At 31.6% G+C, this 60948-nt stretch overlaps 4 protein-coding genes and 1 long non-coding RNA gene across 6 annotated transcripts; 1 reads left to right on the top strand and 4 right to left on the bottom strand.

The window, feature by feature from the left end:
* Positions 1-1171: 1171 nt before the first annotated feature.
* LOC133681421 (uncharacterized) lies at positions 1172-1687 on the top strand. Its single transcript, XM_062104466.1, has one exon. The coding sequence runs from the start codon at positions 1172-1174 to the stop codon at positions 1685-1687; it is 516 nt and encodes a 171-aa protein (XP_061960450.1).
* A 1587-nt stretch (positions 1688-3274) lies between these two features.
* On the bottom strand, positions 3275-6837 carry LOC133703535 (uncharacterized). Its single transcript, XR_009843904.1, has 3 exons — positions 6434-6837; positions 5081-5141; positions 3275-3395 (listed from the first exon to the last, which is right to left on the bottom strand). It is a non-coding gene; the product is annotated as an uncharacterized LOC133703535 (long non-coding RNA).
* A 7132-nt stretch (positions 6838-13969) lies between these two features.
* Positions 13970-19582, bottom strand: LOC133681001 (uncharacterized). 2 transcript variants are annotated; one of them, XM_062104081.1, is made up of 14 exons: positions 19235-19582; positions 17920-18331; positions 17562-17650; positions 17083-17241; positions 16667-16994; positions 16213-16331; positions 16069-16141; positions 15772-15995; positions 15612-15668; positions 15340-15508; positions 14790-14918; positions 14524-14694; positions 14342-14401; positions 13970-14267 (listed from the first exon to the last, which is right to left on the bottom strand). In XM_062104081.1, the coding sequence occupies exons 1-14, from the start codon at positions 19279-19281 to the stop codon at positions 14151-14153; spliced, it is 2154 nt and encodes a 717-aa protein (XP_061960065.1). In that variant the 5' UTR covers positions 19282-19582; the 3' UTR covers positions 13970-14150. The 2 variants fall into 2 exon arrangements, with proteins under 2 accessions (XP_061960065.1, XP_061960066.1); XM_062104082.1 differs by lacking the exons at positions 17562-17650; positions 19235-19582 and having other exon boundaries at positions 17920-18191.
* A 429-nt stretch (positions 19583-20011) lies between these two features.
* LOC133681002 (uncharacterized) lies at positions 20012-22729 on the bottom strand. The gene is made up of 4 exons (XM_062104083.1): positions 22449-22729; positions 21602-21690; positions 21372-21469; positions 20012-20427 (listed from the first exon to the last, which is right to left on the bottom strand). The coding sequence occupies exons 1-4, from the start codon at positions 22456-22458 to the stop codon at positions 20328-20330; spliced, it is 297 nt and encodes a 98-aa protein (XP_061960067.1). The 5' UTR covers positions 22459-22729; the 3' UTR covers positions 20012-20327.
* A 5437-nt stretch (positions 22730-28166) lies between these two features.
* On the bottom strand, positions 28167-32490 carry LOC133700900 (uncharacterized). The gene is made up of 9 exons (XM_062124634.1): positions 32213-32490; positions 31371-31447; positions 30428-30656; positions 30134-30288; positions 29966-30011; positions 29779-29870; positions 29534-29624; positions 29047-29103; positions 28167-28777 (listed from the first exon to the last, which is right to left on the bottom strand). The coding sequence occupies exons 1-9, from the start codon at positions 32351-32353 to the stop codon at positions 28673-28675; spliced, it is 993 nt and encodes a 330-aa protein (XP_061980618.1). The 5' UTR covers positions 32354-32490; the 3' UTR covers positions 28167-28672.
* Between the last annotated feature and the right edge of the window lie 28458 nt (positions 32491-60948).

Raw genomic sequence — 60948 nt, 5'->3', positions numbered from 1 at the left:
TTTAAATCTGGTTTTGTTTTTTATGTCTACTACCAGCTGATAGTGCTGCTGCTGGATTATTTGCTTACTGGAAACAATGTGATGCTTTGAAATTTTATTTATATGTTGTTCTTCATGGTCTGATATGTTTACTATGCACATTGATGTTGTTTCTTTTTGAGCAACTGTAGATTTCTTTACTGTACGTGTGTTTATTGTAATCGTAATGAGTGCCCTGTTAGCATGTTGTGTAGGATTACTTTTATTTCTACTTGTGCAGTCAAAATCAGAATTTTTAGTTTCCTTTTGTGTGTTTGCATGCTGCGAAAGAAAGCTGGGTTACTTTGAATGTAGAAATAGATTCTGTTCTGTTTGTTTTTTTCCCTATGTTCTTAACTTCCAAACAACATGATGACAATGAAGTGTTGCTTGATAATTCAAATATTATATCATGGCTGAAACTGAGTTTTATGAACAGTTGAAAATTAATGGGTTTAAATTAGTTTTCATTACAAATTAACGGGAACATTCTCATTCAAATACATACATGGTTAATGTTTGTTGCTAACCACACAACTTTTATAAATGCTGAACATTGAGTGTTTTATTATTGTTTTAGTCCACGGTTTATGTATGTGCCACAAGTAATTAATATCATTGATTGATTTCAAACTTTTGTTAAATGTTTTAAAAGATATCATGGAAGTCTTAAATCTTTTGATAAGGCTGCTTGGACAAAGGAAATGTTGCATATATTTTGTGATATATGCATTAAGGCAATTGATATGGGAATGAGACCTAATACTCATTTCGATAAAACAGGGTGAAAATTTCTTATAACATCATTCAAAGAACAAACTGGCCATGCATTCACTAAAACACAATTGAAAAACAAATGGGATGGATGCAAAAAGGATTGGAGGATATGGAATAAGCTGGTTTCTGAAACTGGTATTGGTTAGAATAATGAATTAGGCACAATTTCAACTAGCGATGAGTGGTGTAAACAAAAAATTCATATACATTCCTTGTCATCCTAACAATTTCTTTTATTATTGTCAAATTCCAACACCAAAATTTTACTAGTCTTGATCCTTCATTACTTGATTTAATTTATATGCAGGAAATTAGAGGAGCCAAAAAATTCAGACATGTCGGTATTAAGCCGTCTTTGAAGAATAAATTTGACCGAATGTATTCCAACATTGTCACAACTGGAGCGTTTGCATGGGCTCCTTCATCGGGTGTACCTGCTAACAGTGATGTTGATCCTGGTACAAGCAATGCCAACATTGCTCATGATGGTTTGGAAGAGGGTAGCGGTGATTTAGAGGAAGATGTGATTCCAGATTTCCAGACTGACATGGCTCGAATGGTTGGAGGGATAAATATGTCTAGCAACAGCAACACAAAAAGCGGTGGCAAAAGAAAAGAACATGATCATTATAATGTGCGAGGTAGAAAGAAGAAAACATCTGGAATTCAGTTGCTGTCAAGGTGCAATCAACTACTTGAGAGTATATTGACTAAGAGTGATTCCACGTCTGTTAATTTGGATCGCAAAGGCTGTAGTATTCGCGAGGTGATGGTTGAGCTACACTCAATTCCTGGAGTTTCAATTGAAGATGAGTTCCACGACTTTGCGACAGAGTACTTGAGTTTAAGAAGGAAAAGAGAAATGTGGGCTAGTATAGGTGATAAGGAGTAGAAGTTGAGATGGATGCAATGAATGTATGCACGCACTAAACGTGCTTAGCTAACATGGTATTATTATATTTTCATAACCGTTAATCAATTAACTATTCACTTGCTTAATGTATTTATACAAATTTATTTTATTGTTGCAGAATAATGGGATACCGGTTATAAAAAAGAGTTTTTTCCAATTGTCGAAGTTTATCCGAGTCATTGTATTTTTCCACATTTATTCGTGTTGAGACATATGGGCATTTCCATTTGCGGTAGTTTGTTTACTGTTGTATTTATATTAAACTGCTTTTCGGGAGCTAATATACTTGTATGAGGATATTGTTGGTTTTTAATGTTGTATTTTATCAATGAATTAAAACTGTCACTTCTGTTGTTATTAATGTTAAATGGTTGACCATTGGATTGAGTGTTTTTGGTAATTTTCCTTCATTGTGTTGTTCCCTGAAGGTCTTGAATATTGAGTGTTGCTGTTAAAATGTATGTTCTATTATAATATACCATGTGCAGCCTTATTTGTTTTCTTTTATGTTATGAGTTGATGGGGAGCTGTTGCCTTGTGTGTCTAGCTGTAATTGTAATAAACCATGTGCAACTACTGTGTGAAATATTGGTGTGTTTTCTTTTCTGCTGTAAGGGGATGGGAGCTGCAGCCTTGTGTGTGAAGCTATATTCATTGATATACCATGTGCAGCTACTGTGTGAACATTTGTTTGTTTTCCTTTTCTGTTGTGAGTTGATGGGTGTGCATGGTGATAAGAAAGCTGCAAGTAATTGAGATACCATGTGTAGCTACCGTGTGCTTGTGCAGTGTGATAAGGAGCATTTGTTTTTTTTTCTACGTGAGAATTGATGGAAGCTGATGCCTTGTTTGTTAATGCTATTCATTGCTGTTAACATGATTGTTTCAGCTATTGTGTGCAAGTAAATTTTGAATATTGTCTCAGCTACTATGTGCATGGGAGCCAGTGCATGAAATATATGTGTATGTGCTACTGTAAATGCTGTTTGAGCTGCTGGATTTGTCACCGATTATTGGAATACATGCTGCTCTCTTTGGTGCATTGCTGTTGGAGTTCATATATATAAATTATATTTATTTTGTGAGGTGTCAATTGAATCTCCAATTACAGTTCTTGGAATACAATATTTATTGCTTTTTAGATGATTTCTGTACATGTTGGTGTGCGCTGTCATGGTGATAAGAAAAGAAAAAAAAGTGAGCCAAGGAATCTTGAATAATAGTGTAACAACCCCGATTTTTCTACATTCTTTTTCGCGATATATTGGAAATTTTCAAGTAATTTTTTTTTTGATACACAAGTTCCACCAAAATTTCTATCAAAATTTCGGCAGAGTCTCCCCTATACTGGTAGGTCCCAAGTTATCGACATATACCCTGTTTACACTTCTAATATCTCACATCTCATAACTCAAAATCCAACCCAATCATCCTGGGTCTCAACCCAACTCATTATCATCAACACAACACATCTTATTCAATAACATCATATAATATAGTTCAAATGAAAGATTCAATTTCAACTATAAATATGCATGGTCAAATAGGTACTAAGAGTTTAAACCATTAGAGTAAAGACATACATTCAAATTTACGGATTAATAGTACATCTCAAGTTTTATAATTTACATAGTCAAAAGCAAAAGATATCTAAACTAGCATTACCCTTGATGCGACCCTGATGGACCTGAAAATAGAAATTAACATGTACACATAAATATAAAAGATAGTAACAAGCAATAACAATGGCAGACAATAATCTCTATGAAATTTCTTTTGATATATAAAATTAGACATAAACCTCTTTTACAACATATATTTTTCATCTATTACCAATATCCATCTAATATCCTATGTCATTTGCCAAGAATAATTCCATCTTGGAAATTTCAACACAACTCAACGGTTTGCGAACACCATCTCTTTATAAATCAATTCTCACTTGATACCAAGATATTCCTCTCTTGGTATTATTAGCTTATCTCATTCTTTTGGAATAACTAATCAATATTTTCCCTTTTCTGAATCTATTGCTAGAAGGTAATCGCTGAAACTAATAAATCTCATTAGTATTATTAGTCTTCTAAAATTGGGCTAGACTAATCAATTTAAGAAATACCGGCACCGATGAAACTTCATCGATACCATTAGCAATCCAAACCTGGATGGCTAATCAATGCCATTTGATTCTTCCATTCGTACCGAACCCCTTTTTATTTTTTTTATTAACATCATATGCATTGTAACCATGGTTACCAAGTATCATTTGCACACAATCTTAGTTATCGACACTACGGTCACTAAGCATTCTTCACATAACCTTGGTCACCCTCATCACAATGCCAAGTATCAATTTATGCCCTTAGCCACCACCATTATGGTGTTAAATATCATTGTAATGTATCCTTAGCCACCAACACTATGGTAACCAATTATCTATCAATTCCCCTCCAATCTCCAAGTCATTGTGTTTACCCAATAACCACATTAATTAATTTACTCAATATGTTAGTCATATATTAATTATTTTACTCATGACATTTAGAATTTACTATTCCTAACTTCAATCAATTAATTCACATAATCTTTTCAAAACTTAACTATCCGGCTAACTCATCTCGATTGCCAGTAATTCTGGTAATTTCATATAATTACCCACACTTTTGGTTAACCTTCCTTGGTTACCAATACATCTAGTAATTCCATACGAATTACTCAGCTCTCAGCTAACTTCTTTTGTTAGTCAATCAATCCTGTAATTCCATACGAATTACCCCATATCCAGTTAACTTTCTTGTTAACCAATAAACCTGGTAATTCTCTGAATTGTCCAAGAAATCTGGCTAACCCATCTTGGTTGCCAAAGTTAATCCGGAATTCCATACGTATTACCTAGCATTCGGCTAACCTCTTTTGTTAGCCAATCAATCCGGTAATTTCATACGAATTACCCATCATCCAACTAACCTCTTTTGTTAGCCAATCAATCCGGTAATTCCATATGAATTACCCAACATCCAGCTAACCTCTTTTGTTAGCCAATCAATCCGGTAATTCCATACGAATTACCCCATATCCAGTTAACTTCCTTGTTAACTAATAAACCCGGTAATTCTATTAATTACCCAAGAAATCTAGCTAACACATCTTGGTTGCCACAATCAATCCGGTAATTCCATACGAATTACCCAGCACCCGGCTAACCTCTTTTGTTAGCCAAATAATTTCAGTAATTTCTCTTAAATTACTAATAATTCTCATTTGTAATAATCACTCAACTTATTCATTTGTTTCATTCTTTTAACATCAATTAAACACACAACACAAATATTTAAGAAAAATTAATAATTACAAAATAAGGTGATGAATCACCTATCTAGAATAGGTGCACGTGTTGCCACTCCATGCAATTATCCAGTCCCCACAGCTTTCCCTGTACCACCAGGAATTCAATTTTTATCAACAATACAACCAACATCACATCTTCATTTAATTGTCATTCAACTAGTATTCTCAAACTAATCACAAGGAATTTTCTTTAAGATCTCAAACTCTTACTCATTTTAATGTTTATATTCATTCTTATAATTTTGTTATTAAAACCATCACTCAACAGCAATTCCAAGCAACGATTAAAAATTGTCTAATTCCGATCAATTAAGCTTAACTAACACAGAACACTATCTAGTGTCTTAATCATAACTAAAGTTGTAAAACTCAGTTTTGGGCGTGATTTATCTCTATGAAAGGCTAAACATAGAGATACAAGTTTTATGAAGAAACCAACTCCAAATTATTTTGTTTTAAGGCTCAAAATCAACAATCACAATAGCCCCTTCTTTATAGCTAAAATTTTGGACAAAAAGGATTTTCATTCCTTGGAAATCCTTTTCAACTTCCAACTTATTTTCATGCAAAAGCAACATCATCCAAGGTCATTTGGCATCATTAACTCACAAATTCAAACCAATTCTAAAGCAAAACATTCAAACAATTTCCCTACCTTTACAATATAGCAAGATTAGACCAAAATAAGGAAACTCATTCCTTTTGAGATTTCTCCTATTATTATTATTATTATTAATACAACAAAATGATGAACTATTCATTTTCTTTCGCTTTCTCCTCGTGCGATTAAACATATGCGGCAAACCTTAACAATTAATATTCTCAGATCATTATCACAACAATAATTTCACCCTACTAATTGGGATCCATGACAACCTTCATTAACTAACCATTTGCTAAAAAACACTCATGACTTGCTTTAAATATGTTTTATTTTCCAAATTTCTTTCATTTTAATTTCTTCATGGTTCCACCCCATTTATATCCACACAACCAACAAGTTAGCTTTCTATTCAATCAACATGTTCATATAGCAATGTTCCTTACTATTCTTACACAATAATCATTCTTCCCTTCATATAAAGAATACACAATTAATCTACAATAATACTAATAACAAGAACATAGTTTACCATTACATCTTCCATAAAACCTACACCCACACAATTCTAATTTCATCAAAACATGTATTTAATCAAGCTTACTACATTTTGCCAAAACTAGCAATAGATTCAAAAGAAAATAAGTCATCAACCTCTGATTATTGTTTCAAACCCAACCGTCAGACTACATATCATAGAGTTGTGCATAATATATCTCAAATTCATAATGATCCAACGGTTAAATCTCTCTAGATCTGAAGAAAACCGAGCTTACCTGAAAATGGACGAGCTACTGTTCAACATGCACGAAAACTTACCGGAGAAATATTTTCCGATCTTCACCGTCCAGAATGAAGGTCACATCGAGGTTCACCACATATCCAAAACTGAGCATGATCCAACGGTGTAAGAGAGATAAATTGGCCGGCGACCAAACTGCCCTGCAGGTGCATTTCCTTTTTGTTTTCCAGGAAATTCCAGATGATGATTTCTGTCAAGCGGATTGTGTTCCTTCCAATCGCTCCTGTCAGTTAGTAGAGGAGTGTAATGAGAACAACATATCCAAAACTCAGCATGATCCAATGGTGGATTCCAGAGATATGGCCACCGGAGCATTATTGGTTTTCTCCAAAATCTGCAGCTCTCTCCCCTTATCCGCTTTTCTCTATTTTTTTTCTTTTCTTTTCTTTTTTCTTTTTAAACTGGTGGCCTCTTTGCAGTTTTATAGGCACCTTTTTTTCATAATTACAATTTTGTCCCTCTTTCATGCTTTTATGTATTTCATTTTATTTTTCATGTAAACTATCTGGTTTATTTCTGTTTAAATCGCTAGTCTTTACCAAAATTCGATTGGGATGAGATATTTAACCAAGGTAGAAAAACATATTAATAGACTTCATACAAAATTTTATCCCGATCCGACGATTTGATTGAGAGCTCTGTTTCCTAATGTAAAATTGGTCAGTTCATAACTTTTCATAAACAATCTAGATTTTTCTTGTTCAATCTTCACCAAAAAAATCATATCAATTATCATTCTAAACCTTTAAGGTCGTTTAATTATTTTGGAATGTATTCATTTTAGGATTTCCACATTTATTTATTTATCGGGCTTATTATCGTTTCAAAATAACATCATTGATTTTTAAGCGGTGCTTGCACCTTCAGTCCTACCCTTTTCATTGTACTATCCTTTATTATAATGTATTCTTTATTACCTCACTTATTTTCTAAAAATATTTTGTCATTTTTCTCATTATTTCATCCATCAAAACACGTTATCAGTTTCTCTGTCCTTATGAATTCTAAACTAAAATTCATTTTATGAAGGTCATCTCTTCCATTATATATCATTATTTATCTATTATTTTTAATCTTGGTTTCCATCACTCATTGAAATATTACCACTTTCAGTCTTACATTTATATGAGGGTTTACATATTTACATATTTAAATTATAAATTTTTAGGGGTTTCACAAATAAAATAAGAACAAAAGGTGAAAAAATACATGTCAGAATATATTAGCTGTAAAATTAACATTATATGTTACTTTTACAGTCTATACATGTGATAATGTACTTCTATTGAAAGCTGAATAAAATTACTTGTAAAAAAGACGTAAAAAGCAGTGAGTTTTTTTTTCTATATAAAGAGGATTGTTTGTAAGCCAACTTTCAAAGAACTTTTTTGCTTCATAACAAACATCTTAAACCTCAACTGCATTTCATACAAGCAAGTGGAACACTGTTTTTGTTGGCTTTACAGGTATGAAAAAACTTATGTTGCACCAACTATTTGATAATTCTTTTTTATTGAATGATATTTAATTATTTAAATATTTTTATTAACAACATAATTTTTGTTTTGTTTTCATGTAATTGAAGTTATGGATGATTCATGGTTTAATGACATATTTAATGGGGATTTTGATGGCAATTATGATAATGTAATGAACCGCATTGTAGACCACATTAATTATCCTAGTTGTGAAGGTAGTGGTGCCTCATTTTGTGGTGCTGGAGATGACAGTGATGGAAACGACGCCAATGATAATAACGATGACAGTGATGATGACGATAAATTTATTTTAATGAGGCATTTTGATATGAAAAAATTAATTATATGCATAGCTGGAGCTATAAACATGTGTTATATTAATTATATGTATAAAGAACCATGTATGGTTTCGTATAATACAGGGATACATTGGTTGGCAGAGGTTTTAAAAGATCATTGGAAACGAAGTGTTAACATGTTTAGGATGGACGCAACCACTTTGTTGAGTCTGTGCACTAAATTAAAAACGCACCATGGCTTAAAACAGTCAAGAAGAATTAGCGTTATTGAAAAGGTGGCAATGTTTCTATTTACAATAGCAGTTGGGGCGTCAAATAGACAAGTGCAGGAACGCTTTCAGCATTCAGGTGAAATTATTAATAGATGTTTTAAAGAAGTGCTTAAATCATTACGTTTGTTTGTTGTGGAAGTCATAAAACCAGTAGATCCACAATTTACGAGCACATCAAGAGAAATTGCTATGAATCCAAGATTTATGCCACATTTCAAGGTAATATGAATTTTTGTTTAATTAAGTAGTTTAATTAAGTTGTTCAAATGAGTATTAAATATGTTATAAATTTTTATGAGTACTTAATGTTTTTTTGGCATGTAGAATTGTGTCGGTGCAATTGATGGAACACATGTTCGTGCCTGCATACCATCTGAAAATCAAATTCCATTTATTGAAAGAAAGGTGTACCAACACAAAAATGTCATGGCCACTTGTAGTTTCAACATGCAATTCATGTTCGTGTGGGCAGGATGGGAAGACAACGCACACGATATGCGTATTTTTCTTGAGGCTATTGACAATAGCAATATCAAATTTTCAAAACCTCCAGAAGGTTGTGATTTTGACTAAATTGAAGATTTGGTAATTGAAGGAATATAATTTTTTTTTCTTAAGTTCTGTTATTAATTACCATGTTGTTATTATTTGCAGGAAAATACAATTTGGTTGATGATGGATATCCAAACGAGTTTGGGTATTTAGGTCCCTACAAAGGCAAGAGATATCACTTCCAAGAATTTAGGCGGCGTGGACAACCAAGTGGTCGGAAAAAAGTGGTTAATCATGCACACTCATCACTACGTAACGTGATCGAATGTTCTTTTGGGGTGTGGAAACAGAGGTGGAAAATTTTGCAAAACATGCCTGCTTATCCATACAAAACACAAGTTGAGATTGTAGTTGCATCAATGGCACTACATAACTATATCAGAAGAAGATCACAAGATGATGCAGTTTTTTCTGAGTATGATCGCAACCCCAATTTAATTCCAGATGACTTTTTACCTGATATTGTTCAGGTTACGACCGTTCAAGGCTCACAAAGGCCTTCACGTATGGATTTTGAACACGATGGAATTGCAAATAGTTTGATGGAACAATAAAGGAGTACATTAATGTATAAAGATATTTCATTTTGTTATGTAATCATAATTACAAAACACCTATGTTTTGGAATTATATATATGTGTCTATATATGTCCTTTTAATTAATTCAAATCAAATATAAAACACAAACCATATTAACCAAACAAAAGAAACTATTTTTTTAATCACAATTTAAACCACAATTTTACCAAACACAAAACTACTTTTTTTCTACCACAGTTTTTTAACCAAACACAAGAAACTGCTTTTTTAAAATCACAACTTCAACCACAATTTTAACCAAACACCAATTTTTTTTGAAATCAACCTCACAAAAAGTACTTTTTATTAAACTGTTTTTTTTCAAACCACAACAACAAAAGCTACCACAATACCAAACACGCTCTAAGTATATATCCAAATTTGCACAAGATATTGAAGCACAATCCTAACACACGTTTACTAAACATAATAGAATTTATGCATCAACAAAACTACAATAGAATAATTACTTGTTGAAGAATTTATCATGTTGAGAAATTGTTGTTGTCAAGAATCTCACTTGGTACAAATAAGATGATTGCAATAAGCCTTTCAATACTCCAACATCACCTTATTTAGATACACTTCTAAATAAGATCCACGAAACTAAGAAAATTTACTCAATTACCTCTCTATACAGATTAAACCTAAGCAAAGCCTAAAATAGAGCCAAAACCACTAAAACCTAAGATGAGAAAGAGTTGTAAAATCTATGAAAACTTATGCCAAAACATTATTCCTCCAGTAACTCTTTTAAAGTGTGTTTTGAAATTAAAACTGATATGGAATTAATTATGATAATTACAAGAATAAATTTTCTCCACTATCATCTTTGATTAACTGTCATAAAACTAGAATTAAACCTGACAGTTTTGGCTTTAAATCTGATGTTTTTGAGCTAAAAACCTATCTAGGTTTGAAGAAAGTATTTTGAAATAAATTTATCATACCTTTTATTCATAAGATGGATAAAACAATAGACTGAAAAAAATAATTCTTTATGGACAAAACGTTATAAATACAAACCCAAGATCAGAATAGATTAGAAAAATATAATATTTTATAGCCTAAAAAAATGTTTTATAGTAAATCTAAACCCAAGCTTGGCCTCAAGCTCGAGACCTAACAAAAGTCCAAGCTAAGTTACATGCGTGTGTGTGGCTTAAGTCTAAAACCTATTTTACTTAGGTTCTTTCCTTTCTAGATACTTGAGGTGTCTTTTGGAATAAATTTGAACTTCTCACATTTCCACTTTATAAACAACCAGAAAAGCTTGTTTTGTTTTGTTTTTTTTTTTTTTTGAGGTGCCTATTTACCATGGTTTTAATCAAATTTTTAATTCTCCCCTACATGAATAGAAATTGTTTAACCAATATAAAAGACTCAAAGATCCATACAGATATATTGATTTGGTGGATCACATATCAGGACAAGTAGCTTTTATCTTTGAATATTTTTAGTAAAATACTATTGGATTTATTTGGCTAAATAGAAAACATGATCTCTTGAACTATTTTAGCCTTTTGTATAAACTAAGACAATAATATTCATATAATTATCTACTTAGAGATTTTTTTTTGTTCTTACTTTTGTATTCATTTTGACCATAAACAATTCTTGAATTCATTAGTGCTTCAAAGAATTCAGCCTTTTTTAAAACAAAAATAAAATAAAAATTTGACCACATTTCTCACTCATATAGGTAATTTTTCATTAAGAATATTTTTCTATAATTCACTTGGAATACTAAGATATGAAAATTATTAAGCACAATTCACCATTTATCATGCTACATCTAACACCTTTTTTTCATCATAAAAATAAGTAGGAAATATTAATTTAATTTTCTAGTGCTATTAAGAATGTTATACGAGTTAATTTTCTTTTTGAAGCTAGATCTTAGGATTTCTAGTCAACAAGGTATGATTACCATCATTACACTATTTAATCTTTAAAGGCTTTAATCCTATTATTTTCGATGAATCATACACGAGCTCTTTCATATGTAGATTAAAGCTTTTGAATATAATGGGATTAAAGCTTTTGATTAGTAGATTTGCAATATTTTTCTTTGACTTTATATGGTTAATGGAAATAATACTATTTAAAAGCAAATATTTAATGATATTATATTTATGATGTATATGTCTATAATCACCATTATACATACTACTTTGTGCCATTTCAATTATAGATTGGTTATCGTGATGAACATAAATTGTTGGCATTGGTTTTGACCAACATAGAATATTCTTTAAGAAACTCTAAAGTCACCCAGCTTCCTTTCCAGCTTTATCAAAACCAATAAATTATTATTTCATTGTGGATCTTGTGATATATGTTTCATTAGAGGATTTTCATTAGAGGATTTTCATGACATTGCTACTCCACCAAATATGAAACATATTCACTAGTGGATTTTGAATGCTTAATGTCAGATATCCAATTAGCATCACTATACCTCTCTCGTACCAGTGGGTAACTAGTATAATGTAACCTATAATCCAAAGGTTTATGTTAAAATTTGAATACTCTATTTATTGCTTTTCAATGATCCATACTTGAATTAACAATAAATCTACTAAGTTTGTTAACTAAGTATGCAATATTTGGTCTCATGCAGTTCATGATGTACATCAAACTCCTAATTATTCAAGAATATCTCAATTGATATTACCTTTATTTTTGAACATATGAACACTTATGTCTATTGGTTTTTTACTATGTTATTGTCACCTTTGGAAGATTAATCAAAAGTTTTTTTAACATAATAAGATTAGGACAATACCAATTCATAAGATGCCTTAGATTTTTTATACTTAATATAAAAATTGCAACACCTAAGTCTTTCTTATCAAACTTATTAGTTAATATTTTCTTTGAATATTTGATCATGTAATCATTGTTGTCTAAAACAAGCATATTGTTTACATAGAGATATACAATGACATAATTTTTATTTGTGTTTTTTCACATGAACATATTTATCATTGATTTTGAACTCATTTGAGATTATAATATTGCCAAATTTTTTATATCATTGTTTAGGTGTTTGTTTCAAACCATATAATGGTTTAAAAAGCTTACAAACTTTCTTTCTCTAGTCCATTAACAACAAACCCCTCAAGTTGTTTCATGTAAAGCTCTTCATCAAGGTTACCATTTAAGAAAGATGTACATACATCCATTTAATGTATTTTAAGCTTGTTAATAACTGTGATATCTATTAACATTCGCATGGAAGTTATTCTTGATACAAATGAATATGTGTCAAAATAGTCCAGATCTTTTTGTTGTTTGAATCCTTTAATGACAAGTCTTATTTTGTATTTATCAATAGTTCCATCAGCTTTTATCTTCATTTTGAAGATCTATTTATGTTCTAATAATTTACTTATGTATGGAAGATTAACTAGATCTCATATATAATTATTCAAAATAAATTCTATTTTATTATTGATTACCTTCTCCTAATAGAAAGTTTTGGGACAAGATATTGTTCTAGAATAGATTAGAGATTCATTTTCTAACAAAAAAAATATAAGAGGACCAAACATATTGGTTGTTTTGCCCTGCCTATGTTGGCATGTTGATGGGTTATGCAAAGTAGATTAGGTGATGCCCGGTATGTTCAAATAAACGACAGCTTCAATGATTTTATTTATTTTTACTTGCTAGTTCGTGCGCACCAATATCTCCTTACATATGCAGTCTCTATTTGCTTTATCAGAGTTATCGGTGTTTGTTAATGATATCGTGTCTTCTGTGTGATTTTTCAAGGAAATGACATCCTGTTTACTGTTAAAGCGTGGTAGACATTAATAAACATCTTCTTAACTCTTGCATCATTATAATATCTGTTAACAGATGATGTGAGTATCACGAAGATCCTCTACACAGCCTAGGTGATCGATTTCATACCTGACAAGGCATCTGACAAGGCATATAACAGCATTACTTTTTATATATCAGTAATTAGTAGCAGGAGGACCTCTTCTAGAGCACCAAAAAAGAAATCTCACTTTTAACCCTGGCCGATCCAGATGGTCCTCTTCGTTCTGCATTTCTCACAAAAGATATTGGAAAGATGATTCTAATAATATCATGTGTTGTTTTTGTGTTTTCAGCAGTAGCAGTACCCTATTGTGTGTATTTGGTATGCTTACAACTTTTTTTCGCAAAGAGAGCCTAGTGATGCAATTGCTATAGAACATTGTTGGTTTGAGCAGGATGAAATCCAGGGGAAAAAAGTCCATTACCGCAGCAAGCCTGTATATTATCAATTTTTACAACTAGTTCTCATTTACTTAACAAACAGGTAAGCAATATCTAACCAAAAAGAAACGGATTGAATCTATACAGTGTATCATTAGCAAGTTACATTATGCTCTCAACATATATATGCAATCATGTATTTACAAACTCAGAGCATACAATTAGGTATGTAGCAGTTACACATGAAACTAATTTATTACTTCAGATGACAGCACTAGCGTGGAAAGAGTGCTTATTCATGGTATTCTAGAGGATGGATCTTCAAGGTTGATCCATGACTGAACTTCCATCTTCTTGGTTCTATCTAGTTGTTTCACAACCTCAAGTCGCTCAGCGGAGTATGGAGAAGGGATCTAATTACACAGTAAAGGAAAACAAGATCAGCGGAAATAGTAAAAGGAATAGGAAGATCTGCAGAAAGACATACCAAGAACGGCATATATTTCTTGATGGCTGCTAGAATAGCTGCATGACCTACAGCAGACACCTGGATATATAGGAAAAGAAGATTCAATCGATTCTTTCAACAATTATTAGATTTCTGCTTGTACAAACTGCACTTCTAACCTAAATAACAGAGTATCTTCATTAGGGTACATGGGTGCTTACAGGAAGTAGCATTAGTATTGTAACTGGGATTAGTGTTATAATGTCATTTAGCGTTCTCTTTAACTTCTTTCTTTCTCTTATTGTAACTTCGTGGCCATGGAATTGCTTTAAGAGTAGCTTCAGAGCACAACTGATGTCTACAACAAGCAATTGGGTTCCCATCCACAAATCCTTCAAAACAATTTGCTTTTCTATGTTAGCAATCCAGCATCCAAAAATGAAACCATGCTGTTCATTGAAAAGAGGTGCAGGACAATTCAGCTTACCGAGCTTGTAGATACCAATTTGACACTGTATTTTCTGAGTAAGCTCTCATGTGGAAGATTTGGTCTGGTGGCGGTGGTGCTGGAGGCTTCCACATGAGTTATTGCTTCTCTCTGGGCAGAGCAACTAGCCTGCTCTTAAAAGGCAAATGAATACCAAAGAAATCAGATACGAGGAACGTGGCCATCTTGCAACTGTCTAAGAATAAATTGGTGAAAGATGTCGAGTGCTAAATTTTGGATATCTCTTGATGTTTAAGAATCTTTAGCATTTAGTTCCGTATTGTACGTAAGTACATATGCATGCATGCATAAACAGAAAAGTTGGTCTTTGTAGTAGCTATCAAATCTTCAGTACTTCTGTCATTTCTTTCCATTGTTCCAGACTAAAAATAATCAATACCTAGTTTGCTTTCCTTGAAACTCTAGGTATTTTCAACTCAAAGTTCTACTTTGTAATTACTCAACACTCTAGTTTCATTGCAGAATCTATGTAGTTGGCAAACAATACCACCTGTTTCTTCAACTGGTCAAGGATCGCAGTTAGCCATACCTTTCTCAGGTTAATGCTTTGAAGAGATTTTGTTGTCAGGCATCCCTTTAGTATTAACTCAGCTGGTCTCTGTTGCGCTTCTAATGTCACATATAAATTCTCATTTCCCTTTGTTCCTACAGGTAGCATGTGGTCAGAGGCACCTGCTTCTACAATCTTTAGTGGTTCACTGCAGAGAAAAACAGCATGTGCACAGTTATATTGAATTCCCATAAGTTGGTTCATGTCCAATTGCAATTAAGAAAGAGTTGAAAGTAAAACAAACAGCATACCAAGATCTATCATAAACTGCCCAGTAGTCTTCCAGACAGATAGTTAACAGACTTTGACTGAAAAATTGAGAGAACAGGTCAACAATCAATTGGTCAATGAAGCAGATCAAGTATTTTAATAGAATAACTTAATAGTGGAAGTTGAAATATTGTTTACAACCTTCGGAGCAAGAAAGCTAGCAATTCTGCATCTAAGGGCTGTTGAGCCGAACGGCTGAAGTGAGCAAAACCAGAGAAAACATCATAACAAACAGTAAATACAGTAGATAGAATTATCTCTTTCTCTGCTTGAATTGTGTGCTGTTTGGACCTTTCCCTTTCTTGATTGCTTAAAAAAGAGCATGCAGCATAAAAATCAAGCCATCCTATTTCATCACTTACGACCTAGAAGGATGTTTTACATATATTAGAGAGCTTCTCATTTCTTTGTTTCCAATAAAACTACAATTAAAATTACCTCCATGAAACATTGATATGTTGACACAGAAGCAAGTTCAGGGTAAACAAAAAGGCAGCCACACTCCAAATAACTGCAGGTAAAGAATGTGACCTCTTACTCAGTTTGTATACGCAAATTGAACATTCAGTTTTCAGAAGTTACCTGAGGAAGTCCAGAACAAGCTCATCAAGGTCCCTAATGCCCATTCTTGACAAGAATAATCTAGTCTTTCTTCCCAGATATGCAAAAAGCCCCAGAGTGGCCAAACTATCTGCACGAGCCTGTTATAATATTATAATTAAGAGCCATTATTCAAATTCCAGAGAAATGCAACTTTACTTGACAATCTCACCACCGGTACCCAAGTTTACTTAAACAGTTAGAAATTCTAAGTTTATATAAAAGTTACCTAATAACAGGACAACAGTATTTTGTTACACCAGATGTGTAATTATAAAAGTCAGGATTTGAGTGAGAACAGCATATTGATGTGTCTAAAATCCATCTATTGACGATGACTTAACTTTCTGTCAGGGAAAAACTCCTGCTAAATATGTGCTAATACTATGACTGTTTTTTAAAAACTTCAAAGATATTTGGCCATGCAGGAACTGACCCTCTTTCCTGTGCCTCTTATATCAATTTCTTTGCTGAGTGCCAATGAAAGTTTTTGCTGCGCCAACCCAATCCAGAGCTCTAGTTCTTCAGTTTTATTGCACGGGAAAACCTTTGCACCAAAATGGGACAAGAAATCAAGTTCGAATCCTGCCTCGGTTGCTAGTTTGTGTAATTTGTCCACTTCAACAATACTATGTGAAAGATCCATGAGCTCTATTAATACATCCTCTAGTGACAAAGTGAATAATGGACAGCAAATTCTTTCATTGCCCAATTTTCCAACAGCCGCACAGCAGCTTATTGCTACAATAATCCCTGCAACACCACTGAATATATATGTCTATAGGCTAAATCATAATTCAAGAACTAGAGGTAAATTGCAATGACATGAAACAGCGGATTAAACGAACAAACCTTCCAGCATATTCTACAGACCACTGTTTCAGCGAAGGAGCAAAAAATCCTGCTATATGAGGCAATTCCACCACTTTAAACCACTGTACTAATTCTGGGTGCTTCATGTTCAATTGGTTTTCTATGTACTCGCCTAGCAAGTTTATCTTCGGGGTAAAGCTGGACCAAATGAAAAGTAAAAGCATCAAACTAGATGATATATGGACCACGAATATTTGAACCACGGAAGAAATAGAAAGAGTATAATCAGCAGACACAGAATGCATCTCGGATGAGGTTTAAACTACCAGTTTGGCTTAATGCCAAACATCCAAGAAATGGAATCAAATCTCTTATAGAGTTATACCAAGCTAAAACATCATGTACAAGCATTACTTTGGGTTTAAATAAACCCCCCTCTACATCCGTTGCTGTAAGTTCTTTGGTTAAGGAAATGTAACTACCATGAACATATGTACTTGCACATAAGAATTACTTACATTTCTTTAACTGGAGATGGGTTGTGACGATCATGAGAAAGCAAAATCTCTACTTCAATTGCTGTTTTCAGCAAAGCATAAACAGCTACCTGACAGCCATATTAGTCAACGATTCTTGTTTGAAATTTTATGTTTTCTACATTCATAAAGAGGGTTCCACCGCTAAACAATTAAATTATCTCTGAGTGTTCAAGTGCAGAACAACATATGAGCACAAATATGTGAATTAAATGACCAATTATGATTATAGAAACAATGATCTTAATCACAAGCAACAATGAATTAATCAAACTTTTTTAGGTTATATAACAAAAAAAAAAAAGCATATTGCTAATGCATTAGTTTTGTTTGTCTATACCTGATATGCCAAACGTTTATGCCATATATGGACATCCTTCCCATTCCATGCCATTGCAAGTTCTGGACCACTTCCTGCCAGTTCAAGGGACTCAACTGCTTGGGAAAAGCTTGCTGCAGACTCATGCAGTACCCACACAAGACAATTTATTCGAGTTAACTCCATGTTTTTATCATCAGGTCTACTCACAGCAGCCTCATTCACGTCATTAATTTCTCCAGTAGAAGCAGAAGAAGACATGGAAGATAACACCTTCAAAGAAATGTACCGGGAAGTATAACGTGCAAACACAAATCCAAGTGAAATGCTATTCTTCGAAAAGAAAGAAACTCCATGTTCCATCCCATTCAATTTTGAAAAGTTTGGAGCATCAGCCTTGATCCTTCTTTTGCATTTTGATCCAGAAGACTTCCTTTGACCTCAAAAGGACAGCCAATCAATAATGAAATATTCTTCCCTCCAGTTCAGACAAGCATTCAAATGGCAAATTTAACATGGACATATAATCCTCATTATTGAACAGATTGTTACATAAGTTCATAAAATTGTTGGATACCAATAATGAAACCCAACAAAACAAGTGTCTAGAAATCCTCAAGCTGGAGGAATTAAATTGAATAGAATCTTTACTCTCTTCTATGTAACTTCAATACAATTTGCTAATTTTGATAAATAATTTTATATAGCCCGGGTGTTTTCACTAGCCCCATCAACTGAACAGAGTCTGCAATCTATATTATTCCTCCATTCTTATTTTCAACAATCCAGACCCCATCTTGCAGAAGTCAATAAATATTGTTGGTGGAAAGTAAGTTGTTATCCACTCAGAGCCTTGCTAGGGGTCCATACTACATTTATACTAAGCAGAAATGTCCCAGAAGGTAAGTTCAAACGTCAGGCTTGGTCATGAATGATTAAAAACTACACCTAATTTCTGCTCTCTTAGTTGTTTCCAGTTTAGTCCAAGCATAAACAGTGTATTCTTGGGCAATCAAGAATTAATCTTTATGAGGCAGAAGAATATAATAAGAGCAAACGAAGTTTAGATCTGTAGTTTACATAAACACGATTCAATCCAGTTCCAAGACTATATATAGTAATGCAGCACAGACATACTCAAAAATGGAAAATGCACAAGAATCACTTCATAGATGCCTGCCATAACTACATCTTTAACTTCACCGCTATCCCCTTTACTCCATGTATAATCATATCACTTGTAGGCAAGTCACAAGCGGGTAACAAAGACACATTTAGAAATGCGTGGATACGCCTATGTATAGGTGCATGTAAGCATTAGATAGGAGGAACTTACGAGAAGTAGAATGAGTTGTTAAGTTGCAGAGACCAATGGCAAGCCATGGAAGAAGGAGGAGAGAGAGAGAGAGAGAGAGAGAGAGTAGAAAACGTGGAGCATCGAGTTTTTATACAAGGGGAGTGCCCTTAGCGATGCCTTCGAGAGAGAGAGAGAGAGAGAGAGTGAGAGTTTTTTTTTTTTTTTTTGTACTTACAAGGTAGTAGGAGGATGTAGCTTAGGGTTTACCTCCCGCCAGCAGCTACACCTTTCAAGTTTTTTTGGACTGTTAGGAAATGCTGGATTCATTTGACGAGCATCTTCGGTGTAACCATCCAGACCAAGTTTTTTTTTTTTTTTTGGCTGCACTGGCATTTTATATTTCTATCATCTGCACGGAAAATGGATAGCATCATCTTTGAACCAAGACAAGTAAGGAATAGGTGGCTTCACCGTATTCCTTTTTCGATCGAATGTCGATAAATGACGATCACATTGAGTCACAATTGACCGAATGTCGGACAATGTCTGGTGAGTGCAATTGAATGTAGTCATCGGCAACTAACATATTGTCAAATGTAAATAGCATTCAGTTGGCACTTGGCGGGCAATTCTTTAAGATCATCATAGCATTTGACTGAATGTGAATCTATAATTGCAAACAGCACTGAAGAATAAACATGGGGTTTTAGGGGAAAGAAGAAAAGAGCTCTTAAGAACTTGACCCTAATAAATCCCAAAGATTTTGGATTAAGTGAATGTATCTGATAGAACCAACCGAAACAATGCAAAACAAAATAATTCCAATGTCCTGTTTAGATAACGCAGGATCAGCAAAAGCTGTTAGCAAACTGTTAATGATCAACACAGCAGTTGGTTACAAAAATTTATGCATCCCTGTCTAGGTCCTTAAAAGTGTTTGAATCAAACCCTGTAACGGTTTGATATCTTCGCTTCATTCGCTGTCTTTGATCATAATGAAACGTACATCAGTCAAATGAAAAAGAAAATGAAAATGCCCATTGACTCAGTTTGAACCGCAAAAGCTTTTCCAACTTTGTGATACCCTCTTCTTCATCCTTTAGTTCCAGATCGTATAGCCACTAGTTCCAGATCAGTTATTAATTCTCTCATTGGGTTTTTCACCAGGAGCATCTATCTCAGAAACCTTTCCAAACCCAAGTTCTGACATGTCTTGCTTAGCCATCAAGTTTCTGCAGGATAACAATGAAATGTTCTAGGTTATGTGAGACCTCTCCACGTAAAAACAAACTTGAAAACAAATGTTGAATGGCTATGACTTGAATATGATAGATCAGCCAACATTAATCCAGGACGGTCACAGTGTTCGTTTACACAGTTTCTTCATCTGCCTCTGAAAACATAGCTGTCTGAGCAGTAATTGCTCGACTTTCTAGGATTTGATTATGATATCAAACAACAACGATTTTTGTTTCACTACTCTTATCATGCAGAATGCACACAACATTCTAGCACAGAAATTTGCTCACAACAAAAATCATTGTAAATGCCAAATTTTAATAGGGAAGATCATGCCAAATGCACACAAAAAAAAGGTTGTAATTTAATTCAACCAAGGCATAAATGTATTCAGGGTTTAATAAAGTGGCACCTTTTCCTTATAGAAATTAAATGAATCCTTTGCCATTATCTTTTCCAGAAGAGTTTGAACAAACTACTTTTCCAGAAGAATTTGAAAAACTACTACCAGTTATCTTTGTTTAATTTTACATTTTAACACAGCAAATAGTTTTCCTTTTTAATTATATAGGCTTTCAGTATTCGCTGATTTTAGCTTTCTGCTTCCTGGATTTAGGATGTAGCAGTTGTTATGTGCTTTTCTTTTACAAGTCAAGACAGATTGCATCACAACCAGGATTTCCTATAACCACAACACTACCTACCACATGGAGTTTATGCAATTTCCATTGCTAAAGAATATGAACATTTATCGTAACAGTCATTCACTTAAACAAAACACTACATAATTCAGGACAGGTATCCGCATGGACAACCCCCCCCCCCCCCCCCAGATATGCTTCTTTTGGGTTTTCAGAAATTAACCACAATCAGAAAGAAACTAGATGCAAAAGAACAAATCACAGCAAAGAATAGTAGAGAAATCCAGCAGACTTACTTTTCCATACGACATTCCAGGTACTTTTTGGAGAAAAGTCTACATTTTTCAGATTGGTGACCAGAAGATTTGAGACAATTGAGGTAATCTTTCTTCTCCTGAAACAAACCCATTATAAAAGCTAAGGAACCAACAAGAAATTAAAAAGATTACATAAATATTTCATTGTAAATTCACAAAACTAGCAAAAACTAAAATTTTAGAAGTAGGAGACTCAAAAGAAACAGCACCATGTCACATTCATGCATGTGGTCCAAGGGGAAGATGCCCTTTTCTGGTGGTACTGGTCTCAATCCTCTATTTCCACCAAATGCACCACCTGCGGATATGTTTTGAAAACATAAAGGACTCATGAAATATGCACATGAAAAATGTTCAATTTTTTTCTCTCACAGGTAATCAAAATTAGAGGATTATGCAATGTCAATTCGTTTAAAAATGGATTGGTCCCCAGAAGAGAACAGTGCATGACACTAAGATAACACAAGGAGACTATTTATATTCTAAGATCAACAAATTGATACTTCAGTGAAAGAAGTAAACAACCGCAGCTTTCCTTCCACTTGAAAAGCTGCAACCCCTCTTCGTGCATTTTTACATGATTTTCCATACAAATTGCACCGAGATGTAAAGTCCCATGGTGTAGTTATGCACTTGCACAACCAATCATAGAACTATGCCACAATGGTTTATCTCTAGAAATTTGAAATCTTAACCTATAAAAATACAACTTGAAAAATGTCTTGTTAAGAGACATTTTCAAAATCTGATTGTTATTTCAACAAAAGAGCCAGCAATAACATCGTCAAACATATGCAGTGACTGGTGACTAGTAGTATCCCAGAATATCAAAGATAGCCGGCAAGTATCGCCCTATCATTCCCCTTCAGCGATTCTGCAAAATTTTCTTCTTCTTCTTTTCCAGTTTCAGTCTTTATAGGGTAAAACCCACAAAGAGTAAAAGGAACATAAAAGTAATTACTTGAATGTTTCAGTACAAAGTTGGAGATCAAGAGAAAAACCACCCCCATCATCTTCAATTCATTATATTAGAGACAAAAGAAAGAGAGATTGTACCTGCACTCATTTCAAGTGTCTTTGATTCTTGAGCTGCTGTCCTTCTCTATTTTAGCTTACCTTCGCTATCATTGAGTTATTTACTTAACCCTAATGGAAAGAAAAACTCAAAAATTGAATCGGGTTATTGGTATGTGTGTGCGAAGGCGACTGCTGCTATCGGCTATCCGCGCAGCCTCTTTGGTTGTTGTCCACACTGGTAGTTGGTTGGGTTGCTGTATGCGTGCGCGAAGGCGACCGCTGCTATCGGCTTGTTTTTTTTTTTTTTTTTTGTTACTTCACTTAATTATCTCTAACTTTTATTAAAACTCATTACTTGATATTTAAGAAGATTTTAGTATGAATATCCATAGAGTAATGTAGCAGCATTAACTGTAACTAATTCTTTTTTTTTTTAATTTACGTGAGGTGTCCGGGCCAGCTTGCGCGCACCACGACTATTCCCCATGGCCCACTAGATATCCTGCAAGCTCAGGGGCAGGTTAGGCACAGCGAGAGTAACAGGCGTGCACATAGAGGGTCGAACCCGGGACAGGAGCGGAACAAGTCACACGATGGACCACAACAGCTAGGCCCTCAAGTGCACTGTGATGAGCCTTTTAGTTGAGTGCGCTATACAATTCATTCTAAAAGGCTGATGATTTTTAATTAATGGTTTTTTTAATTAATTATTTTTTTGTTTAATTTAATTTGTTAATATTAAAATAAAATTTCTATTTAGTTATTACACTTTTAAGAAATAAATTTTAGGTTTCATAGGTTAACCTAATTTGACGGATTAACCTAATTAATTTAGAATTTTTTTTTATTATTTTTTTCTTTTATTTTCTTGATGCCTTTAAGTTATAGGTTTTTTTTTTTGCTTTTTTTAATTAATTTTTTTTGTTTAATTTAGTTCGTTAATATTAATTTTTTTTTCTATTTAGTTATCACATTCTCAGGTTTGATGGATTAACCTAGTTGATTCATATATTTTTTTTCTTAATTATTTTTTTTTCCAATTTCCTGATGCCTTTAAGTTATAGGTTTTTTTTTTCTTTTTTCTTTATTTCTACTTTTTAATTAATTTTTTTTAATTTAGTTTCATTCATATTAATTTTTTTCTATTTAGTTATAACACTCTCATGACACGGATCCTAGATTTGACGGCTTAACCTAGTTTGGCGGATTAACGTAGTTGATTCAGAGTTTTTTTCTTTTTTTTTAATTAGTTTTTTTCTTTCAATTTCATCATTTAATATCGATTTGATTGAGAATTAAATTTCATGATTTGTTTTATTTACTTTTCATTAAATTATTGTGATCTCATGAGGGGATTTTACTGTACCCCTCCTCGGAAAGCACTATTAATTGGAATATTGCTTAGCTTTTTTTTTCTTTGTTTTTTTTCCTTTTTAATTAATCTTATTTTTTTTGTTTAATTTTATTTTCTAATATTAAATTTTTTTCTATTTTTGCCTATTTGTTTGTTGGAAAGTAGTTTTCTTTTGGAAAGTGAATTCCGGGAAAATTCATTTTGATGTTTGGTGGTGTAATGAAAAATAAGTTGGAAAACATTTTTCAATGTTTGGTTATGTCATGGAAAATGGGCTGGAAAATAACTTGTTAATGTTTTATTTTTCTCAAGTTTATTAAAATAATGAGGAACAAATCTTGCAAATTAAAAAGTTGAATGAGAATGAAATTGAAAAAAAATATAATTTCATAAATTATCTCAAATAAAATAAATAATAATCAAAATAATAGAGATCAAATCTAAAAAATTAAAAAAAAATGAAAGATGAAGAAATTAAAATAATAATAGTTAACATTTCATAAATTATTTCAAATAAAATAAGTAACAATCAAAAGAATGAGGAAAAAATTTAATAGATAAAAAATTTCAATAAAAAAATGATAAGGGAAAAGCAAATAACAATTATTAAAAATAAGGACCAAAGTTAATATAAAAATTAGATTTTAAGAGATGAAATTGAAAAATAAATATTCAAAACAAATATATATAGAAATCAAAAGTTTGAAGATCGAATTTGATATAATCAGCAAATAATATGATATTTTTAAATTTTTCATAACTTCTAGAAAGTGTTTTCCGCCCAAATTTTCAAGGAAAACACTTTCCTGAAAACCAAGCCAAATTTTTCTTTGACTGGAAAGTTTTTTTCATTAATCAACTTTTCTAATGGCAAACAAACACAGGAAAGTTTGGAAAGTGGTTTCCCGGAAACCACTTTTCGGGGAACAAACACAACCTTAGTTATCACACTTTTATGACACGATCTTGCAGCCATACCCACATCCAAGGCTCTTGGGTCTGGTGTTGCAATCAGATCCACTTAAACTTGGATCATACAAGTTTAATATTATTATTAATATTTAAAAAATTATTATTTGCATTATAAATATTATTATTTTTATTATAATGAACATTGCTAATATAATAATTAATCAATTTGAAAAACAATATTATTAGTTATTAGTTTTTTTTTGTTTTTTTAATTAATATTTTTTATTTAATTTAGTTCGTTAATATTAAATTTTTTTATATTTAGTTATCACACTCTCGTGACACGGATTCGAGGTTTAACGGTTTAACCTGGTTTGGCGGGTTAACTCAGCTGATTCAGAGTTTTTTTTAATTAGTTTTTTCTTTTAATTTCATCTTTTAATATCGATTTAATTGAGAATTAAACTTCATGATTTATTTTGTTTATTTTTCATTAGATTATCGTGATCTCATGAGGGGATTTTACTATACCCGTTCTCGCAAAGCATTATTAATTGGATTAGTGCTTTGCTTTGTTTTTTTTCTTTGTTTTTTTCTTTTCAATCATTATTTTTTGTTTAATTTTATTCTTTAATATTAATTTTTTTTTCTATTTATTTATCACACTTTCATGACACGACCTTACAGTCAAACTCATATCCAAGGCTCTTGAATATTGCGTTGCAGCCAGACTCACTTAAACTTACGTCATGCAAGTTTAATATTATTATTAATATTTAAAATATTATTATTTATATTTAAAATATTATTATTTTTATTATAATGAATATTTCTAATATAATAATTAATAAAATTGAAAAAAATATTATTAGTTATTAGTTTTTTTTGTGTTTTCTTTTTAATTAAACTTTTTTTTGCTTAATTTAGTTCGTTAATATTAATTATTTTTTTCTATTTAGTTATCACACTCTCATGACACCGATCCCAGGTTTGACGGGTTAACCGAGTTGATTCAGATTTTTTTTCTTTTTATTTTTTAGTTTTTTTTTTCTAATTTCATCTTTTAATATCGATTTGATTGAAAATTAAATTTCATAATTTATTTTATTTACTTTTCATTAGATTATCGTGATCTCATGAAGGGATTTTACTGTACCCCTCTCGCAATTTGTTTTTTCCTTTTCAATTAACCCTTTTTTTTTGTTTAATTTCATTCTTTAATATTGATTTTTTTTCTATTTATTTATCATATTTTCATGACACGACCTTACAGTCAAACTCACATTCAAGACTCTTGGGTCTTGCGTTGCAGCCAGACCCACTTAAACTTACGTCATGCAAGTTTAATATTATTATTAATATTTAAAATATTATTATTCATATTATAAATATTATTATTTTTATTAGAATGAATATTTCTAATATAATAATTAATAAAATTGAAAAAATTATTATTAGTTATTAGTTTTTTTTGTGTTTTCTTTTTTATTAATCTTTTTTTTCTTAATTTAATTTGTTAATATTATTTTTTTCTATTTAGTTATCACACTCTCATGACACCGATCCCAGGTTTGACGGGTTAACCTGGTTTGACGGGTTAACCGAGTTGATTTGATTTTTTTTTCTTTTTCTTTTTTAGTTTTTTTTTATAATTTCATCTTTTAATATCGATTTGATTAAGAATTAAATTTCATGATTTGTTTTATTTACTTTTCATTAGATTATCATAATCTCATGAAGGGATTTTACTGTACCCCTCTCGCAATTTATTTTTTTCTTTTCAATTAATCTTTCGTTTTGTTTGATTTCATTCTTTAATATTAAATTTTTTTTCTATTTAGTTATCATATTTTTATGACACGGCCTTACAACCAGATCCACTTAAACTTAGATCATGCAAGTTTAATATTAAAAATATTATTATTCGTATTAAAAATATTATTATTTTTATTATAATGAATATTACTAATATAATAATTAATAAAATTGAAAAAATATTATTAGTTTTCAGTCTTTTTTCGCCTTTTCTTTTTAATTAATCTTTTTTTTTGTTTAATTTAGTTAGCTAATATCAATTTTTTTTTCTATTTAGTTATCACACTCTTATGACACGGTTCCCAGGTTTGACAGCTTAATCTAGTTTGGTGGGTTAACCCAGTTGATTCAGATTTTTTTTATTTAGTTTTTTCTTCGAATTTCATCTTTTAATATCGATTTGATTGAGAATTAAATTTCATGATTTATTTTGTTTACTTTTCATTAGATTTTCGTGATCTCATGAGGTGATTTTATTGTACCCCTCCTCACAAAGCACTATTAATTGGAATAATAATTTGCTTTGTTTTTTTTTGTTTTTTCCTTTTCAATTATTTTTTTGTTTAATTTCATTCTTTAATATGAAATTTTTTTCTATTTAGTTATTACACTTTCATGACACGGTCTTATAGTCAAACCAATATCCAAGGCTCTTGGGTCTAATGTTGTAGCTAGATTCAAGGCTCTTGGACTTGGTGTTGTAGCCATACCCACTTTAACTTGGGTTATTCAAGTTTAATATTATCTATAATATTATAAATATTATTATTTGTATTATAAATTTTATTATTTTTATTATAATGAATATTGCTAATATAATAATTAATAAATTTGAAAATAATATTATAAATATTGAAAAACAACCATAGATTTGATTTGAAGGGTAAAATTAAAAACTTTAAGAACTTGGGTTAAGCATGTGTGATATTATTATTAATATTATTTTTGTCATTATTATTAATATAATTACTAATAAATTTGAAATTTTTTTATTACTATTGAAAAAAAAACATAGATTTGATTTGAAGAGTAAATTTAAAATTTATTATTATTATTATTACTGTTGTTGTTATTATTATTATTATTATGACTATTAGTGTTATTCTTAATATTGTTATTATTTTTATTATTATTAATTTTTTTAAAAATATTATTACTATTAAAGAAAAACTATAAATTTAATTTGAAATAATTGAAAACTGGATCAAATAAGTTTAATATTATTATTAATATTATTAATATCATTATTTTTATTATTATTAAAGGAACAAAATCCTAGAAACTTGAGTCTGGCTGGACACCAGACACAAGTTTATAATCAGTATTATTATTATTATTATTATTATTATTATCATTATCATTAATATTTTTTTAAAAAAGTATTATTATTATCAACAAAAAACTATAAATTTGATTTCAAGGGATAAAAATCTTTTAATATTATTATTTATATTAAAAATATTACTATTAGTATTATAATTAATATTATAAATATTACTCTTAGATTAGACATTGTAGTCAGACCCAAGGTTCTTAAATCTAACTTTGTAGATAGATCTAACGCTCTTGGATCTTAATTTTTTTTATATATATATTTTTTATACTAAAAAAGTTATCCCGTTATATAGCACGAGATACCTAATTAGTATGCACACTAAATCATGAATAAAAATATCGACCATGAAAAGGCTTTGCTGTTTAATTTTATTTTTTAAGGTCAATTACTTGCATCAAGTAGATAGAGCCGGGTCGATCTTACTTTCCAAACAGTAACAAAGGGCTTGACGCCACCAGAGAATAGAGGGTGGCATATGTCAGCAGTTGCCTGCAGAGAGACTTGAAGGCCTAGCCCTACATTAACGAGCTTGATCACAAATTTACTCAAATATCCGCCATGAAAACAAACAGGAAGAGTTGTATATACATTATATATACAGCTACGTATATTCATGGGCCGCGGGGACCTTCTCACGTTAATGAACCAACCAGCTGTTGCCCTTCAAATTTCTGTTGGAAAAAGTAGTGCGGTCGTCAAAATTAAAATAAAATTTGCTGCTCGACCTGACTTGCACCAAAAAACTGGATGTCGCTGGCCTGTTTCCAGAAACATTTCTTTACCATGGCCATGAATCTGTACTGGAATGCACAGTACAAGAAGATTGATGGCTTGGAGCTTCAACCCTCAAGAAGATGTGCCTGTAGGCAGCCTATGCGGATGCGGATGCGGATGCTGAACTACTACTACAATGGGATCGCTCAAGCCTTTATCATAAGTTGCGGAGGTTGGCTGCACAAGTGGAAACATTATTTCAGTTTACACGCCAACAAGTATACTACACATTGAATTAAAGGTTTGAATTCGCCACTCAACTCAGGTATAGGCAAGTATATTCAGATTCCTCAAAACGAAGGAACGGAGCAAATAGGTGCATAATTGCAACGACAATATGTCAACCCGTGCAAGTTAAGAAATTTAGTTCACATGATCTTATATAGGAGAGTTTTCAAGAGATGGTTATAAAACTATCAATTGTCTACGTTAAGAAATTTACTTACCACTCCAATGTGCCATTCACGACAACTAAACTCCTTGAAAGTCTCTGCATCCATTTCCTGCAAACATATGACTCGAGGTTATTAGAAAACAAAAAACATATTATTAAAGTCATACTCAAGTCTGAGAGATTCATAGAGGCTGGATAACACTCATCACCTTTTCTATTTAACTTCTATTGTAAAGAGAAAAGTCATCAAATATAGTGTCCAACTTTTAAGAAAAAAAATTTAATTAATTTTTTTTCCAAAATAGATTTGAGTTCATTCAATTATGACCAAGGCCATCCTTTTGGATTACCAAGCATGGAGTATCAAAATGAGAAAGCATTCAACGGCTTCAGTGCCAAGTAAGAAAACATGCTCAATATAAACTGATTGTCCTCATAACATGTTAATTAAGAAAACACTTTTTTTTTTTCTGAAAACTTCTAGTGGAGTATCTATCCTCTTGTGGTGTCCAAACTCCGAACACAGAAAAATCACTTACAATAGTATAAATGGGAGGCACCATTAGCTCTCCCTTAGACTTTGGCATAACAGAGAAACGAGGTGCCCGGTCTTGAGACCTAAACGTCCACCTGTAAGGGAAGAGAGAAAGAGGAATTTATTGAATTGAAATGGCTGAGAAAGTAAGTTGAGGTTCAAAAATATTCACGTCATTCATCTACTTGAATGTGGAGACAAAAGCCATTCCACTGAGGTGACATTATGCAATTGGTAATTCACACATACCCAATATACAGAAAGATGCAGAACTGTGCCCATTCTCTGACTAACAAGCGCAGCCAATAGTTCACAGAAGAAGTATCCACATTAAAGTGTATCTGAAAATCAAATAAATGCACTTTACTGTCTCACTAATCATGATCATATTGCTATTCTAAAGTATACATAGAAACTACAATTAATATAGTCATACCACAGTTTCTGCCATAACTACAATCTGCATCGCACCCTGAAATTTCCTAAACAGTGCAAGAGAAAACAAGTGAGTTGTTTCTCTCATTAAAAGCTAGACCATTACCAGCATTGAAATATTATGAATCAACAGAATATGAAAATAAATATTTTATTATACAGCACATACTTGAACATAGTATATTTCATATATACAGCATCATACATCGCCTGAACATCCTCTTCCTCAACAACAGTTAACTGTTCTCGTAATACTGATAAATTTTGAGATATTTGGCGGAAAATCATAGAGAATGAAATTAAATAATTCAGCAGCAGCAGGACCTGCATAAGAGCATATCAAATAACAAAAAAGTGCTTAATGTAGGAAAACTATATGAAAATGATAATTCCTAAAGTCAGCTAAAAGCAACAGTTACTGCCATGTTAGCGTCGAAGTGAAATGCTAATTTGGGAAACTCACTGTGAAGTATGGTACAGAAGCTCTGTACCCTACAAGAGTTAGGTAATAGACACATCCAAGTGCAGCTGTGGTACGGCGGTCAGATATGGAAAGGTGCTCATACATGATGCAGTAACCATGAGAGATTAGTATAAAGGAAACAAAATAAGCTGTCTGAAAGAGCACTCCAGTTACATACACCCCAAATGACATCCACAGAGAACATATCTGATAATAAAAGCAAGAATACCTGCAAAATGATAATTTGAATATTAAGGATGAAATTTCTCAACAGAATTTCACAGAAGTTGAAATAGAAGAAGTAGAAGCATAAGCACTTAATATTTCTCTACTTGATCTAACATCCATGAAAAATGAAAAGGTAAAACTGGACAACATCCCTTAACCTTCAGAAGAATATATGTTTTTGTTTGTATTTTAGTAAACTTGATAAAGATGCAATGGTAAAACTTCAAATATGAACACCCTCCTTACCGGAGAAGGTGCCTTATTTCTCAAGGCAGAGAAATGTCTTTTGTTTTAGTTTTCATTTTTTTTCCCACTTAGTTCTTTAACAGGATGCAAATAAGTGAAAGTATGATCTCATTAAATCTAGCCGAGGGGCTGTTCTCTGTACTTCCGGATGCTGACACAAACAGTTACCCCTTCTTGTACAAAGTAAGCAAACCTACCAACCATGTATTTAGTCTTTACATAAACAGGATGAGTCCAATATATATACATATATGTGCACGTAAAATTTCTTATTTTTGTTTCGACAAGCATTATTTTTCTATTTGTATTTCCTAAACTTTGCAAAGAGTATTAAGTGTAGTATGATAATGTAATTCAAAATAGAAACTGAAAGATTTATGATCCTCAGCTTCTAATATAAAAGATGTCTTCTGTATTTTGGCAATCGTCATAATTCATTTCTTATTTCATTTTCATTAAGAAAACATACCAGAAGAGGAATGACAGTGTGAGTTGCAAAGCTTTAATCAATGGCACAGATGCTAGTGTCCACTGCAAATTGATCGTCTGCTCTAGTATGATCACAATGCAAAGAGCACATTCTCAAACAAATTAATAAGCGCTTCCCAAAAAAAATAAAAAATAAATGATAATGATAATAATAATAATAAAAAAAAAACATAATTACAATATGTGCTCTGACAAGTGTCATGAGACAAAATTAATTCCCTATAAGAGACCCGATAATTAACCAAAAGGAATGCAAGTAAATGAAATTAATATTTCGAGGCCTTTATTATTATTAAGAATTACCAAACTCAACTATTCCAGTATAAAACCGCAAAGGAGTCTTAAATTTAGAAAAGGAAAAAAGGAAAAACAAAGATTGGTTTAATTGCCCAGAACTAAAACAGAGAAATACACTGACAGAAACCAGTTGCAAACAACCACCTTTGTTTGGTTGCTGGGAAAATAGGATTTTTTTCCCCAAACACTGCTCAAAAAATAAAAGTCAAAACTGAAAACTATTTCCGTTCCTCCACCAAGTTTAGACCATGAACCAAATAGAGAGCAATCGAAATCATACTAATCATCAACAAAACCCAAATACAAATACTTTCCCTTTGTTCTTAAAATTTAACTCTTCACGAGGCCAACAACCAAACTCAGATATTTCTCACAAATAAAATGGCTTTCAGTTATCAAATTTTACAGCAACCAAAACAGACCCAAATAACAGCTAAACAAACCCAAATAAGCAACAATGTCAGACATTGTAAGAACTTGAAACAAAAGTTACATAAAAAATAACAAAAGTACTGTATTTCATACCGAAAAGTGGCGGTTTTTATAGGTATTGAAAGTCCAGGAGCAAGCGGAGAGAAACCATATAAAGAGTAAAGCCAGGTACACTGCAGGGAGAGGCCGATACGATTCGTCCAGTTCGACCCGATACGGTCCGATTCTTTCCATATTCAGAGGGAGAGAGAGGCAGTTTTGTGACTAACCTTGCCTCAAAAACTCGAAGAGTTCCAAGAGAGTTTTGTGCCTTGCGCTAGTACTAGTTTAGTTATGTTTTTTTTTCGTGCTTTTCAAGGCTTGTGTCTCCCTCCCGGTCTCCCCGTGTTTATATATACGTGTCCATTTGAATAGGAGTTCAATTATGCACGCGCATATGATACCTCTTGGTATGATTTTTGTTTTCCTTTTTGTATTAAAATAAAAAAAATATTATTGGTGCAAAATCAAATTCTATAACTTTAATAGAATAGAGAATATATATCGTGGTTGAAGAGGTTTTTTTTTTTTTTTTTAATTCTTATGTGAAGTATCTTTACAATTGTTAAAGGAATATATTTAATCTTCATTAATGTGCAAATTAGTTTGAAAACACATATTACCATCTAATAAAAATAAAAAAAATAAAAAGTGAAGGGCCATGGATTAAATTTCTTGTATTGGGATTTTTTTACTCATATTTATTAAATATAAATTATGAAATTTAAAATTATTTGGATATGATTTAATTTAAGGCATGGTATATATAATTATTTAATTTTTCCGTCCATTTAATCAAACTATAAAATTAAAAATAAATAATAAGATTTGGATCATGCTTTCTTTCCTATACAAAAAGATTCCAAATCTGAAATACTCATATGAATGGCAAAAAAATAAATAATTTAAAATAAATTTTTCATTGCTTTTGTGGATTAAATAAGAAAGAGAATGCATGCAAGATAAAAACATTCGCTTAATATCAAATTGGAAGAGAGTTTCTTTACCTTTCCTTTGCTAATAACATATTCAATAATGTTTTTTAATTTTTTTTAATTATTTTTTACATTAATACATTAAAACGATTTAAAAATATTAAAAAATAATTTAAAATAATAAAATAATAATAAATTTATTAAAAAAAACCCTTTTGACACATAAAAACAAATGAATTTTTAGTTTTAACTTTTTTCTTTTTTTTTTAACATAAATGTAAAAAGGATGATGGGGCATTATTTTAGGGAAATGTGGGTGTGGTCATGCAACAAAGCCACTTCCCCATATACCTCAAAAAGAGAATGTTGCGTGTAGGGTTTACGTGACTTGAGATGGTTAAATCACGTTGAAAATATTAAGAATTAATTTATATATAAACTCAAGTATTCATATTTCCCAATAGAAAGTGGTTTAAAATAAAATAAAATAAAATAAAATGATCTTGTTTATGAGAAAAGAAGAACAAGAACAAGAAGTGAGTCCTCAGTAACATATATAGCATTTTATTAAGTTGTAATATATATATATATATATATATATATATATATATATATATATATATATATATATGTTTTCTTCTCCGTTTTAAATATAAGAATGACCTCAGAGTGAGTGTATAGGGAGAGGACCACCTACTATGCATTGTTTTGGCGACTGGCTTTGACCTTTTTTTCTGTAATATTATTTTTTGTTGGTGGACAAGAAGTTCGAAAGCAGTCTCGTATTGAGCTAATGGATCATCCAAGAAACACAGCAATATTAGGTGAACAAACTCAATAGCAAATTAAAAAAGAATTGGGTTCCTTCTATCCTACTCCATTTGAGCAGCAACTCTCTAAATCTCACGTAAGAGGAAACATATCATGCATGAACTTTTAATCCTCAGACAAGGTTAGATATGCTTGCTTGCTTGCTTAATCATGGTGCCCACCTTTTCAAGCAAGCTTCTTGTTTAAAATAGAAAGTCTTCGTTAAAATATCAAGTTGACCATCCACCTTCATGCTCCCATTCGTTGCCTATTGTTGCAACCACTTTTTTTTTAATGGAGATAAACATGATTCACAACGATGAAACTTTTGTGGGGGCACGAGAGTTTGAAACAAGAATGATGTGTTTCTGCATTTATGAAGTGTTTTTACTTTTAAAATTAGAAACGTTTTTATGCTATTTTATTTTATTTTGGGTGTCTTGTGGGCATTTTGAAGGAAATAAATAAAATGGAGCTTTGGGCTTCAAAATAGTATGGAAAACACTCTAAGTGCATCGATTTGGATCTTGATTGCCTCTAACATGAGTTTGAGCTTAATTTATGCTATTGGAACTAAGATAAGATGATTTAAAAGCTCAAATCTTGTTTTTTAATAGGCTTGATGACAATTCAATTCAAAACCCTAAGGAATTAGTTGTCATGTAATCTAATTTTCTAAACAAGTTATTAAAATCACATAAAATTATTTTATTAATTTAATGATGTGGTCTAATCAAAAGATTATGTTCTAAAAAGAGATTAGCATGATTATTTATTTAATTCAACTTGGACTTGAATTTATTGGAGATGAATTAGACAACCACACTAAATAATAGATGTTTTGAAAATAAAAGAGGAGGATTTGACGAAGAAATTAAAAGATGACACATTTAAAAATCAAGAGAGATGCAAATTAAGAGGTAGAAGAAAAAAAAAAGGATCATATAGTTGAGTTCCATATATAATTTTTTCTCATTACTTTTCTCTATGAATATGATGTTTAGAGGTCATTTGGTATTGTGATGGTTTTTTTCAAAATATTTTTTGCATAGAATACATCGAAATAATATTTTTTATTTAAAAAAAATAATTTTTTTATACCAACACATCAAAACAATCTAAAAATACCCAAAAAAATTAATTTCAAGCAAACAAAAAATAATTTTTTTTATTTTTTTAAAAGAGTTTTTGAAACACAAAAATAAATAGGCTTTTAATCTTTTAAGCATATATAACTAGATATTTTTTTAGTTAAGGGTGATTTTAAAACTCTAAGCATGTTTATTTTCAATCTATAACTTTCAAAATTTTATTTCATCTCTCTATTGAATTTGTTTATATTATTGATTTAGGTGTGCAATAAGATCAATATAATAATGACTTGACTGTTATTTTAGGATTTTAATTTGTTTTATCAATATTAAGCTAAGTTGTAAATTGTGATAATAGATTATCAAAGGTTTTCAATTAATTACGGGTGGAATATAACTTAAGACTAATGAACTAAGCTTGTCTATTTGTTTCTTGATTTAACCTTATTTTATTTATTTATTTATTGTATTTATTAAATTAAATTTAGAGAGCTTGTTATAGGTCAACTTGAGAGCTTATTTTACTTGACAATAAAGTAATAAAAGATCAAGATAATTGAACTTGTGATTGTTTTATGGTTGTTAAATTCAAAAGAAAGTCAAAGAATAATTCTAATTATTAGCTGTATGTTATTTTTAGAAGTGGAGAATGATTCGTTAACCATATTTCTCATCAAGTGTTAAACCTTTTTAAAATTTGCTTCTGATTTTGTTTTATTTTCTAGATATTTATTTTTAATTTGTTTATATAACAAATCAACTCTAAATCCCTTTAAATTTTATAAATGACTAGATTAAGGTGTCTTTAGTTTGTTTTAAAAGTTTTAACCAAATTTATTAAGTTTAAATAATTTTTTTAGTTTTATTATATCCACTAATCATTCGAGAGTTTTTCTTGTGTTTTGAGTCAATGACTCAATAATTGGAAACAATATTCCACGGGAATGACCCTTGCTTGCTATCATACTTAATAATGATATTATTTCATGAAGGGATTTAATTAATACATTCTTAGAGTATCAATTTTGGCATTAAGTTTATGAGGATTATTTTTCCTATTTAATTTGTTATTTTCTAGTTTTATATTTGTCTTTATTAGTTTTTGCTTTTATTTTATTATAGTATTCTATGAATATTTGAACCAACTAGAGAAGAGACAAATTAATACTTAAAAGAATCATAGAATTCACATCATCTAATAAAAAATCAAATGATTAGTTTATACTTTTTTCATCTTCCCCATTCGGATTCAATCGAGCATTGCATACTATCCTCTTACCTAGTCTGCTAACTAAGAAAGAAGAGGAAGAGATGGTAGTAAACAACTAAACTCTCAAAGAGTTAATAGCACCAACTCTTGACCATCAACTAATTTGTATTTTATAATCCTCAACTTGAAGTTAATTTTGAACTTTAATCAAGAATACTTCATCTTTTACCAGCTTTTATGGTTTTACAGGTGAAAATAAAAAAAAAATACCTAAAAAATTTCCATATAGTTTGTTCAAGCATGAAAGCCAATCAGAACCTATAAAAAGAAAGTAAAGTTGAGAGCTTTTTAATTCTCCCAAGTAGACAATGCAAAAGAGTAATTTTATTATCTACCATCTAACACTGTTATCATATGAAATGAGATGAATAAACTCTTTTTTGAGAACTATTTCCCTACATCTAAGATCACAAATATTAGGAAAGAAATGGTGGCATTTAACAGCATAATAAAGAGAACTTGTATGAGTATTGAGAGTGATTCAAGAAGCTATGTGCATATTACCTTCATCACCAAATCAATGAGCAGCTCTTAATTCAATTTTTTATTAAAGACTTTTTTCAATGAAAAGGAGCATGGTAAATGTTGCAAGTATGGGGGTTTAGTGGAAAAAACTCCACAACAACAAAGACTTTAATAATTAATATGATGGCTAATTCACCACAGTTTAGAAACTAAATAGAATTACCATAAAGAAAAGTCAATGAGGTAAGTGTTACATCTAATGTTGAGCAACATCTTGATAACTCACTTTCATAGTTTAACGAATGGTTCTAGGTACTATTAAACAATCAAGAATGTATGGAGTTTTTTTTCTTCTATTGTAGGTCATTCAACTATTATACCTCCATCTTTGCTGAAGGATAATTTAGAGTAAGCCAATGTTTTATAAGGATTTTAAAGAAATCAAGTGTTACAAATAAAAAATATAATCCTTTCTCTAACACCTATAATGTTGGATGAAGCAATCATCTTTATTTTAGCTATTTAAAAATCATCAACAAGCTAAACCTAATGCTAACATTAATCAGTCATTGGGGTTTCAATCAACCAACCATAATCCATCCTTTAGACCCAAGGTATGTTTCTAGGATATTTAGTTAAATATTTATCCAATAATTCTTTATAATTTAAATTAAAATCAAGGACTACTATGAAGAATTTGGATAATCATGTGAGCTATTTGGCTAGTACCATGGGTTGATTAGAAGCATAAGGATTTAAAAAAAAAATTATTCTAAATTGTGATCAATCCAAAAGAAAATGCTAATGTCATAACCTTAAAGAGTTGGAAAGAAACTATCAAAAACACCAAAGAGGATGAGAGAAATAAAAAATACGACAAAACAACTAGAAGGCTAATCTTTTGAGGAGGATGAAAGTCCAACCATCATGGGAAATATTCTAGTCATTAAGGGTTCTTCGATACTTAGTCATTTCTAACATTTTTATTACTACTAATGTTTCTTCTCTATCTTTTCCAAGTAAGTTTGCAAAGTCTAAGAAGAAGGAATATGAAAAGGAGATTTTGGAAACTTTTTGTAAAGTTCAAGTCAATACACCTCTTTTAGATGCCATTAAGCAATAACCAAGTTATGCAAAGTTCTCTAAAGAGTTGTGCACCACCAAATATAAGGTAAATGGTGATGAGATTGTGAAAGTGTGGGAGAATCTATTTGTTATTTATAAAAGAAGGTTTCTCTAAAATATAAAGCTTTGAGAAGTTTCACTATACCATGTATAATTGGCAATATAAGGTTTAAAAAAGCTATGCTAGATTTAAGAGAATCTATTAATGACATGCTTTATTGTATTTATGCTTATTTAAATCTCGGTTCACTTAAGAACACTGGTGTAATTATTCAGCTCACCAATCAATCTAATGCATATCTAAAAGGAGTTTTGAAAGATTTCTTAATGTAGGTAAATGAGTTTGGATTTCTTGTTGATTTTTATGTTCTTGACATGAAGGATTACTTGTCCTTTAGATTGATATCATTACCTTTAGTAAGGCCATTTATAAAAATTACATGAACCAAAATTGATGTTCATTATGGAACCCTAAAAGTGGAGTTTGATGACAAAGTTATAAGCTTCAATATCTTTGAGGCAATGAGGTATCCAAGTGATTTACATTATTATTTTTCAGTTGACATACTTGATTCTTTAACATACCTACGTTTTGAGTTAATTGGGAAGGATGCTGTGGAAAAACCACCAATAAGATCCTTGAGTTAGAGGATCTAATAAAGCCAAGAAAGATTATGTGATTTTAAAAAAATATAGAGGATGCTATGAAGTTTTTGAAGTCTTTTCAAAAGCTTCAAACATATTTCTTTTATTTATTTGTCTTTATATAATGAAAGACTTTTATGTTATGTGATACAAACACCTTAAAACTTAGGCTTCTTCACAAACATCTCAAATATGTATACTTAGATGAGGGAGACACATGTGATCATTGCAAATAGCCTTATAACTTTACAAGAGGAAAAACTAGAACATATTTTGAAAAATCATAAAAAAAGTTATAGGTTAGACAATAATTAAGATAAAAGTAATTATCATATGCATACACCAAAGTTCTCTTGAGGATGGATAAAATCCAATTAAAAAAGCTCAAACCTAATTGAATTCTCCTATTATGCAGGTTATGAAGAAAGAAATTCTAAAATTATTAGATGTTGGCATGATTTACCCTATTTCGAATAACAAATGGGTGAGCTATGTCTAAACTTTCCCAAAGAGATCTAACATTATTACGTTCAAGAATGAGGAAAATAAGCTAGGCCAATTCATATCAAAACTGAGTGATGAGTTTCCATTAATTATAAAAAACTTAACTCTAATACTTGTAAAGTTTATTTTTGATTGCCATTTATTAATCTAATTTTACAAAAGTTAGTAAGTTATTCATACTATTATTTTCTTTTGATGGTTATTCAGGTTATCATTAAAACATGATTTCACCTGATGATTAAGAGAAGATAACATTCACTTATGCTCTTTAGAATGTTTGCCTATTGACACATGTCATTGGCCTTTACAATGCCCCTGCGACTTCTCAATGATGTACGAGTACTATATTTTTAGATTATGTTGAAAATATTATATAGATTTTTATGGATGATTTCAGTGTCTATGGTGATTCTATTGATAAATATTAGATAATATTACATTTGTTCTTAAATGTTGTATGGAAACTAATCTTATGATTAATTAAGAGAAATATCATTTCAGGTTGATCAAGGTATGGTTTTAGGCTCTATCATATCTGATAGGGGAATAGAAATAATAGACAAATCTAAGATATGTCTCGTATGTTCTTTGCCACCTTCCACAAATGTAAGAAATATTTATTTCTTTTTTTAACATAAAACTTTTATCAAAGATTCATCAAAGATTTTTTGAATATTGCAAGGCCTTTATACAAGTTGTTATAAAAGGAGATGACATTCAAATTAAATGAAAAATGTAAAGGAGAATTCAAGAAGTTTAAAAAACTTTTAACCATAGCTCCAATTATCCAACAACTAATTGAAGCTTTCTATTTAACTTAATATGCAATGCAAATGATTATGTTGTGAGGAAAGCTTTATTAAGGACCTTGAATGATACACAACTTAACTACTCCATAACTAAAAATGAGCTGTTAATAATTACTTTTTATTTAGAGAAAATTTGTTCTTATCTAATTAGTACTAAAGTAAATATGTTTTCAAATTATAAAACTCTTAGGTATTTGCTCACTATGAAAGATGCTAAATTAAGAATTATTTGGTGGATACTTCTTTTAAATGAATTTGATTTAAATATCAAAGATGAGAAAGGAAGTGATAATATGGTTGATGACCACATAATCATCTTATTTATGATGAAGAAGCTCTTTTATTGCGTGAAAATATTTTGGTTAAGCAATTATTTTTCTTGGAGATTTTAGCCCTTGGTATGCATATATTGTGGTCTATTTAGTCACCAAAAACAATTTTGAATTATCTCACTCATGCTCATAAGGATAAAAAAAAAAAAAAGATTGCAAAGCAATATATGTGAATGATCATTATTTATGGAAGTATTGCGTCAATCAAATGATAAAAATAAGTATATCTAATTATGAATTCACATCTATACTATTCTTTTGTCATTCTTATGTATGTGGGGGATACTTTAGAGTAAAAGAAATGCCTTTTTAAGATACTTAAGAGTAGATTTTATTGGCCCACCTTGCTTATAAATACATTTCTTTTTTGCAAGTTATGTGATCATTATCAATGAATAAGTAACTTTGGTGCATGAAATCAAATGCCTTAAACACTCATACTAATTATTGAAATCTATGACATATACAACATTGATTTCATAAGCCTTTTTCTTTCTATGTATGGTAATCTTTACATATTTCTTAATGTTGCTTATATGTTAAAATAGGTGGAAGCAAAAGCCACTGAAACTAATTATTCTAAAATGGTTGTAAGTTTTGCAAATATTGACATCTTTGCAATGTTAGATATGTACCACCAAACTAGTGAGCTATAATAAATGATGGAGAAATCCAATTTTATAGTTAGTCATTTGAACCTTTGCTTAGAAATTATAATTTTACACATGAGATCTCCATGCTATATCACCCACAAACTAGTAAGTAAGTTAAAATATCAAATTAAGAGGTCAAGTTCAATTTAGCTAAAATTATGAATCATAATATAATGTCTTAGATATGCACTTTAATGATGCACTTTAGATTTATAGAAGCATTTAAAGCATAAATTGGGACGTCACATTTTCAGCTTATGTATGGCAAGCCATGCCATCTTCCAGTTGAATTGGAACACAAGGCATTTTAGGTTGTTAGTAATGTAATATAAGATTGATTTTATGACTAAACAAATAAAAATATAATTAAATAAGTTTGAGAAAATTAGAAATAAAGCATACGAGAGTTCAATGATCTACAATGAGAAAACTAAGGCATTTCATAATTAGATAATTTTAAAAAAGAATTTTATTATAGAAAAAACCTTTTTATTTCATTCACGTATTAAATTATTTCAAGGTAAGTTATGTTCTTGTTAGGTTGGACCTTTTGTTATTACAATGTTTCTCATCAAGTTTTAAAATTTATTAAAACTTGCTTACGAAATTGTCAATTTTCTAGATGTTTATTTTCATTTTTTTATATATTAAATCAACTCAAAATTTCTCCAAATTTTATTTGTGATTAGATTAAGGTATATTTAGTTTGTTTGCAAAGTTTCAATTGATTTTATTAAGTATAGATAGGTTTTTAAGTTTAAATTTATTTATTGGTTGTATTAGAGTTTTTTCTTGTGTTTTAAGTTAACTGGGAACAATATTCTACAGGAATGACCCTTGCTTCCTACCACACTCAATAACGATATTATTTAATATAAAAGTTTAATTAATACATTTTATAGAGTATTATTTAGCCAACACTTAAAAATTAAGAAAATATGATTTATTTAGTTTCTCTTGAGTCGGTCTTTTAAAGCCTAAACTTAAGAAACTCTACTTAGGAAAAGTATGACCTTAGTTGCATTTGAGTTTTAGATTTCAAAGAATAATGGTTCAAAAATAACAAAAAAACAATTTACATAAGATGTAAAATATAATCTTGTTGGAAGCCTAGGTCCTAGGCCTCAGTAAAATTACAACACAACAATAATGGTCTAACTTGATTTGTTTCTTAGGCAGCCAATATAGGTTTTTTTTCCCCAACATTGGGGAGCCTTATAACCTTATTTTGACAGTAGAATATTATCTATCAAAATATGGTCAGGGAAGGATGTCAAATAAATATATGTTTATTGGATCTTTTAATTATCCAATCTTATAAGCTAGTACTACAAACTCTAATAGCATCGATGAAATTTGCATGTGAGATTTTTTTTTGAAATACCCATTTAGAAAATAAAAAAATCAAGTTTATAGTGGTGTTCTCACAGTAAATTTTTAAAGTGGTCCATGAATAATTATCAATACTTACTTCTTGGATTCATTTTGAATAGAGAGATACATGATGAAAGAGAAAATCACATATGAACTCACTAGAAGTGATAAAAATATTTTCACTAATGCTTAATTTTTCTGTCTCTTGTTTCTCTCTCCGATTTATGTCCATCTCTCATCGAGCAAGTGTTGGAAAATCACTCTTGGAGCACTCTAAAGTCTCTTGCTCTCGTGTACAAAGTAGTAAAAAGTAGTAAGAGATGACATATTAAGTGTTACTAAACCAGATTAGTGAACTATTCTAAAATCTCTTGGTGCATGAGTAATCTACTTTTTCAAAAATATTTTCCTTTAGTTTTGAGGATTTTTTTAAAGAAAGATTATTTTGCAATTAACTACTGAAAACTAATTAAATTAGATAGTTGAATGGCCCAACTAGTTAATTATAATTGGCTTCAACATTGAATCAGTCAAGTTAAAGGGGTTAGTCAAGTGATTAAGAATGTATATTCCCTTTATTGATTTTATGAATTCAAATGTTAAAACTAACAATTATAAGAATTTAATGCATTAGATATGAATAAGGATGGTGAATTAACCAAATTTGATGTATTTCGAACCAAACTGATCTAAATGGGTGAGTTTTTTTTATAATTACTTTACTCATTGAGCAATGAATATCATGTATATTTTGTGTGTGTATCCAAACTCATTATAATAGTGTAGGATGTGTATGTATTTTTCTTCTCTCTATTTTTTTTTTTGCAAGAAAGGCTATTTATTATTCAAAATAAAATAAAATAGTTTTTCTTGCTAAAAAAAAGAGAGAAGAAAATTATACACACACACAATATCAGGATGAGTTTGGATATATATCGTAAAATTGAATACATGGAATTACTTTTTAAATGAATAATCATAATTATAAATAAAATACATTACAAAAATATTAAATAAAAAGGAACTAAAAATATTTTCTCTTTTAAGTGTAGTAACATTTTCTCTCCATACTTTAAATAAAATACACTTTAAATCAAACTCCTTATGTAGTTGATTTCACTTTACATATTTAGTCAAACTTAATTAACAAAAAAGCCTAAAATTTACAAGTTTTCAATTATGAATGTCTAAATGCCCAAAACACCCTTTTATAATTTCTACATCTTTTTCTTTCTCATGCCATCATGTTTACATCGTTTTCTTCCTCAATTGGAATCTTGCTTCTTTTTTTTTGACATTTGATTCTATTTTTATTTTATTTTCAAATCCATAATAAAAAAACAAAAAAATTAAATTAAAATTATAGTACATTTTTTTTTATTAGTGACACAATACACAAACCTAAAAACTTGAAACAAAAGCAAGTAAGAAATTTCAAAACAAATATAGCAACACTCCACCATTTTTATTCTCTTTCACTACCACCCTAACTATCCACAACTCCAACAACATTATACTATACTTTAAAATATGTGAGAAAATCAATGTGTTGGTACTGTGTGCATAGAGTGTTTGCACTGTTATCGCATGTGTGTGGCATTGCGGCGATGCGTCGAAGACAAAGATTTCTTGTCTTTTATCAGTGGAAAGCGGGAATGGGAGTCGCCACCTAGTATTTTGGACACTCGAAACCCTTACTGGTCTCAAAGATTGAGTACGAGGACTGGTTGCGTAAAGGGAAGGTATTGGCACCCCAAATACGTCTTACCTAAGGTAAACTGCATTGTTTCATTGTCTGATAAAAAGCAAAGGTGTTATTGTATTTTTAATTGTTGGTTCGTCTATGGTTTAAGAAAAGTCTTTCTAGGTAAAGAGGTCCTTATCTTATCGGGTAAAAACCTAACCGTTCTAATGTCAATAAAAAGGAACTACTTTTTTAATATCAGGAATATGTTTTATGTATAAATTCATAATCCAGATACTAAAAGAAAAACAAAATATTTTTTGGTTATTTTTGAAATATTGGTCTAGTTCTTATGGCTTTAATAAACTAGTTATTAAAGCCAAAATACATACTAAAACATATATTTTTTGAATTTTTGTTGTATGAAAATACGATGTGATGAATTTTTTTTTTTTTATCTTTGAGAGACTTAGCCGTTTCTAAGAAAACAAGATATTTTTTTTATTATTTTCCTTTTGCAACATTTTCAGAGAAAACCAGGTATTTTAATACCAGATTTGTATCTTTACGATATAAAAATACAAACTAATATTAAGCAAAATTTGATAGAAAAATTCGTCGGAAAGTCACAAATTTTTTTGAAAGTTTTTTGGACTGGGCTGGACCTGCCCAATCATTTTGGGTTGGACCGGACAATGAATAGTGAAGAGTGAATTAATTAACTCTCTACTGTTCACTTTGCAGAACAGTGGAGGCAGAGCGAAAAGAAGAAGAAGAAGGAAAGGAGGAGGGGATTACTTGGTGTGGTGGGAGCTTGGTTATGACGAGGAGGTTCGGCCGGTGGCTCAGGAGGCTTCGGTGGAGGGAATGGTGGCCAGTGTCTGTTGCTGGTGAAGGAAGAAGAAAAGTTGTAGAGGAGAGAGAGAAGCTCGGTGGCGCGCTCACTATATGAGGTGGTGGGCGGCTTCTTGTGATGGATATGGAAGTGTTCAAGCTAGTGGTGACGATGTTGGTGGCTGAAGGTCGTGGTGGAGAGAGAGAGAGGTTCTGCTGGCAGTAGAAATGAGGGGAGGCTGGTTTTTTCATCGATTTTGGACCCAAATCTCTCCACACTTGGACCATGAAAATCAAATCTATTTATAGGCGATGAAAGATGGGCACCTTTTATCTTCTGGTGCTAATTTTCAGCCCTTGGATCGACTTGAAAGCATCCCAACCATTGGTTCAAAGTAGCAATGATGAACTATTAGTTTTGTGCAGGAAAATGGTTGGTCGGGCTGGCCACTTTGGGGCGGTGCCACCGCCTTTGCAGCCTCGATCAACCCGAACGGCTTACACTGTCGTGTAGTCAAGTGTCAGGGGATCATTTGCGTGTGGGTTTTGTCTAATTTGATGAAGAAGCGAAGGTTTAAATGTCTCGAGAAGGTGACCAATCGAGCAACCCCTTTGAAGAAGAAGATGAACAATAATCTTTTTCTACAAATTACGCTTTAGTCCTTCAATTTGTGATTTATTTCTAATTAGACAACTGATTGGCTTCAAACTTTTAATTTTGTTCAATTTCACCCCTGAAGAACTTCAATTCAAGCCCCAGATTTTAGTGCCTTTTGCCCTTTTGGTTTTTGGTTTTGGATTTCTTCAATTAAGTCCCTAATTGGTCATCAAACTTTAATATATATAATTGAGCCTCTGATTTGACCAAATCAACTCTAAAAAAATATAATTTGACCCCAGAACTTTAATTTCTTCTAATTAAAGCCTAAATCAATTTTTCTTGTAATCAAACCCTTCATAAAATTCAATTAAATCTTCAATAAAATTTAATTGAGTCTATAAATATTTGTTTTTGAACCTTTCTTCTACAAATTAAATTTTCATTGTCAACAGGGCTCTTCATCTGTCAAAAATATACTGTTAAATTTCAATCTTTGTATTTTTGAACCTCCTCAACCAATTTCTAGGCACTCTCTGACATCCTCTTCTCACTGTTATTATTTTTTATTCTTTTATTTTTAGTCCGAATATTTTTTTTTATTTTTGGAAGAGAAAAGGTGAATTTAGAAAATAACCCAAAAATAAGTTATGACAATTATAGACCACACTATAGATATTCAAAGGATCATGGAGGCGTTGCTTGTTCTACTTCCAAAAGTTGTTGCGTGAATGTTTGGTCAAGGCTTGACCACCTGACCCAAGCTATTGGGTCTAGCATAGGCGCCAGAGCCAAAGCCATTGAAAAACATTATTTAGGATACTTCAAAAGTAGTTTAATTTTTTTTATATAAAAAATATAAAAAAGCATGAAAACAATTAATCATCATTTCTAGCATTTCTGTTTAGGATAAGTATATGGTAGTTTAAATGTTTTTTTATAAAAAATAAAAAAATATTATTTAGAATACTTCAAGGATAGTTTTAATATTTTTTATAGAAAAAAATTTTAAAAATTAATTAGGATTTCTGTTTAGGATACTTTTAGGATAGTTTAAATGTTTTTTTTTAGAAAGAAATAAAAAAAATGTTTATAAATGAAATTAATTAGTGTAATATCCCACATCGACGGGTGAAGATTTGGTAGCTGACCTTATTAGTAGTGTTAATTGCTGACTTGTCAAACGCGTTTTGAGGCCATGTGTGGTAACTAAAAACAAATTTGTGAGGGCGGTAAAGCCCAAAACGGAAAATATTTGGCAAGTTGGGCTGGACTGTGACATTTGGTCTCAGAGCTGACCTTACTGGCTGTCCGGTTATGCCAACGGGGTCTTTGGGCTCCTTAAGGGGGTGGGTTGTAATATCTCACATCGGCGGGTGAGGATTTGGTAGCTGCCCTTATTAGTAGTGTTAGTCGTTGATTTGTTAGTCATGTTTTGGGACCATGCATGATCACCAAGAACAAATTTGAGAGGGCAATAATGCCCAAAGCGGACAATATCTGACAGGTTGGGCTGGGTTGTGACAATTAATATAGGATACTTCAAGGATATTTTAAATGTTTTTTTAGAAAAAATAAAATAAATTAATTAAAAAAATTAATTAGCATTTTTGTTTAGAATACTTGATGAGTAGTTTAAATGTTTTTTTATAAAAAATAATTTTTTTTAAAAAACATTAATTAGAATTTCTGTTTAGGATACTTAAAGGATAATTTAAATGTTTTTTTATAAAAAATAAAAAACATCAATTAACATTTTAGTTTAGAATACTTCAAGGGTAATTTAAAATTTTTTTATAACAAATAAAAAAATTAATTAAGCATGGATGCTAGACCCAAATTTCTTGGGTCTGGCTTGACCGCCAGACCTAAGAGCCTAAAAAAATAAATGAATTTTTTTAAAAAATTAATTAGATTTTTTTTAGGTTATTTCAAAGATAGTTTAAATGTTTTTTTATAAAAAAATAAAAAAAAGATTAATTATGATTTATATTTAGAATACTTCAAGGATATTTTAAATATTATTTTATAAAAAATAAAAATAATTAATTAATATTTCAGTTTAGAATACTTTAAGAGTACTTTAAATATATTTTTATAACAAATAAAAAAAATTAATTAGGCATGTACGCCAGTCCCAATACTTTTGGGTAGCATTGGGTGTATGGCGTCCATGCCTAATTAATGTTTTTCTATAAAATATTTTACATCAAATCTAAGCCTTTTAAAAAATAAAAAGATTTATAAAAATTAATTAGGATTTATATTTAGATTACTAGTATAGTTTAAATGTTTTTTTTAAAAAAATATAAAAAATTGAACAAAAAATTAATTAGAATTTATGTTTGGGATACTTCAAGGATAATTTAAATATTTTTTATATAAAAATTAAAAAGAATTTATAAAAAAATTATTTATGATACTTCAATGATAGAAAAAAATAGTTTTTTTTAAAAAACATTAATTAGAATTTATGTTTAGAATACTTCAATGATAATTTAAATGTTTTTTTAGTAAAAATAAAAAATATTTATAAAAAAATTAATTAGCATTTCTGTTTATGATACTTAAAAGATACTTTAATTTTTTTTATAAAAAGTAAAAAAAATTAATTAGGCACGGATGTCAGACCTAATACTCTTGGGTCTGTTTGGCCACCAGATCCAATTTTCTTGAATTTAGCATTGCTGTCAATCCTAATGCTCTTGGGTCTGGCATGACCAATAAATTAAAAAAATAAAAAAAATAATTAGAATTTCTATTTATGTTACAATAGTTTAAATTTTTTTTTATAAAAAATTAAAATAATTTATAAAAAAAATTAATTAGGATTTTTATTTAGGATACTTCAAGAATAATTTATTTTTTAAAAACAAAATAGAAAAATATTTATAAAAAATTATTTAGGATACTTAAAGAATAATTTAAATGTTTTTTTATAAAAAATTAAAAAACAAATTATAATAAAAATTATTTAATATTTATGTTTATAATACTTTAAAATTTGTTTAATTTTTGTTTTACAAAAAAAAAACCGTTTATAAAAAAAAATTAATGAGGATTTCTCTTTAGTATAATTTTAAGAATTATTTAAATGTTTTTTTAGAAAAAATAAAAAATATTTATAAGAAAATTAATTTATATTTCTGTTTATGATATTTCATGACTATTGAGTTTGACATGATTGTCAAACCCAACTAAATGAATATGATATAGCTACCAAATTTAAAAGATTAGAGTTTGGATTGATCACTAGATCCAGCTATCTTGAGTTTAGTATGATCGTAGACTGAAAACACTTAAAATATTTTATATATTTTTTTAAAAAATTTATATTAAAAAAACTATTATTGAATCAATGCAGAGCGCCACCAATGTGCTAGTCTCCATCGTGACACCACCTATGAACCTAAATCATAGTTTTGAAACCCGACCCGGTGGTTGATCCGGTCTAATGATCGGGTCACGGGTCAGATGGGTTGACCCGGGTTAACCCGGGTCAACCCAAAAAAAATTATTACGGTAAATTTGTTACCCTACTTCTTCACTCTACCAATAATATAACCCATCTTCTTCACTCTACCGGGTAAGTTTTTTTGTTATGAACTTATGAAATGTCTCTTCATTTCCTTCGCTCTATTTATCTTCTTCTTTTTACTTCTTCTTTTTTTGACAGATCTACTAAAATCTTTCCTCTATTTATCCTCTCTTTGCCTGCATTTCCTCTTCTTCTTAGGGTTGCTTTTAAAACCTAAATTTTCTTGGTTTTGTTGTGTATTCTTCTCCTAATAGATTATTAGGTTAATGGGTCTCCCTCATCAATTACTCTTTGGCTCTTCTATCTATTCGTTCGAAGGAGAGGATAGCTTTAATAAAAATGGTAGCTTAAGTGATTCTGTTGGTGCTGTTGAGAGGTAATTTAATCTCTATTACCAATTTTGATATATTGTATTGTTTAGCATTAGGGTTTTTGGAATAGCTCGATATTTCGGAAGTAATTGTTGGAAATTCTTATTGGAATGGTAAGTTTGTGTTTACGGCTGTTGAATATTTTTATTTATAGTAATTGTTAATGGAAATTCTTAACTGTTGGAAATTCTTAACTGAATGGAATGATAATTTCTTCTTCTTCTACTAGGTTTTCTCTCTGGATCGTTCGTCGTTTTGGCTTTTAAAAGCCAAAACGACATCGTTTAGTGTTTATGTATATATATAAAAAAAGAGGTCGGGTCTCAGCAGGGTTTACCCGGGTCGCCCGGGTTCCGGGTCACTCCCGCCGGATCGACCAGGTTTTGCCGGGCCAACTCCTTACCGAGTTTTTACTTAGACCCGGACCGGTCCCAGACCCGGGTCGGCCGGGTCCCGGGTCAACCCGCCGGACCGGTCCGGATTTCGAAACTATGACCTAAATAAACAATAAATTTACAACTTTAGCCCTCATAAACCCAACCATCCATGTAATTTCTCTGAAAATAGTCATAAATCCCACTTAAAATAATCCAAAAATATCCCAAAAAACACAAAAAATAAAATATTTTTATTACAAATTCCCAATTCCAACCCCAACCAACAACAACCTCACCCTGGTCCCCTTTTATCATTCCCACTCCATCTTCGCGTGTAGCCTCACACCAACCCCTCAAATCGTTCCCTCCACTCATCCTTCGCATCTTTATCATTCCTAATGAGGACCTCAATCAATAAATTGTGATAGTTATTGCTGCCTTTGTCGCTGCTATTATTTTCGTGGATGGTGGCTATTGTGGATGCTTCGATTGCTGCGAAGGTTTCGTGACTATTGTTGTTGTTTTTGGTGGATGCTCATACCATTGTGGCGGCTGTTGTTGCCACCAAAGTTGGAAGTGATAGAGAGGAGATGGACGGTTTTTGCTATTTTCTATTCGATTGTGGGTGTTGTAGTTGGTGCTGGTGGGGGAGAGAAAGCAATGCCAAAATAGTGGATTTTAGGGATTTTTTGGTTTACGAATTTGTTTTTTTTCTCTCTATGATTTGGCATCAAAAATAATTTTTGTTGGATTTTGATGGAAGGTGGCTATGTTTTGCGGTGGATGGACAATTGTGTGTTGTGTGGTCGTGAGTATTGCAGCGGAATGAAGCTGAGTTAAAAAGAGGAGGGAGAGCGAGAGAGAGGAGAAATGGATTTTAGCTGAAGAGAAAGAAAAGAAGAATTGTCTTTATGAAAATTGATATAAAAAAATATTAATTTAATAATTTTTAATTAAAAAGACTCTTAAAAAAGTTTTAAAAATAGAAGCTGAAGCGAACACAACCATGTTTTCCTCCGGCCTCCGCAGAGTTTCGTACGACGAGTACACGTACCTCAAGGATAGGCCATTTAATTCTATCAAATTTCACCACCTATAAATGCCATCATTATCACGTCATAAATCAATATTAATGAGAAAGAAAAGGAATGGTCGGAAGAGAAATGATAAGAGATTGAATATTCGGTTTTGCTTTACTCAAGTACTCTCTTTTCTTTTCTTCACTGTATGGTTTCCTTGGCTAGTGTATTGAGTCGAAGTCCCTAGAGGTGGAGCCACCCTTTGCTTCGAGGGATCATAGCATCCTCAAAGTTCTGAATTTTTTTAATTTAATCCTTTTTCTTTTTACTTGCGAACTCTTTTAGAGTTCAAATTGTGAATGATATTATAGAGAGCACTTGATTTATTTATCAAATAAAATAAACAATAAGAGCCTATTTAGCTCTGCGGTTGAACCTGCATTTGACTAAATTTCAAATTTTTTTTTGCTAAAATTGAGTGCGGTTTGTACTTTTTGGATTGTTTTGATGTGCTGATATCAAAAATAATTTTTTAAAAATAAAAAAACATCATTGGCATGTATTTCGGCACGAAAAGCTATTTGAAAAGCAACCACTACTACACTGCTAAACACGTTCTAAGTGTTGAGCGTGTGTTATGGCCTACAAGGCAAATTCACTCTAGATTATAATAGTGAAGAGAGGATTTTGCTCTTCATAGCAAGGAATAATGAGCTTGCCATTTAAGATAAAAGGGTATTTTCTATATGTCCATTTATCATTATCATGTTAATTAATGATGCATTGAAATTTTTATATTGTTTTATACATAGTAAAATGACTTAGATATCCTTAAAATAAAATAAAATAAAATAAAACCAAACGATATCTAAGATCTTTTAGTTCTTTTAGGCTTTGATTATATTGTAATGACTATACTTCTCTTAAAAGTAAAACAATTAAAACTGACATCTAAATGTATTTTTAGTATATTCCTGATGATTTTTTAGTTATAATCAATTTATATAAAAGGTAATTTAGTCTTTCAATAATTATAAATATGATTAAAAAATAAAATATTGCTGACGTGTGCTATGATGGGTCGCCCTCATGTTCTTTATAGGTTTGTTACTCTACTATATCTTTGAGTTTATAAGTTGTTATCCATGAAAGAACTATGAAAGAGATAAAAAGAAAGAGAATTGAACTAACTTTTGTTAAATTTCTAGGTATAGTGTTAATAACAAGGTTTATGGAAAACCTTAAGAGATCAAGGTCTTTTCAAGGCTAGTGGATGGAATAGGTTGTTAAGGATGGACTAGGAGATAAAGATTGTTGGACTTAGGCTCCACGAGCACCTACAAAGCAAGTCTTTTGCGTAGAAAGGAGACCCTCCAATGCTTAAGTTAACATAAATACATGAGGAATATAGTCTTGAAAATTATGTGTTGTATATTGCAATTGTAGTAAATAAAAATGATATACATAAGAGATATAGAGGAATAAAATGTCTTTTGTGTGTTTATGAGCTTAAAATATGGCTCAGTGATTCATAAACATTTATATGCTTATAAATCACATATAAACAAAATATAATAATAAACTGTGTAACTTATTATAAGTTAATTATGTGAGATTAGCTATTAACGGTAGATGGTGACACCATTGAGCGTGAAAAGAAATGTCTTAGAGGGCTAGGTTTTGGCATGAGTATGCCTTAACATTGTTTTATAGATCAAATAATGGTAAAGGGATCATATTAGCAGTAAATTCCAATTATCAACCATACAGAAGGTTGGTAGACATGGTGGACCCAAAAAGCCAGGTCCAAAAAGATTCATGTTGGGTTTGGGGATGGTTTGCTCAAGCCTAACTAAGAGGGGACTAAAAGATGGCTTTGGAGGAGAAAGAAATAAAGAGACCTCGAGGCACATCAAGGTTTTGATTACGATACCATTGATACCATTAGAAAGCTTTTGACTAGATAAATCCAACAACATAAGAAAGTTCTCCAATGATGATTGAGTGTGCCACACTCTTCGTCCAAAGGCAAGTGAGCAAATACAACGAAGAGAGACAAGATAGACAAAAAGAAATAAAGAGATTTTAGGGACTCACCAAAGATCTGATTACGACACCGCTAGTATCATTAGAAAGACCTAAAAAAATGAGTTCAACGATACCAAGATTCGATAATGACTTGAGTTGGTAATATCCTTTATCCAAAAGTAAGCAAGCTATTAGACACGTGTGACCTAATCCAGTCATAGTTGGTGACCTTTCTTGTTGTCATTGGACTTGTCTCATGGAGATTTTTCTGATAACATCGATAATGTTGAATTAGAGTTTTGATGTGCATCTGATGTCTCTTTTCTCTCTCTCTCTCTTTATTGTAATTACTTAATTGTCTTTTGACGGAGAGTGTGATCTACTCCGATCATCATTAGTAACCTTTTTTATTATCATTGAATTCATCTCATCAAAATCTTTTTTATAATATTGATATTGTTATAATCAGAGCTTTAGTGTGTCTTCAGGTTCTCTTTTCTCTCTCTCTCTCTCCTCTCTACATTATAATTTATACCAATGATGTAATCATATTATTCGATAGTTTCACCCACATCTACCTAATGTTTTGTCCATGTTTTATATATAAAATGCCTTGATATTCTTTCTTTTATGTTTTGAAGGCATTTTTGGATGAAAGATGCAAAAAGGAGTAAATTGAAGGTAATTGGCAGATTTGACGTTCAGTCGATATTTTGTGCAGAACGTGAGTTCTAGAGATCGAAATGAAGTAATTCTAGTGGCACTAAAAAGCTAACATCCATACCTTTCTGGAAATGTAATGCAAGAAAAATAAAAGGAGAAAGAGCATGGAAATCACATCCTGCAAAGTCAAATCTCACATTTTGCCAATGTTGACCTTTGGCCATTCAAAATTTAATATCTGGAGCTACAGAAGTCCAATTGATGCAAACTCAATTTTCGTGGATTCCTAATTCAAAGACCTATCCACGCTCCCAACTTCAGCCAAAAACAATGTCATATGAGGGAGATATGATTTTCCAAAGATGACAACAGAATTCTGCCAGCAAACAGGTTTCGTGAAGAAACGAGTCCAAATTACATTCCGAAGCATCTAAACCGACATCCAAGTTTTTATATCAGCAATTTAGCTCCTCTAAGTCAGAGTTTGAAGATTTCATGCAAGGCTATTTTTCCTTTTTAGGAAAAATAGTTATTGAAGTACTTAAATGTAAACTGCCAACTTAAGGAAGGACTATTTTGTAAAATAGAGACTAGGGTTTCTTAGCATATAAAAAGAAAGAGAGAAGAGGTAGCAGCTAGCAGAAAAGAGGGAGAGCAGAAGGAGGCAGCAAAGGCATGGCTTTTCTCTATTCTCCCAGGATCTATTGGAACTTGGAATGCTATGAAGAAGATTTTCCTTGAGAAGTATTTCCCAGCATCTCGAGTTGCCAACATAAGGAAAGAAATATGTGGGATTCGGCAATCTCATGGAGAGACACTCTCCGAATATTGGGAAAGATTTGAGCAACTCTGCATTCAATGTCCTCATCATCAAATACCCGATCAGCTGCTCATTCAATATTTCTATGAAGGATTGATGCCTACTGATCGTAGTATCATTGATGCTGCAAGTGGAGGAGCATTGGTAGATAAGACACCTGAGGCTGCACGCCAATTAATCTCAAACATGGCAGCCAACTCAAAACAATTTGGCACTCGTGGAGACTTCTCCAACAAACGAGTAAATGAGGTAAGTATTTCTAACCTTGAAAATAAAGTTAATGATCTTACTTCTTTTGTGCGTTCTTTGGCTTGTGGAAATGTGCAGCAGGTGAAAGTTTGTAGCATATGCTCCTTATAAGGACATGCTTCGGATATGTGCCCAACAATGCAAGAAGATTACATTGAACAAGCTCATGCAATTGATGAAGCATTCAACAGACAGCCCCAACATAAATATGATCCCTTTTCCAACACGTACAATCCCGGATGGAGAGATCATCCCAACTTACGTTACGACAACCCATCCCAACAAGGCAATCAAGGCCGACAGTTCCATCCCCATGGATTTCAGCCCCAACAAAGTTATCAAGCAAGACAACCCCCTCCATTCACAAACTCCAATGTTATGGGGTCATCATCCAATGATGTTCTTCGTGAGATGATAAAAACTTTGGCTTTTAATACTGTTACCTTGCAACAAAATATCATGTCTTTTCAACAGGAAACAAGGTCAAGTATTCACAACTTGGAAAAGCAAATGGGGCAAGTAGCTTCAAGTGTAGGGAAATTGGAAGCACAAATGAATGGAAAGTTGCCCTCCAAAGCATTGAATCCAAAAGAGAATGTTAGTGCTATCATGCTGCGAAGTGGGAAAGAACTTGAAGAGAAAAAATTGAAACAAATTGAGATGGAGGAGGAAGAAGAGATAGAAACTGAATTGAGTACAAATAAAGAACATCCTCCTCCTCCACAAACTGAAACAAAGACCAACACTCCAAAGGTAACTTCTCACTCAATTAATTCCAGTTTTAAAACAATTCCACCCTTTCCTGTGAGTTCTTCTAGGTCAAAGAAAGAAGACAAAGAAAAAGAGATTTTAGAGGTTTTCAAGAAAGTGGAACTCAACATTCCTTTGCTTGATGCTATCAAGCAAATTCCCAAATATGCAAAATTCTTGAAGGAGTTGTGTACTACCAAGAGAGCTTTCAAACTGAAAGGTCATGAAACGGTAAGTATGGGTGAAGTTGTATCTGCCGTTGTTCAAAAGAATCTGCCTTTAAAACAAAAAGACCCAGGTGCGTTTACTATCCCATGTGTTATTGGTAATGCTAGTTTTAAAAGAGCTTTATGCGATTTAGGTGCATCCATTAGTGTTATGCCCAAACATGTTTATGATTCTCTTAGTCTTGAGCCTTTGAATAAAACTAGCATTGTAATACAACTTGCGGATCGTAGTTTTGTTTACCCACTTGGTGTGATAGAAGATGTCCTAGTCAAGATTGATAGTTTGGTTATTCCATGTGATTTTTATATTCTTGATATGGAACATGATTCTTGTGATTCATCAACCAACACTCCTATATTGTTTGGGAGACTATTCTTGAAAACCGCCAACACAAAGATTGATTGTGGTAAGGATACCTTGTCTATGGAAGTAGGAGATGAAAAAATTGAATTCAATTTTCATGATGCAATAAAATATCCTTATAGCAATGTTTATTCTATCACATGTTATGACCAAATTGATAAGTGTGTGCAGCAAGTTTGTGATTTTGATTGCGAAGAAGGATTAAGCATAGCTTTGAGCTATGGCTATGATTTCACCAAGATAGAAGAGATGGAGAGGCATGTGTGTGTTCCCCAAAACGTGCATGAATCAGTATTGGCCTTACAAGCTTTGCAAACCGTTCCCCATGGTAATGTCTTTGTTGATTTAGTACTCTCACATAAAAAGCTTTTGCCATCTATTTTACAGGCCCCCGAGTTAGAATTAAAACCTTTGCCCGATAATTTGAAGTATGTATTCATTGGCGACAACAATACACTTCCCGTTATCATAGCAAAATGTTTGACAAGTATGCAAGAGGAAAAACTTGTGAAGTTGTTGTGTGATCACAAGACGACCATTGGATGGACTTTAGCCGACATCAAGGGCATTAGTCCCTCAATGTGTATGCATCATATACTATTGGAGGACAACGCAAAACCAACAAGGGAAATGCAAAGGAGGTTGAACCCGCCTATGATGGAGGTAGTGAAAGCTGAAATTTTGAAACTGTTAGATGCAGGAGTCATTTACCCCATCACTGACAGTAAATGGGTCGCGCCAATCCATGTGGTGCCCAAAAAGACCGGAATCATATTGGTGAAAAACAAAAATGATGAGCTCATTCCTACTCGCATCTCGAGTGGATGGAGAATGTGTGTTGATTACAGAAAGCTCAATCTTTCTACACGCAAAGATCATTTCCCATTACCATTCATGGATCAAATGCTTGAACGCCTAGCAGGTAAGTCTTTTTATTGCTTTCTTGATGGATATAGTGGATACAATCAGATTGTTATTAATCCTGAGGATCAAGAAAAGACTACATTTACATGTCCATTTGGTATATATGCATATAGAAGAATGCCTTTTGGTCTCTGTAATGCTCCTGCAACTTTTCAAAGATGCATGATGAGTATTTTTTCTGACTATGTTGAAAGAATAATCGAGGTTTTTATGGATGATTTCACGGTGTATGGTGATTCTTTTGATAAATGTCTAGAAAATTTATCTTTAATCTTGAAAAGGTGTATTGAAACTAACCTTGTCTTGAACTATGAAAAGTGTTATTTTATGGTAGAACAAGAAATAGTTCTTGGGCATGTTGTGTCTTCATGTGGATTAGAGGTTGATAAAGCTAAGATAAATGTTATTTCATCATTGCCTTACCCCTCATGCGTGAGGGAAGTTCGTTCTTTTCTAGGCCATGCAGGTTTCTATCGACGCTTTATCAAAGATTTCTCGAAGATTACAGCACCCTTGTAGAAACTATTAGCCAAAGAAGTGGATTTTGTGTTTGATCAAGCATGTAAAGATGCCCATGATGAGCTTAAAAGACGTGTCACATCTGCCCCTATCATCCAACCACCAAATTGGGATGAACCTTTTGAGATAATGTGTGATGCGAGTGACTATGCGGTAGGAGCTGTGCTTAGGCAAAGAATTGGGAAGAATTTGCATGTTATCGCCTATGCTTCTCGTATATTGGATGGAGCACAATGCAATTACCATACAACTGAAAAGGAACTTTTTGCAGTGGTGTTTGCTCTTGAAAAATTCAGGTCATATCTACTTGGTACAAAAGTCATTGTTTTTACTGACCATGCAGCTCTCAGGTATCTTTTGAAGAAGAAGGAGTCCAAACCAAGACTGATTAGGTGGATCTTGCTTTTACAAGAATTCGATCTTGAGATCAAAGACAAAAAGAGGTGCTGAAAACCATGTGGCTGATCACTTGAGCCGACTGAGGACCGAGGATATACAGATCGAAACAATAAGAGAGACATTCCCCGATGAGCAGTTGTATATGTTGCATTCCTCTACAAGACCCTGGTATGCTAATTTGGTAAACTATTTAGTCACCAAAGAATTCCCTCCAGGTTTGTCTAAACCCCAAAAAGATAAGTTACGAGCTGATGCTAAATATTATTTTTGGGACGATCCTTTCCTTTGGAAATTTTGTGTGGATCAAGTAGTTAGGAGGTGTGTACCACAAGATGAATTTCATTCCATTCTCACTTTTTGTCATTCTCATTCTTGTGGTGGGCATTTTGGAGCAAAAAGAACAGCCCACAAGGTACTTGAAAATGGTTTCTATTGGCCTTCTATTTTTAAAGATGCATATCACTTCTACAAATCATGTGAAAAATGCCAAAGAACAGGTAATATCACTCATAAGAATCAAATGCCTTTAACGAATATTTTTGTAAGTGAAATTTTTAATGTTTGGGGTATTAACTTTATGGGTCCATTTCCTTCTTCATCTGGCAATCTTTATATTCTTCTTGTTGTTGATTATGTGTCCAAATGGATTGAGGTGAAAGCCACACGAACTAACGATGCTAAGGTTGTTTTAGATTTTGTCAGGACTCACATATTTGACAGGTTTGGAATCCCTAAAGCTATCATTAGTGATCGTGATACTCATTTCTATAATCGTTCCATGGAAGCATTGCTACCCAAATATCATGTGACTCATTGAACTTCCACAGCATATCATCCTCAAACGAATGGCCAAGCTGAAATTTCAAATCGAGAAATCAAGTCCATTTTGGAGAAAACAGTGCAACCTAACCGGTGAGATTGGAGTCTACGTCTTGGAGATGCACTTTGGGCTTATCGGACTGCTTATAAATCACCTATAGGAATGTCACCTTATAGAATGATTTATGGGAAAGCATGTCATCTACTGGTGGAACTTGAACACAAAGCTTTTTGGGCCATTAAACAATGTAACATGGATTATGATGCTGCTGGGATTGCAAGAAAACTGCAACTACAAGAGTTGGAAGAAATTCGAAATGATGCTTACGAGAATGCAAGGATTTACAAAGAAAAGGCTAAGAATCTTCATGACCGAATGCTTACAAGAAAGGAGTTTCATGTTGGAGACAAAGTCCTTCTTTATCATTCGCGTTTGAAACTTTTTCCTGGAAAATTGCGCTCTCGTTGGATTGGACCCTTTGTTGTTTCTAATGTTTTTCCTTATGGTGCAGTTGAAATTACAAGTTTAGAAACCAACAAAGTACTCAAGGTCAATGGACATCGTTTGAAACCTTTCTATGAAGGTTGGACGACAGAACTCACCGCTTCTATAGAGTTAGCTGAACCAATCTATGAAAAATGAGCATGCCACATGTCAAGCCAATGACATAAAACAAAAGCGCTTACTGGGAGGTAACCCAGCACCAAAAAAAAAATCAGATTTGCTTTCTTTTTCCTTATCTTTTATTTTTTCGCATTTTAATTTATTTTCTGTCATTCTCTTATGTTCCTTTGCTTTTATTTCAACATTGAGGACAATGTTGTGTTTTAAGTGTGGGGATATTGGGAGAATTTTAGTTTTCTTTGATGTTCTTTAAAAAAAAAATTGTGTTTGATCTTTTTAACTCTCATTGGTTTTTGAGAATATGAGTATTATGTATGAGAATTAATTGAGATAGATGAAGATATAAATCAAATGAAGAAGTATGCATGCAAATTTTAAGGTTTAATTGGTTTAGGGATTGACTTTGAGAATATGACATGTTGACTTTATAGTGTTATATCAATGCAAGCTTTTGAGCCTTCAACATTATATTCTTTGAGTGTGCATTCTTTCAATGATATGTATCTCTAAAACTTGCTTCATATCTTATTGAGATTATATTCCATTACAAATATACATGAAGATGATAAAGGCATTAGGAATTTTAATCACTTGAACCAAAAAGTCAACCGAAAGCATATTATCCTTAGTGAGCCCCTTTTGAGCTTGTTTAGCTTTTCTTTGCTTTATCCATGTATAAGCCTTAACTTTTTATATGTTTTCCTTTTCCCCTGGCCAAGGATTAGTAGAGCATATACTTATGATATCTCATGGAATTATGGTTGGAAATTATGTGAAAAGAAAGAAGAAGTGATGCTTGATGAAAAGATGGGCAAAGTTGCCAAAGGTAAAGAAAAAAAAAGAGAAAAAAAAAAGGAAAAAAAAGTGTTCCTTTATGTTCTTAAGATTTTATGTTGAAAGAGCTTGAAATCAAAAGAAGTTAAGCATTGGTGATTAAAGATGAAACATTTATGTGCTTTGATGGAATATCTTGTTTGAAATATCATTTTTCAGAATGCTCTACTTTCTTTGGTTTGGACCTTTCCTTTTATTTTCTTTTACCTCACCTTAACTTTAGCCTCATTACAACCGGAAAATAAGACCTTTTGATTCATGTAGTACTTGTAATAAGTTGCTAATGGAGATGAGATTGAAAAGCAAGCTTATGGTAGAACATACTCTTTGAGAGATTTAAACACATAAACCCTAAACACATGAGTGTTGGAGTGTATATCAATGAGAGGACCTATCACTTTGGCATGACATAGATTTCATTTAAATCCCGACGATTGATTGAGTTTTGAAGTTTGCATGTAAATGAATTCAGAAGAATTATACTATTTATCCTTCATGATTGTATTCTTGTTTATAATGCATATATTCTTGGACATTGATGGGAGATTAAGAGATTGATTATAGTTTTTTTCAATTTGATTTTATTTATCCTTTCTCGAGGACGAGCAAGAGCTAAGTGTGGAGGTATTTGATGTAACCATATTATTCGATAGTTTCACCCACATCTACCTAATGTTTTGTCCATGTTTTATATATAAAATGTTTTGATATTCTTTGTTTTATGTTTTGAAGGCATTTTTGGATGAAAGATGCAAAAAGGAGTAAATTGGAGGTAATTGACAGATTTGACGTTCAGTCGATGTTTTGTGCAGAGCGTGAGTTCTAGAGATCGAAATGAAGTGATTCCAGTGGCACTAAAAAGCTAACATCCATACCTTTCTGGAAATGTAATGCAAGAAAAATAAAAGGAGAAAGATCATGGAAATCACATCCTGCAAAGTCAAATCTCGCATTCTGCCAGTGTTGACCTTTGGCCATTCAAAATTTAATATCTGGAGCTATAGAAGTCCAATTGATGCAAACTCAATTTTCGTGGATTCCTAATTCAAAGACCTATCCACTCTCCAAAGTTCAGCAAAAAAAGATGTCATATGAGGGAGATATGATTTTCCAAAGATGACAACAGAATTCTGCC

This window comes from Populus nigra, chromosome 1 (assembly GCF_951802175.1).
Source record: "Populus nigra chromosome 1, ddPopNigr1.1, whole genome shotgun sequence".
Taxonomy (NCBI): Eukaryota; Viridiplantae; Streptophyta; class Magnoliopsida; order Malpighiales; family Salicaceae; genus Populus; species Populus nigra.
The sequence above is the reverse complement of the archived record's forward strand: the minus strand, read 5'-3'. Positions and strand labels throughout refer to the sequence as shown.

Excerpts from the sequence above, each read along its gene's own strand:
- LOC133681421 (XM_062104466.1), top strand. The coding sequence starts at position 1,172 with ATGTATTCCAACATTGTCACAACTGGAGCGTTTGCATGGGCTCCTTCA.
- LOC133681001 (XM_062104081.1), bottom strand. The coding sequence starts at position 19,281 with ATGGCTTGCCATTGGTCTCTGCAACTTAACAACTCATTCTACTTCTC. Across the intron at positions 18,332-19,234 it reads AACAACTCATTCTACTTCTC|GAAGTCTTCTGGATCAAAAT; the intron begins GTAAGTTCCTCC and ends TTGAGGTCAAAG. Across the intron at positions 14,268-14,341 it reads AGAAATATATGCCGTTCTTG|ATCCCTTCTCCATACTCCGC; the intron begins GTATGTCTTTCT and ends CTGTGTAATTAG.
- LOC133681002 (XM_062104083.1), bottom strand. Across the intron at positions 21,470-21,601 it reads ACATGCATGAATGTGACATG|GAGAAGAAAGATTACCTCAA; the intron begins GTGCTGTTTCTT and ends GGTTTGTTTCAG. Across the intron at positions 20,428-21,371 it reads CTGGAATGTCGTATGGAAAA|AAACTTGATGGCTAAGCAAG; the intron begins GTAAGTCTGCTG and ends GTTATCCTGCAG.
- LOC133700900 (XM_062124634.1), bottom strand. The coding sequence starts at position 32,353 with ATGGAAAGAATCGGACCGTATCGGGTCGAACTGGACGAATCGTATCGG. Across the intron at positions 31,448-32,212 it reads ATAAAAACCGCCACTTTTCG|ACGATCAATTTGCAGTGGAC; the intron begins GTATGAAATACA and ends ATACTAGAGCAG. Across the intron at positions 29,625-29,778 it reads TGCATCTTTCTGTATATTGG|GTGGACGTTTAGGTCTCAAG; the intron begins GTATGTGTGAAT and ends CTTCCCTTACAG.